Raw genomic sequence first — 72,089 nt, 5'->3', positions numbered from 1 at the left:
TCGTCTGCACCCTTGAGAAGCTCATACTCACATAGGCACAGAAATCCTTAAATGTTGCATGTCCATCCACCCCTCTGCGGCAATTGACAAATCCGCCTGCGCTCAATCTTCTAACTGCTGCCGTGAGTTACCATGAACTAATACAAGACAGTCATCAGCGAATGCCTGGGCCATGACCCCTTCTGGGAATGTAAATCCCAGAAATCCGTCAAAGACCAGGTTCCACAGCAAGGGACTGAGAACGAGAAACCCTGCGAGCTTCCACTGGTGACGGACTTTTACACAGCCAGGTGCACATCTCTAAACAGAGCCATACGGTTAGACAAACAATCATGCACTACGGCGTGCTACAAGAACATTGCGGCATTCCAACTCATAGAGGACAGAACTCAAACACAATGAAGGAAATGCTGCCTCTATGTGTATAAAAATTTCAGAAACATATTTACCCTCCTGGGTGACAACTGTCCTCGAAAGCTTCCCCCAATTCAGGCGTCACCATACGCCATATTATGCCATGCGACCTGCATTGCTTGCAGGTATTTTATCTCAAATTCTTATTAAATAGTAAATAATAAATACATGTCATTACCTTAAATTTGCAAACATCTTTAGAGATGATAAATATTTCTGAAAATAAAAATTAGGTGATAAATTTAAAAGGTGGTATTTAGTGGTATTTAAAAGCAACCATCAAATTTTTACTAAGTTAATTATTAAAAAGAATTTTTGTAATTTTAACTTAAATATTATATGTCTAATACATTAACAATGATGTTTTTTTTCACTTTACTTAATCCATTAACTTTAAGAAATAACTATTTTTATTAATCTAGTCTATGAATTGCAAGAATAAACAGAAAAAATATAATTTTTTTATCAATAATAACTGTGAAAAAAAAACCAAGAAAAACTTGGTACATACAAACAACTGCCTTTTTCATGAAGTACTGTAACAGATCAACAGCAAGAATTAGCTCAAAATGTAACAGAGCAAAACTTCATACAATTACACAAAATGAAGAAGTTTACTTCTCAATTGCTTTAGATGAAAGCACTAATAAAACTGACTCTGCGCAAGTTTTATGTTTTATTCGAGCGACAACTAAAGATTTTCAGTATTACAAAGAACTTCTTGCGCTGGGTACACTAACTGGAAGAACTAGCAGATTTGACATTTTTGAAAACTTAAGAGAAATATGTCACCAATTACAATTAAATGTCAGTAATTTAGCCAATGTCTGCACCGATGGCGCACTTTCCATGAGAGGTAAAAAGGAAGGATTCGTTGCTTTATTAAAACAAGAAGACTTAAACTTGAAAAAATTGATTTCATTTCATTGCATTTTGCACCAGCAAAATCCACCATTTTGCAAGAGGCTCAGGATAGAACTATTGTGATTGTCAACTATATTCGCGTAAATGCAATGTTTATCGTGAATTTCGGCAGATGTAGACTTTAGACAAGGAAACATACATACAGTATTAATCTACCGTACTACTGCAAGGTTCGCTGGCTATCAACAAGGCAGGTTTTGATAAGTTTTAATTTTACGACGAATTTTAAACTTTTATCAAGAACAAGAAGAACTGTGATTATCAGATGAAGCATTGAAACATTGCATTTTTTGTCTGATATCAAGAAAGAAGCCATAATAATAAAGGGAGTCCAACAAGGATGTTCCCTATCACCATACTTTTTAAACTTTACATAAATCTAGCAGTTAATGACGTTAAAAACAGATTTAAATCCAGAGTAACAGTGCAAGGTGAAAAGATAAAGATGCTACCATTTCCTGATGATAGTAATTCTTACAGAGAGAAAAAAAAATTGAGAAGAAACAATGAATGGCATGGATGAAGTCCTGCGCAAGAACTACTGCATGAAAACAAAAAAAAATTAACATTTTTCAAAACATTGCTCTCTCCCCTCATGTAAATCTGCACAACAATTCCCGGCGTGCAAATTTCAGAATGGTTAACAATGTCGTCAAAGCACATGATTTATGCACATTTTGAAAATTCATAACTTTGTTCAGAATCAAATTAAATGGTTAAATTATATTTATAAAATAAATAAAGAGACTGTTTTGGATCTATGTTAAACTCTATATCAGCCTATTTTCCACCAAAATCCGGTTGACTACTTTGTTTTTAAATAAAGCTGTAGCTGTGGTGGCGTTAATACGTAAGTACCAATTACTTTTACTCCAGACAGAGAATTTACTACTTTACATTGCAATGGCAAATTGAGTTTGACATTAAATCTGTTGAATGACTAATACTTGTTTTAAAAATTATTTTATTCATATTTTTCAAAGTTATTTTGTGATAATAAATGCAATATGAATGTACAAGCTACAAGGACACATACTCGTAGAAATGATACTGCTCTAAGTAGTTACTACAAATAACTTACACCAATGTAAATTAAGATCAGAAAGTATTACAGGAAATAAAATATGTAATAAGGGGAAGATGTATGAACATAACATTATTAAGATACAAAAATATAAATTTCAAATGCTAACAAGCAGGCTAAAATATACAAGGCTGTTACTAAAGTTCTTCTGTGATCATGCAAAATGAATATGCATGTATGAACCATGATTCATATATGAAGAACGTCTAGGAAACAAAAGTAACTGAGGAATGGTCGACCTGAGACTACACTTAATTTACATTCATACATATCATCCTATGAAGTAATACCTTACAGTGGTTCTGGAGGCTAAACAGAAAAAAGAGGACCTGTATCCTAACCCAGCGGGTTGGTCTAGTGGTGAACTCGTCATCGCAAATCAACTGATTTTGAAGTCGAGATTTCTAAGGTTAAAATCCTAGTAAAGGCAGTTACTTTTTTACAGATTTGAACACTAGATTGTGGATACCGATGTTCTCTGGTTGTTGGGTTTCAATTAACCACATGTCTCAGGAATAGTTGACCTGAGACTGTACAAGACTACACTTCATTTACATTCATACATATCATCCTCATTCATCCTATGAAATAATACCTTACGGTGGTTCTGAAGGCTAAACAGAAAATGAAATGCCCTGTATCCTGGGGCTTTATGAGCGTTTTAAAAAAATTCTACTTTAATTTTGTGATGGGTGAATGATAAGAGTGTTTAGAAAGACAACAAAATGGAGTTTATTTCAATATATTATATGAATTGCTTATTTTACCTACTTAAAAAATTATTATGATTTATATATTTTTTAGAACATCATAATTTTTTAACAAAAAAGATTGTGATACTATTGTTTTTAATGTAATTTGGTGTGGTAAATTTTGAAACAGACAGGTATACACAAAGCTACTGTACATTCAGAACACCACCAAGTAGTTTCCTTTCTTCTAGCTTTCCCTGAGGTTGCCTTGTTTTTTCAGAACAGACTTTATAGACCTTTGTGAACTGTGCTTTTTTTTCAGTTTGGGGTATTTTCTAAGGAAAATGACGACCTGTAAGTCTTTGTTTTTACTGCTGTTGGTTGTGGTTTCCTGTGCAAGAACTTCTGCCTTTTATCCTAAATCGATATAATAAATTTTTCTACACGACATTTATGTAATTTAAAACCATTTTTTTTTTTTGCATGGAAAGTATTTTATTACACATGTAGAAATATTTGTGCAATATTCAGATTTTCTGTCAGACATGTATGTAACATATTTACGCAGTTATCTGTATAATTTTACTTACACATAAAATATTTCTATAATTATACATTTAACTTTATGTATTTGTAGAATTTCACAATATTAAAAAATATGATGCTCAAAGCCTTGACTTCACAGAACACTTTGCCATTACAGCAAAGGATTGCATCAGAGGATGAATGAGGATGATATGGTATGAGTGTAAATGAAGTAGTCTTGTACAGTCTCAGGTAGACACATTTCTGAAATATGTGGTTAAAAGAAATCCAACTACCAAAGAACACCGGTATCGGCGATCTAATATTCAAATCCGTATAAAAGTAGAACTGCCTTTACTAGGATTTGAACCTTACAACTGATTTGCAAAAAAACATGTTTACCACTAGATCAACCCATTGGGTTAACAACTAGCGTTATCTATCATTGCAGAATACTACTGAAGAAAAAACTATATAAAACAGAATATTATGAGAGAATGAATAATAGCCAGACAAAAAGTTTATGTTGGAAACATCAAAGACTGGTAAGGGATTAAGTGATAATAAGTACACTAGAAAAAAACATTTGAAAATTACTTTATGTTGGAAACATCAAAGACTGGTAAGGGATTAAGTGATAATAAGTACACTAGAAAAAAACATTTGAAAATTACTTTTTTATAAGTACATTATATTTAATAATGCATTGTTGCAATATCATAATGAATATCAAATCAGAAAAAAATTATTATTCTTGTGTTATTCTTGTGGTATTATTCTTGTGCTATAAAATTCCATTTCCATATTCCATGCAAAAGCTTCAAGCTTGTGTGGCCATAATGTTATATGTTAAAAAATTTATATTTTTATTATCTGGTTATAAGATTAACATTCGAAATATGTTAACTGTGGTAAATATGTTAGGAAATGTTTTATAAAGGTAAATGATAATTATCATAATAAATGTCAGTAAGATTGGAAAAAACAACCAGGAAAATTACCACAAATTATTTGATTGTAAAAGATTACAATTTATAAAATAATCAGTAAGGTGAGTAACAGCATTTTTAACATTTAAATTTGGATAATATATATTTAACAAGAAAAGTTTTAGAGGTTTTTCTACATAAAACCATGCACATTGAAGTCTCCTAATAATGAAAATAATAATTTAACTGTGGCAGCACTGTCAATGTATGTGATAATTGAAACAGAGATACAATTTATTCTTATGTTGTAAATTATTCAAAGAATTATAAACATATTTACTTTGTAGCAATACTTTTTTTGTTTTATTATTACAGCAAGTAGATTTAGTACAACTGAAACAGAAAAGAGAGGGATGTTATTAATGGTGATATTGAAGAAGACCCTTTAAAAATTGAAAAGACAGGCTTAATTAAATCAGAAAGTTTAAAAGTTGAAAATGAAGGGGTAAGGGCATTAGATTTTGCATACAGTGGAACACCAATTACCCAGATGGACCTTTTCCAGGCCAAATCTGGATAATTGGAAAGGATAATTTAAGAAATGGCTATTATATATACTGTACATATTCTAATATTTAATTGGTAACACACTAAGTAAAAAAAATGTATATGAAAAAGTATTACAGTAAAATTAAAATTAAATTTTGAATACATGTGCAATGTAAGAAAAAAACAGTAACAGTATAAAAAAATTCAGAATGTAGAAATTAGCTTTATTAGTTTTTTTTTGTCTTCAGTGATTTGACTGTTTATAATATTAATATTTTCCTTCTACCTGACCCTCTAATGTTAAAAACGACTATTCCAGGATGCCTTAATTTATGGCCTATAAGTCTTGTCTCTTCTTTTAACTATATTTTTTCATATGCTTCTTTCTTCATCGATTTGCCGCAACACCTCTTCATTTGTTACTTTATCGACCCATCTGATTTTTAGCATTCTCCTATAGCACAACATTTCAAAAGCTTCTAATAAAAGCTTGCATATAAAGCGACACTCCAAAAATATACTTTCAAAAATCTTTTCCTAACATTTAAATTAATTTTTGATGTAAATAAATTATATTTCTGACTGAAATCTCATTTCACCTGTGCTATTTGGCATTTTATATCGCTCCTGCTTCGTCCATCTTTAGTAATTCTACTTCCCAAATAACAAAATTCTTCTACCTCCATAATCTTTTCTCTTCCTCTTTTCACATTCAGTGGTCCATCTTCATTATTTCTACTGCAATTCATTACTTTTGTTTTGTTCTTGTTTATTTTCATGCGGTAGTTCTTGTGTAGGACTTCATCCATGCCATTCATTGTTCTATCATATATATATACTATATAATCAGCAAATCGTAGCATCTTTTTCTTTTCACCTTGTACTGTTACTCCGGATCTAAATTGTTCTATAACTGCTAGTTCTATGTAAAGATTAAAAAGTAACAGGGATAGGGAACAACCTTGTCAGACTCCTATTACGGCTTCTTTATTATGTTCTTCAATTATTACTGTTGCTGTTGGTTCCTGTAAATGTTAGCAATCGTTAAAATGCTGAACATTTTATTCCAGTGTACGTTATTGAATGCCTTTTCTAGGTCTATAAATGCAAAGTATGTTGGTTTGTTTTTATTATCTTCCTTCTACTGAAGGAAGATTATCTGAAGCCTAAAATTGCTTCTCTTGTCCCTATACTTTTTCTGAAACCAAATTGGTGTTCTAACACTTCTTCCACTCTCCTCTCAGTTAAGCTAATTGTTCTATAATTCTTAACATTTATCTGCTCTTTCTTTCTTTTGTAACATGACTATAACATTGTTTTTGAAGTCCTATATTACTGATCCTATTTTCAGTTCAAAACATGAAACAAGCATGATTCACTTCTGTTACCACATGATAAAAAAAAAAGGAAGAATCATCGAGGGAAGCGAAATCTTAAACATCAGGCATCAGGCATCAGTATTCACTGGAACTCATTTGTCATTAGAAGACACTTCTATAAAGGACAATGACCAACACAGTCAGTGTGTCTTTATAACCATCTCAGCTCATATGCATAGTTTTTGTATGTCTGTTTGGGTTTGTTAGCTACTTTAAACAAGGGTCTTATTTTGTTTTAGAGAGGTTTAAAAACAGTCACCATTGATATTTACCTATCAGTGGACCAAATTTACATGAGAAAGTCAAGTACTTTGCAAGACAGTTAGTTCAATTGCATAGATTTTAAAACTAGAGTTGGTTGGCTTAAGTTTAGATAGGCATGGAATAATTTTTAAAAATGTTCATAGTGCCAGTGTAAAAGAAGTTTGTAATACATGGATAAACAGTACGCTAAAAGAAATTATGAGTACATACAACAAATCTGACATTTTTAACGCTGACGAAACTGGACTGTTTTACAAATATTTAGACAAAACTAACTTTTAAAGGTGATAAATGCCAAAGTGGAAATTGAAGTAAAGACCACATCACAGTTCTTTTAGGTGCAAATACGGTGGGAACAGAAAAGTTGAAACCTCTGGTAAATTGAACAATGTTTCGCTAATGTTAAATCTTATCTATTCAGTATGAAGCCAATAGAAAAGCATGGGTTTACTAGTGAAATCTTTGAAAAATGGGTCTTTGAGAAACAGAACCGTTATTGTATGTTCTATTTCTTGTCAACTGCCCAGCACATCCAAAATCATTGTTGTCAATAAAATGCATAGTCTTATTATATAATAACTTTTTCCTGAGTCAAATTTTTTTATTCCTTGAATATTCAAGTTATAGCAAATATGTTTCTTGTTAAATATTGTTAAGAAATCCAGTAAAATAAAAATTGATAGAAAAAATCTATTTGAATAGTATTTAATTTTTTAAATTAATGTATTAGTTTTTTTTTTTTTAATTCCCTAGTCCGAATTAGTAGTCCAGTTGTTGGAGATCTGGAAAATTGGCACCCCACTGGATTATCTTATTACTTGATTTGTGAATTTTGGGTTTTTAAGTTCATTTAACTTGTGTTCTGTCATAAAAAAAATTGTTTTTAATTCTGTTTTTAAGTTCATTTAACTTGTGTTCAGTCATAAAAAAAAATTGTTTTCAATTCTGTTTAATTAATACCAACTTATTAAGCTGTGTGTGAATGATAAATGGTCAATATGGTTGGGTAAAACTGCTGTTTTGAAAGTTAAGCGATGACTGAAATGTGTGTAATTTTAACCTCTTTTACATTTTAATAATCTCTGGTTGATTTGTTGTTAATTGCATTGGGTTTCATATTTGAATATTATTAGGTAAGCAATTAGGTAAAAAAGAGACCCAATACAGAGTAAACACATTTTTGACATAAAATTTTATTATAAAATTTAATTCTGTATTTACATTAGAAAAATTTAATATATTACTAAAGATATTTGAAGTAATTGTACTAGGAGCCACCTGACGCAAAGTGTTTTCAGTTACTTTAGTTTTTTATTGTGAATGTTCGTTTTCACTTATTGATAGTGTTGGACTTAATTAATCCTTCAAATAACCTAAGAAAGAAATTGCAACTAGACAAATCTGGGAAACACTTACTGTCCGCTGGCAACAGTAAAAGCTGAAAGAATGTGTGCTAATGAGTTGGAGTTGTTTATGTGCAACACATTGTTTCTTCATCTCGATGGAAGAAGACTTTTTTTCCTCACAATCTGTTAATAAGGTACAGAATTGTTTGAAAATTGTACAGAACACTTTTATATTGACGGTACAGTAAAAAAAATTGCCCTTCTATACAGAAACATCAGGAGTTTCATTCACTAACCTTGATAAATGAAATCATGCCTCAATCTGACAAAAAATATATTGTTGGGTCTATCTGTCCATTGACAATGTTTTTGAGAAGCTGATCCACATTAATTAAGATATTTCAATTTGTTCTCATATATTGTTGCTCGATAAGGTTTCAAATATAAATTGTGAAGAATCTTAAGGCAAAATAAATGTTTTAAATTGCTTTATTGTGTCACTATTATATAAATTTTTTGGTCTGACAAATCCTTTTTCAAATATTGGCTATGACCTCTGGAGTAATTAAAGAAGGCCATTTATTTCATTGTGCAATTTGAAATGGGATTCCATAATTGAGAATGTGTTCCATTTAATGTCTTCCTAGAAAGGATTCAACAACAGTAATTTGCTTCCAAAATAATAACTTATTCTTACTCAAGAAACAAAACTTATTGCACTGAAGCATGAATAGTTTACAACTGACAGCAGTAGATTAGTCATAACATACACAACCAATAAATGGTGCTAACTGGAGTACAAGCTCTTAATTCGGTTTTTAAGTTTCTTACTGTTATGTATGTAAGTATATATATTAGCACTTTTGCAATGCGCTTCATCAGTTTGTATACACAGTTCAATTGGGGGATATATCCTGTTGTTTTAGCCTATGTTGTAAGAGATTACAATGACTGCTTTCCTTAATGGAGGGCATTATGTTTTGGGTACCTTTAGCACAAACATTCTGTAGATAAATAAAATTTTATGTTAAAATGTGTGGGTCTGATCAAATGAATATAGAAGTATAATATATTCACCTGTTATAAATTTGCTAAATAGTTAGTCTTGTTGTAATTGAAATATTTTTATATTAATTCATAAGTTATCTTTTAATTTAGTTATTTTTAATTTACAGGTTACTCTCAATAAAGGAACCTACAAGGGAAGTACCAAGAATTGTATTACTTGCAAGAGATGTGTAAATAATTCTGTACATGATGGAATTATAAAAAAAATCCAGTGTGCGTACAGTGATGTTACAATAGAAACTTTAGTATAAAATATAAGTAGTGAAAACAAGTTACCTATGCAAAAAGGAAAAAAATTGGTTTGTGAATATTGTAATAAAAGATTCAGCTGTAATTATTTAAAGAGACATATTTTAACTTTTATGCTAAAGAGAAGAAAAAAAATTGTCAAAAGTCTCTTATTCATGATGATGATATAAAACGCACCTTATTACCCATAACAAGAAAATTATGTTTTAAGTTTTCTCAAGAGACATTTAATAATAAATTCCATTTAAAGAGACATCTTAATATACATACAAAAGAGAAAAATTATATTTGCAACTTTTGTCATAAGTCATGTCATAGTAAATACCAATTAAAGAGACATCTTAATTTTCATACAAAAGAGAAATTTGTAACTTTTGTCAAAAGCCATTTTACATTACAGTTTAAAGATACATCTTAATATTCATAGAACAGAGAAAAACCTTTTTTGCAACTTTTGTCCAAAGTCTTTCAGTGAGATATATAATTTAAAATTGCATTTAAATATTCATACAAAAGAGGAAAATTATGTTTGCAACTTCTGTCAAATGTCATTTAATCACAAATACAATTTAAAGAGACATATTATTAATATTCATACAAAAGTTACAAATTATATTTGTAACTTTTATCAAAAGTCATTTTATCAAAAATACTATTTAAAAACGCATAATGTTCATTTAAAAGAGGAAAATTATGTTTACATTTAAATATTCATACTAAACAAGAAAAATTAGATTTTTAATTTTTGAAAGACTTTTAATCGTCTTTAATTTAAAATTGCATGCTAATTAACACCCCAAAGAGAAAATTATTTATGTAGATTTTGTTAAAAGTCTATCACAGTTTGTATTAATTTATTTTGATAAATTTATTTTTGTTTTACTTATTTTTATGAATATAACTTTTATGAAAGTATAAATTGTGAGAAAATGTAAAAAATTATTAATTTTTTTACCAGACAAGGTAATTTTTACCAGAAGAGATATAAACACAGGCGAACTCATGAATGTACATACATTTGGAAATTTCTATTACTTTTTTGGTATATGAAGGGCATCTTGAAATGTCAACATATGCAAAAACAGTAATACTGAGATTTTTACAGTAAAAATTGTTAATATTGAATTAATTGTTGAAATGGAGATTGTTTTACTTGCTTTGGCAAGTAATCATTTATGTAGACATAGCATTTATTCTATTTCTTTTGTATTATTGTACAGAGTGATAATACTATTCAACATACTTTTATATTAGTATATCGATAAGCAATCAAAAGGTTTTTTGATTTAAATGTCAACTCCCATGTGTACTACATATTGTATACACTAAACTTGGGATTATAACTAATCTGGTTGGGATTGTAACTAATCTGGTTGGGATTGTAACTAATCTGGTTGGATTGTATAAAATAACGTCAAGTTATAGAAGGCAGTTGAATGTTTTGATTGTTGTTAGATAACACATGTAGGTGGTAAGATAAAAATGGATAATAAAATTAGTGAATGGTTAGAAATGGAACTGTGTGACATGAGTGATGAGTCAGAAGGAGAGGAATCTAATGAACAGAGTGATTTATTTGGCAGTGATGCAACAGATGAAGATCCAGATTTGCAAGTAGAATTTGAAGAAGGCAATTCTTCAGATTCTAATGATGAATTGTCATTTAAAAATGCAAAATAAAAAAAGGTCACACAAAAGGTAAAAATAGAAAAAGCAGTACACTTACTGCTTACAGTCAACATCAATTCCTAATAATCCAAATACTCTTAGGCCTAATGATTTTTCAAAAAGCCCTAGTTGAATTAAAATGGCAATGATGATGATGATTTTGGTCTACCTAGGGCAGCAAATAGCCCTATTCCTGATGTGATATGGGGTGACGTAAATGGAGACCTCAATTATGAAAGAGCTACAGGACTTCATCCAATTATACCTGCAGAACTTAAGAGGTACAGAAGAGATTGATTTTTACAACTTGTTTGTTGATGAAATTTTAAAGATAATAGTTCTTGAAACAAATAAATACTTGTATATTGAACACAAGTTAAAAATATTCTTCAAGAAAATATGAGATTCTCTCCTTGCAAACCAATTACACAAACAAAGAACAGATGAAAGTATTTTTTGGTATATGTATGTGGATGGGTTTGAACAAAAAAATCCTATAAGAAACTATTTTAGTACAAATCCTCTTTAAAAAAGGAATTTCATGTGGACTCTCTAGAACAAGGTGTAATAATAGAATAAGTGTAATAATTTTAGGAGACTTTCAAGTCTCCTAAAATTATTACACTTTTCTGATAGCTAAGAATGTCCTCCAGAGGATAGATTGTATAAAATAAACCCACTAGTTAAGTCTTTTGAATATTAGATTTCAGAAGGCTGTGGATACACCAAAGTATATCCACAAAGTGTATCGACGAGGCTGTTTCTTTTCGAGGGCATTAAAATTTAAGCAGTACTTGCCAGGGAAATGACAAATGTGGATTAAAACTTTTAAGCTGTATTTAGAAGGCATTTATGATGGTAAAGATTGTTATATGTTCCTGCAGGGTAACAGACACCACTGCAACTCAAGTTGTCCTGAGATTAATCAATCCTCTTAAACCAAGGTTGAATTCTACATGTAAATAACTTTTACACAAGCATACATTTAGCCAGTGACCTAAAAAAAAAAAAGGTTCCCTTGTTGGGTCACTAAGAAGAAATAAACTCAACAGCAAGGAAATTGTAGACAAGATTACAAAGGGGAGAAATGACAGTTGTACAAAAGTTATTGCTGGGAAGTGGGTGAATAAGAAAGAGGTTTTGTTTCTGACAACTGTCAGCCACAAGTGGGAAAAGAGAAAAGAGGTCATGAATTAAACTACCTACAATACGAACTGAAATCTTTTACAGATGTATCTGATCAAAAAGGTGCTTACTTATAGTTCCTGCATGAGAAAATCTGTAAAAACTCACACTATGCATATCACAGAAATTGCCATTTACTAAAAAGTTAATGGCGAACTGCCTAATGAAATTCAAGAAATAAAGCGATCCTATTGATGAACATAGTTTGTATTTAGTTAATTATTACAGTATAAATAATTTTATCAAATTATATGTGAATTATAATATTTGTGTACCACATAGTACACACGATCCAAGTATATTTTCATCCAATTTTATTATTATGAACCACATGTACCGGAAATGAGTACACGCTCAAAAAAAGCACTAAAATAATTAAAAACAGAGGTAAAATATTATGAGAAGATATAATGGCCTTGTCTGTTGGGTTAAGTCCTGTGAAAACGACCTGGGAGCTGAGCTAACAACATGTTATACGTAAATATGTCATACGTAGTTCTAATCAAGAAACGTGCTTGTTCTAATTGAAAGGCTGTGGTGAATATTATAACTTGTTTAATACAAATATGTGACAAAACAAGTGAATCATTTTTGCTATTGCGTTGGCAACGCAAAGCAAGGCGGCGAGCTGGCCAACGCAAAGCAAGGCGGCGAGCTGGCCAACGCAAAGCACGGCGGCGAGCTGGCCAACGCAAAGCAAGGCGGCGAGCTGGCCAACGCAAAGCAAGGCGGCGAGCTGGCCAACGCAAAGCAAGGCGGCGAGCTGGCCAACGCAAAGCAAGGCGGCTTGCTGGCCAACGCGAGTGAGTGGGTGCAGTGCGACGAGCCAGCGAGTGAGTGGGTGCAGTGCGGCGAGCCAGCGAGTGAGTAGGTGCAGTGCGGCGAGCCAGCGAGTGAGTGGGTGCAGTGCGGCGCGCTGGCCAACGCAAAGCAAGGCGGCGAGCTGGCCAACGCAAAGCAAGGCGGCGCGCTGGCCAACGCAAAGCAAGGCGGCGCGCTGGCCAACGCAAAGCAAGGCGGCGCGCTGGCCAACGCAAAGCAAGGCGGCGCGCTGGCCAACGCAAAGCAAGGCGGCGCGCTGGCCAACGCAAAGCAAGGCGGCGCGCTGGCCAACGCAAAGCAAGGCGGCGCGCTGGCCAACGCAAAGCAAGGCGGCGAGCTGGCCAACGCAAAGCAAGGCGGCGCGCTGGCCAACGCAAAGCAAGGCGGCGCGCTGGCCAACGCAAAGCAAGGCGGCGCGCAGGCCAACGCAAAGCAAGGCGGCGCGCTGGCCAACGCAAAGCAAGGCGGCGCGCTGGCCAACGCAAAGCAAGGCGGCGCGCTGGCCAACGCAAAGCAAGGCGGCGAGCTGGCCAACGCAAAGCAAGGCGGCGCGCTGGCCAACGCAAAGCAAGGCGGCGCGCTGGCCAACGCAAAGCAAGGCGGCGCGCTGGCCAACGCAAAGCAAGGCGGCGAGCTGGCCAACGCAAAGCAAGGCGGCGCGCTGGCCAACGCAAAGCAAGGCGGCGAGCTGGCCAACGCAAAGCAAGGCGGCGCGCTGGCCAACGCAAAGCAAGGCGGCGCGCTGGCCAACGCAAAGCAAGGCGGCGCGCTGGCCAACGCAAAGCAAGGCGGCGCGCTGGCCAACGCAAAGCAAGGCGGCGCGCTGGCCAACGCAAAGCAAGGCGGCGAGCTGGCCAACGCAAAGCAAGGCGGCGCGCTGGCCAACGCAAAGCAAGGCGGCGCGCTGGCCAACGCAAAGCAAGGCGGCGAGCTGGCCAACGCAAAGCAAGGCGGCGCGCTGGCCAACGCAAAGCAAGGCGGCGCGCTGGCCAACGCAAAGCAAGGCGGCGCGCTGGCCAACGCAAAGCAAGGCGGCGCGCTGGCCAACGCAAAGCAAGGCGGCGCGCTGGCCAACGCAAAGCAAGGCGGCGCGCTGGCCAACGCAAAGCAAGGCGGCGAGCTGGCCAACGCAAAGCAAGGCGGCGCGCTGGCCAACGCAAAGCAAGGCGGCGCGCTGGCCAACGCAAAGCAAGGCGGCGCGCTGGCCAACGCAAAGCAAGGCGGCGCGCTGGCCAACGCAAAGCAAGGCGGCGCGCTGGCCAACGCAAAGCAAGGCGGCGCGCTGGCCAACGCAAAGCAAGGCGGCGCGCTGGCCAACGCAAAGCAAGGCGGCGAGCTGGCCAACGCAAAGCAAGGCGGCGCGCTGGCCAACGCAAAGCAAGGCGGCGAGCTGGCCAACGCAAAGCAAGGCGGCGCGCTGGCCAACGCAAAGCAAGGCGGCGCGCTGGCCAACGCAAAGCAAGGCGGCGCGCTGGCCAACGCAAAGCAAGGCGGCGCGCTGGCCAACGCAAAGCAAGGCGGCGCGCTGGCCAACGCAAAGCAAGGCGGCGAGCTGGCCAACGCAAAGCAAGGCGGCGCGCTGGCCAACGCAAAGCAAGGCGGCGCGCTGGCCAACGCAAAGCAAGGCGGCGAGCTGGCCAACGCAAAGCAAGGCGGCGAGCTGGCCAACGCAAAGCAAGGCGGCGCGCTGGCCAACGCAAAGCAAGGCGGCGCGCTGGCCAACGCAAAGCAAGGCGGCGCGCTGGCCAACGCAAAGCAAGGCGGCGCGCTGGCCAACGCAAAGCAAGGCGGCGCGCTGGCCAACGCAAAGCAAGGCGGCGCGCTGGCCAACGCAAAGCAAGGCGGCGCGCTGGCCAACGCAAAGCAAGGCGGCGCGCTGGCCAACGCAAAGCAAGGCGGCGAGCTGGCCAACGCAAAGCAAGGCGGCGAGCTGGCCAACGCAAAGCAAGGCGGCGAGCTGGCCAACGCAAAGCAAGGCGGCGAGCTGGCCAACGCAAAGCAAGGCGGCGAGCTGGCCAACGCAAAGCAAGGCGGCGAGCTGGCCAACGCAAAGCAAGGCGGCGAGCTGGCCAACGCAAAGCAAGGCGGCGAGCTGGCCAACGCAAAGCAAGGCGGCGAGCTGGCCAACGCAAAGCAAGGCGGCGAGCTGGCCAACGCAAAGCAAGGCGGCGAGCTGGCCAACGCAATGCAAGGCGGCGCGCTGGCCAACGCAAAGCAAGGCTGCGAGCTGGCCAACGCAAAGCAAGGCTGCGAGCTGGCCAACGCAAAGCAAGGCGGCGCGCTGGCCAACGCAAAGCAAGGCGGCGCGCTGGCCAACGCAAAGCAAGGCGGCGCGCTGGCCAACGCAAAGCAAGGCGGCGCGCTGGCCAACGCAATGCAAGGCGGCGAGCTGGCCAACGCAAAGCAAGGCGGCGAGCTGGCCAACGCAAAGCAAGGCGGCGCGCTGGCCAACGCAATGCAAGGCGGCGCGCTGGCCAACGCAATGCAAGGCGGCGCGCTGGCCAACGCAATGCAAGGCGGCGCGCTGGCCAACGCAAAGCAAGGCGGCGGGCTGGCCAACGCAAAGCAAGGCGGCGGGCTGGCCAACGCAAAGCAAGGCGGCGCGCTGGCCAACGCAAAGCAAGGCGGCGCGCTGGCCAACGCAAAGCAAGGCGGCGCGCTGGCCAACGCAAAGCAAGGCGGCGAGCTGGCCAACGCAAAGCAAGGCGGCGAGCTGGCCAACGCAAAGCAAGGCTGCGAGCTGGCCAACGCAATGCAAGGCGGCGCGCTGGCCAACGCAAAGCAAGGCGGCGGGCTGGCCAACGCAAAGCAAGGCTGCGGGCTGGCCAACGCAAAGCAAGGCGGCGCGCTGGCCAACGCAATGCAAGGCGGCGAGCTGGCCAACGCAAAGCAAGGCTGCGAGCTGGCCAACGCAAAGCAAGGCTGCGAGCTGGCCAACGCAAAGCAAGGCGGCGCGCTGGCCAACGCAAAGCAAGGCGGCGCGCTGGCCAACGCAAAGCAAGGCGGCGCGCTGGCCAACGCAAAGCAAGGCGGCGCGCTGGCCAACGCAAAGCAAGGCTGCGAGCTGGCCAACGCAAAGCAAGGCTGCGAGCTGGCCAACGCAAAGCAAGGCGGCGCGCTGGCCAACGCAAAGCAAGGCGGCGCGCTGGCCAACGCAAAGCAAGGCGGCGCGCTGGCCAACGCAAAGCAAGGCGGCGCGCTGGCCAACGCAAAGCAAGGCGGCGCGCTGGCCAACGCAAAGGAAGGCGGCGCGCTGGCCAACGCAAAGGAAGGCGGCGCGCTGGCCAACGCAAAGCAAGGCGGCGAGCTGGCCAACGCAAAGCAAGGCGGCGAGCTGGCCAACGCAAAGCAAGGCGGCGAGCTGGCCAACGCAAAGCAAGGCTGCGAGCTGGCCAACGCAATGCAAGGCGGCGAGCTGGCCAACGCAATGCAAGGCGGCGAGCTGGCCAACGCAATGCAAGGCGGCGAGCTGGCCAACGCAAAGCAAGGCGGCGAGCTGGCCAACGCAAAGCAAGGCGGCGAGCTGGCCAACGCAAAGGAAGGCGGCGAGCTGGCCAACGCAAAGCAAGGCGGCGAGCTGGCCAACGCAAAGCAAGGCGGCGAGCTGGCCAACGCAAAGCAAGGCGGCGAGCTGGCCAACGCAAAGCAAGGCGGCGCGCTGGCCAACGCAAAGCAAGGCGGCGCGCTGGCCAACGCAATGCAAGGCGGCGAGCTGGCCAACGCAAAGCAAGGCGGCGCGCTGGCCAACGCAAAGCAAGGCGGCGCGCTGGCCAACGCAAAGCAAGGCGGCGCGCTGGCCAACGCAAAGCAAGGCGGCGCGCTGGCCAACGCAAAGCAAGGCGGCGCGCTGGCCAACGCAAAGCAAGGCGGCGCGCTGGCCAACGCAAAGCAAGGCGGCGCGCTGGCCAACGCAAAGCAAGGCGGCGAGCTGGCCAACGCAAAGCAAGGCGGCGAGCTGGCCAACGCAAAGCAAGGCGGCGCGCTGGCCAACGCAAAGCAAGGCGGCGAGCTGGCCAACGCAAAGCAAGGCGGCGCGCTGGCCAACGCAAAGCAAGGCGGCGCGCTGGCCAACGCAAAGCAAGGCGGCGAGCTGGCCAACGCAAAGCAAGGCGGCGAGCTGGCCAACGCAAAGCAAGGCGGCGAGCTGGCCAACGCAAAGCAAGGCGGCGCGCTGGCCAACGCAAAGCAAGGCGGCGCGCTGGCCAACGCAAAGCAAGGCGGCGAGCTGGCCAACGCAAAGCAAGGCGGCGCGCTGGCCAACGCAAAGCAAGGCGGCGCGCTGGCCAACGCAAAGCAAGGCGGCGCGCTGGCCAACGCAAAGCAAGGCGGCGCGCTGGCCAACGCAAAGCAAGGCGGCGCGCTGGCCAACGCAAAGCAAGGCGGCGCGCTGGCCAACGCAAAGCAAGGCGGCGAGCTGGCCAACGCAAAGCAAGGCGGCGCGCTGGCCAACGCAAAGCAAGGCGGCGCGCTGGCCAACGCAAAGCAAGGCGGCGCGCTGGCCAACGCAAAGCAAGGCGGCGAGCTGGCCAACGCAAAGCAAGGCGGCGCGCTGGCCAACGCAAAGCAAGGCGGCGAGCTGGCCAACGCAAAGCAAGGCGGCGCGCTGGCCAACGCAAAGCAAGGCGGCGCGCTGGCCAACGCAAAGCAAGGCGGCGCGCTGGCCAACGCAAAGCAAGGCGGCGCGCTGGCCAACGCAAAGCAAGGCGGCGCGCTGGCCAACGCAAAGCAAGGCGGCGCGCTGGCCAACGCAAAGCAAGGCGGCGAGCTGGCCAACGCAAAGCAAGGCGGCGAGCTGGCCAACGCAAAGCAAGGCGGCGCGCTGGCCAACGCAAAGCAAGGCGGCGAGCTGGCCAACGCAAAGCAAGGCGGCGCGCTGGCCAACGCAAAGCAAGGCGGCGCGCTGGCCAACGCAAAGCAAGGCGGCGCGCTGGCCAACGCAAAGCAAGGCGGCGCGCTGGCCAACGCAAAGCAAGGCGGCGCGCTGGCCAACGCAAAGCAAGGCGGCGCGCTGGCCAACGCAAAGCAAGGCGGCGAGCTGGCCAACGCAAAGCAAGGCGGCGAGCTGGCCAACGCAAAGCAAGGCGGCGCGCTGGCCAACGCAAAGCAAGGCGGCGCGCTGGCCAACGCAAAGCAAGGCGGCGCGCTGGCCAACGCAAAGCAAGGCGGCGCGCTGGCCAACGCAAAGCAAGGCGGCGCGCTGGCCAACGCAAAGCAAGGCGGCGCGCTGGCCAACGCAAAGCAAGGCGGCGCGCTGGCCAACGCAAAGCAAGGCGGCGAGCTGGCCAACGCAAAGCAAGGCGGCGCGCTGGCCAACGCAAAGCAAGGCGGCGCGCTGGCCAACGCAAAGCAAGGCGGCGCGCTGGCCAACGCAAAGCAAGGCGGCGAGCTGGCCAACGCAAAGCAAGGCGGCGCGCTGGCCAACGCAAAGCAAGGCGGCGAGCTGGCCAACGCAAAGCAAGGCGGCGCGCTGGCCAACGCAAAGCAAGGCGGCGCGCTGGCCAACGCAAAGCAAGTCGGCGCGCTGGCCAACGCAAAGCAAGGCGGCGCGCTGGCCAACGCAAAGCAAGGCGGCGCGCTGGCCAACGCAAAGCAAGGCGGCGAGCTGGCCAACGCAAAGCAAGGCGGCGCGCTGGCCAACGCAAAGCAAGGCGGCGCGCTGGCCAACGCAAAGCAAGGCGGCGCGCTGGCCAACGCAAAGCAAGGCGGCGCGCTGGCCAACGCAAAGCAAGGCGGCGCGCTGGCCAACGCAAAGCAAGGCGGCGCGCTGGCCAACGCAAAGCAAGGCGGCGCGCTGGCCAACGCAAAGCAAGGCGGCGCGCTGGCCAACGCAAAGCAAGGCGGCGCGCTGGCCAACGCAAAGCAAGGCGGCGCGCTGGCCAACGCAAAGCAAGGCGGCGCGCTGGCCAACGCAAAGCAAGGCGGCGCGCTGGCCAACGCAAAGCAAGGCGGCGAGCTGGCCAACGCAAAGCAAGGCGGCGAGCTGGCCAACGCAAAGCAAGGCGGCGAGCTGGCCAACGCAAAGCAAGGCGGCGAGCTGGCCAACGCAAAGCAAGGCGGCGAGCTGGCCAACGCAAAGCAAGGCGGCGAGCTGGCCAACGCAAAGCAAGGCGGCGAGCTGGCCAACGCAAAGCAAGGCGGCGAGCTGGCCAACGCAAAGCAAGGCGGCGAGCTGGCCAACGCAAAGCAAGGCGGCGAGCTGGCCAACGCAAAGCAAGGCGGCGAGCTGGCCAACGCAAAGCAAGGCGGCGAGCTGGCCAACGCAAAGCAAGGCGGCGAGCTGGCCAACGCAAAGCAAGGCGGCGAGCTGGCCAACGCAATGCAAGGCGGCGCGCTGGCCAACGCAAAGCAAGGCGGCGAGCTGGCCAACGCAAAGCAAGGCGGCGAGCTGGCCAACGCAAAGCAAGGCGGCGCGCTGGCCAACGCAAAGCAAGGCGGCGCGCTGGCCAACGCAAAGCAAGGCGGCGCGCTGGCCAACGCAAAGCAAGGCGGCGCGCTGGCCAACGCAATGCAAGGCGGCGCGCTGGCCAACGCAATGCAAGGCGGCGAGCTGGCCAACGCAAAGCAAGGCGGCGAGCTGGCCAACGCAAAGCAAGGCGGCGCGCTGGCCAACGCAATGCAAGGCGGCGCGCTGGCCAACGCAATGCAAGGCGGCGCGCTGGCCAACGCAAAGCAAGGCGGCGAGCTGGCCAACGCAAAGCAAGGCGGCGGGCTGGCCAACGCAAAGCAAGGCGGCGCGCTGGCCAACGCAAAGCAAGGCGGCGCGCTGGCCAACGCAAAGCAAGGCGGCGCGCTGGCCAACGCAAAGCAAGGCGGCGAGCTGGCCAACGCAAAGCAAGGCGGCGAGCTGGCCAACGCAAAGCAAGGCTGCGAGCTGGCCAACGCAAAGCAAGGCGGCGCGCTGGCCAACGCAATGCAAGGCGGCGCGCTGGCCAACGCAAAGCAAGGCGGCGAGCTGGCCAACGCAAAGCAAGGCTGCGAGCTGGCCAACGCAAAGCAAGGCGGCGCGCTGGCCAACGCAATGCAAGGCGGCGAGCTGGCCAACGCAAAGCAAGGCTGCGAGCTGGCCAACGCAAAGCAAGGCTGCGAGCTGGCCAACGCAAAGCAAGGCGGCGCGCTGGCCAACGCAAAGCAAGGCGGCGCGCTGGCCAACGCAAAGCAAGGCGGCGCGCTGGCCAACGCAAAGCAAGGCGGCGCGCTGGCCAACGCAAAGCAAGGCTGCGAGCTGGCCAACGCAAAGCAAGGCGGCGCGCTGGCCAACGCAAAGCAAGGCGGCGCGCTGGCCAACGCAAAGCAAGGCGGCGCGCTGGCCAACGCAAAGCAAGGCGGCGCGCTGGCCAACGCAAAGGAAGGCGGCGCGCTGGCCAACGCAAAGGAAGGCGGCGCGCTGGCCAACGCAAAGGAAGGCGGCGCGCTGGCCAACGCAAAGGAAGGCGGCGAGCTGGCCAACGCAAAGCAAGGCGGCGAGCTGGCCAACGCAAAGCAAGGCGGCGAGCTGGCCAACGCAAAGCAAGGCGGCGAGCTGGCCAACGCAAAGCAAGGCTGCGAGCTGGCCAACGCAAAGCAAGGCTGCGAGCTGGCCAACGCAATGCAAGGCGGCGAGCTGGCCAACGCAAAGCAAGGCGGCGAGCTGGCCAACGCAAAGCAAGGCGGCGAGCTGGCCAACGCAAAGCAAGGCGGCGAGCTGGCCAACGCAAAGCAAGGCGGCGCGCTGGCCAACGCAAAGCAAGGCCAGCGCGCTGGCCAACGCAAAGCAAGGCCAGCGCGCTGGCCAACGCAAAGCAAGGCGGCGAGCTGGCCAACGCAAAGCAAGGCGGCGAGCTGGCCAACGCAAAGCAAGGCGGCGCGCTGGCCAACGCAATGCAAGGCGGCGCGCTGGCCAACGCAATGCAAGGCGGCGCGCTGGCCAACGCAAAGCAAGGCGGCGAGCTGGCCAACGCAAAGCAAGGCGGCGAGCTGGCCAACGCAAAGCAAGGCTGCGAGCTGGCCAACGCAAAGCAAGGCGGCGCGCTGGCCAACGCAAAGCAAGGCGGCGAGCTGGCCAACGCAAAGCAAGGCGGCGAGCTGGCCAACGCAAAGCAAGGCTGCGAGCTGGCCAACGCAAAGCAAGGCGGCGCGCTGGCCAACGCAAAGCAAGGCGGCGCGCTGGCCAACGCAAAGCAAGGCGGCGCGCTGGCCAACGCAATGCAAGGCGGCGAGCTGGCCAACGCAAAGCAAGGCGGCGAGCTGGCCAACGCAAAGCAAGGCTGCGAGCTGGCCAACGCAAAGCAAGGCGGCGCGGTGGCCAACGCAAAGCAAGGCGGCGCGCTGGCCAACGCAAAGCAAGGCGGCGCGCTGGCCAACGCAAAGCAAGGCGGCGCGCTGGCCAACGCAATGCAAGGCGGCGCGCTGGCCAACGCAAAGCAAGGCGGCGAGCTGGCCAACGCAAAGCAAGGCGGCGAGCTGGCCAACGCAAAGCAAGGCGGCGCGCTGGCCAACGCAATGCAAGGCGGCGCGCTGGCCAACGCAAAGCAAGGCGGCGCGCTGGCCAACGCAAAGCAAGGCGGCGAGCTGGCCAACGCAAAGCAAGGCGGCGGGCTGGCCAACGCAAAGCAAGGCGGCGCGCTGGCCAACGCAAAGCAAGGCGGCGCGCTGGCCAACGCAAAGCAAGGCGGCGAGCTGGCCAACGCAAAGCAAGGCGGCGAGCTGGCCAACGCAAAGCAAGGCTGCGAGCTGGCCAACGCAAAGCAAGGCGGCGCGCTGGCCAACGCAATGCAAGGCGGCGCGCTGGCCAACGCAAAGCAAGGCGGCGAGCTGGCCAACGCAAAGCAAGGCTGCGAGCTGGCCAACGCAAAGCAAGGCGGCGCGCTGGCCAACGCAATGCAAGGCGGCGAGCTGGCCAACGCAAAGCAAGGCTGCGAGCTGGCCAACGCAAAGCAAGGCTGCGAGCTGGCCAACGCAAAGCAAGGCGGCGCGCTGGCCAACGCAAAGCAAGGCGGCGCGCTGGCCAACGCAAAGCAAGGCGGCGCGCTGGCCAACGCAAAGCAAGGCGGCGCGCTGGCCAACGCAAAGCAAGGCTGCGAGCTGGCCAACGCAAAGCAAGGCGGCGCGCTGGCCAACGCAAAGCAAGGCGGCGCGCTGGCCAACGCAAAGCAAGGCGGCGCGCTGGCCAACGCAAAGCAAGGCGGCGCGCTGGCCAACGCAAAGGAAGGCGGCGCGCTGGCCAACGCAAAGGAAGGCGGCGCGCTGGCCAACGCAAAGGAAGGCGGCGCGCTGGCCAACGCAAAGCAAGGCGGCGAGCTGGCCAACGCAAAGCAAGGCGGCGAGCTGGCCAACGCAAAGCAAGGCGGCGAGCTGGCCAACGCAAAGCAAGGCGGCGAGCTGGCCAACGCAAAGCAAGGCTGCGAGCTGGCCAACGCAAAGCAAGGCTGCGAGCTGGCCAACGCAATGCAAGGCGGCGAGCTGGCCAACGCAAAGCAAGGCGGCGAGCTGGCCAACGCAAAGCAAGGCGGCGAGCTGGCCAACGCAAAGCAAGGCGGCGAGCTGGCCAACGCAAAGCAAGGCGGCGCGCTGGCCAACGCAAAGCAAGGCGGCGAGCTGGCCAACGCAAAGCAAGGCCAGCGCGCTGGCCAACGCAAAGCAAGGCGGCGAGCTGGCCAACGCAAAGCAAGGCGGCGAGCTGGCCAACGCAAAGCAAGGCGGCGCGCTGGCCAACGCAATGCAAGGCTGCGAGCTGGCCAACGCAATGCAAGGCGGCGCGCTGGCCAACGCAAAGCAAGGCGGCGAGCTGGCCAACGCAAAGCAAGGCGGCGAGCTGGCCAACGCAAAGCAAGGCTGCGAGCTGGCCAACGCAAAGCAAGGCGGCGCGCTGGCCCACGCAAAGCAAGGCGGCGAGCTGGCCAACGCAAAGCAAGGCGGCGAGCTGGCCAACGCAAAGCAAGGCTGCGAGCTGGCCAACGCAAAGCAAGGCGGCGCGCTGGCCAACGCAAAGCAAGGCTGCGAGCTGGCCAACGCAAAGCAAGGCGGCGCGCTGGCCAACGCAATGCAAGGCGGCGCGCTGGCCAACGCAAAGCAAGGCGGCGAGCTGGCCAACGCAAAGCAAGGCTGCGAGCTGGCCAACGCAAAGCAAGGCGGCGCGCTGGCCAACGCAATGCAAGGCGGCGCGCTGGCCAACGCAATGCAAGGCGGCGCGCTGGCCAACGCAATGCAAGGCGGCGAGCTGGCCAACGCAAAGCAAGGCGGCGAGCTGGCCAACGCAAAGCAAGGCGGCGCGCTGGCCAACGCAATGCAAGGCGGCGCGCTGGCCAACGCAATGCAAGGCGGCGCGCTGGCCAACGCAATGCAAGGCGGCGCGCTGGCCAACGCAATGCAAGGCGGCGCGCTGGCCAACGCAAAGCAAGGCGGCGAGCTGGCCAACGCAAAGCAAGGCTGCGAGCTGGCCAACGCAAAGCAAGGCGGCGCGCTGGCCAACGCAAAGCAAGGCGGCGCGCTGGCCAACGCAAAGCAAGGCGGCGAGCTGGCCAACGCAAAGCAAGGCGGCGAGCTGGCCAACGCAAAGCAAGGCGGCGCGCTGGCCAACGCAATGCAAGGCGGCGCGCTGGCCAACGCAAAGCAAGGCGGCGAGCTGGCCAACGCAAAGCAAGGCTGCGAGCTGGCCAACGCAAAGCAAGGCTGCGAGCTGGCCAACGCAATGCAAGGCGGCGCGCTGGCCAACGCAATGCAAGGCGGCGCGCTGGCCAACGCAAAGCAAGGCTGCGAGCTGGCCAACGCAAAGCAAGGCTGCGAGCTGGCCAACGCAAAGCAAGGCTGCGAGCTGGCCAACGCAAAGCAAGGCGGCGCGCTGGCCAACGCAAAGCAAGGCGGCGCGCTGGCCAACGCAAAGCAAGGCGGCGAGCTGGCCAACGCAAAGCAAGGCGGCGAGCTGGCCAACGCAAAGCAAGGCGGCGCGCTGGCCAACGCAAAGCAAGGCGGCGCGCTGGCCAACGCAAAGCAAGGCGGCGCGCTGGCCAACGCAAAGCAAGGCGGCGAGCTGGCCAACGCAAAGCAAGGCGGCGCGCTGGCCAACGCAAAGCAAGGCGGCGCGCTGGCCAACGCAAAGCAAGGCGGCGAGCTGGCCAACGCAAAGCAAGGCGGCGAGCTGGCCAACGCAAAGCAAGGCGGCGAGCTGGCCAACGCAATGCAAGGCGGCGCGCTGGCCAACGCAATGCAAGGCGGCGCGCTGGCCAACGCAATGCAAGGCGGCGCGCTGGCCAACGCAATGCAAGGCGGCGCGCTGGCCAACGCAATGCAAGGCGGCGCGCTGGCCAACGCAAAGCAAGGCGGCGCGCTGGCCAACGCAAAGCAAGGCGGCGCGCTGGCCAACGCAAAGCAAGGCGGCGCGCTGGCCAACGCAAAGCAAGGCGGCGCGCTGGCCAACGCAATGCAAGGCGGCGCGCTGGCCAACGCAATGCAAGGCGGCGCGCTGGCCAACGCAATGCAAGGCGGCGCGCTGGCCAACGCAATGCAAGGCGGCGCGCTGGCCAACGCAATGCAAGGCGGCGCGCTGGCCAACGCAATGCAAGGCGGCGCGCTGGCCAACGCAATGCAAGGCGGCGCGCTGGCCAACGCAATGCAAGGCGGCGCGCTGGCCAACGCAAAGCAAGGCGGCGAGCTGGCCAACGCAAAGCAAGGCGGCGCGCTGGCCAAGGCAAAGCAAGGCGGCGAGCTGGCCAACGCAAAGCAAGGCGGCGAGCTGGCCAACGCAAAGCAAGGCGGCGAGCTGGCCAACGCAAAGCAAGGCTGCGAGCTGGCCAACGCAAAGCAAGGCGGCGCGCTGGCCAACGCAAAGCAAGGCGGCGCGCTGGCCAACGCAATGCAAGGCGGCGCGCTGGCCAACGCAAAGCAAGGCGGCGAGCTGGCCAACGCAAAGCAAGGCTGCGAGCTGGCCAACGCAAAGCAAGGCGGCGCGCTGGCCAACGCAAAGCAAGGCGGCGCGCTGGCCAACGCAAAGCAAGGCGGCGCGCTGGCCAACGCAAAGCAAGGCGGCGCGCTGGCCAACGCAAAGCAAGGCGGCGCGCTGGCCAACGCAAAGCAAGGCGGCGAGCTGGCCAACGCAAAGCAAGGCGGCGCGCTGGCCAACGCAAAGCAAGGCGGCGCGCTGGCCAACGCAAAGCAAGGCGGCGCGCTGGCCAACGCAAAGCAAGGCGGCGAGCTGGCCAACGCAAAGCAAGGCGGCGCGCTGGCCAACGCAAAGCAAGGCGGCGAGCTGGCCAACGCAAAGCAAGGCGGCGCGCTGGCCAACGCAAAGCAAGGCGGCGCGCTGGCCAACGCAAAGCAAGGCGGCGCGCTGGCCAACGCAAAGCAAGGCGGCGCGCTGGCCAACGCAAAGCAAGGCGGCGCGCTGGCCAACGCAAAGCAAGGCGGCGAGCTGGCCAACGCAAAGCAAGGCGGCGCGCTGGCCAACGCAAAGCAAGGCGGCGCGCTGGCCAACGCAAAGCAAGGCGGCGCGCTGGCCAACGCAAAGCAAGGCGGCGCGCTGGCCAACGCAAAGCAAGGCGGCGCGCTGGCCAACGCAAAGCAAGGCGGCGCGCTGGCCAACGCAAAGCAAGGCGGCGCGCTGGCCAACGCAAAGCAAGGCGGCGCGCTGGCCAACGCAAAGCAAGGCGGCGCGCTGGCCAACGCAAAGCAAGGCGGCGCGCTGGCCAACGCAAAGCAAGGCGGCGCGCTGGCCAACGCAAAGCAAGGCGGCGAGCTGGCCAACGCAAAGCAAGGCGGCGAGCTGGCCAACGCAAAGCAAGGCGGCGAGCTGGCCAACGCAAAGCAAGGCGGCGAGCTGGCCAACGCAAAGCAAGGCGGCGAGCTGGCCAACGCAAAGCAAGGCGGCGAGCTGGCCAACGCAAAGCAAGGCGGCGAGCTGGCCAACGCAAAGCAAGGCGGCGAGCTGGCCAACGCAAAGCAAGGCGGCGAGCTGGCCAACGCAAAGCAAGGCGGCGAGCTGGCCAACGCAAAGCAAGGCGGCGCGCTGGCCAACGCAATGCAAGGCGGCGCGCTGGCCAACGCAAAGCAAGGCGGCGAGCTGGCCAACGCAAAGCAAGGCTGCGAGCTGGCCAACGCAAAGCAAGGCGGCGCGCTGGCCAACGCAAAGCAAGGCGGCGCGCTGGCCAACGCAAAGCAAGGCGGCGCGCTGGCCAACGCAAAGCAAGGCGGCGCGCTGGCCAACGCAATGCAAGGCGGCGCGCTGGCCAACGCAATGCAAGGCGGCGAGCTGGCCAACGCAAAGCAAGGCGGCGCGCTGGCCAACGCAATGCAAGGCGGCGCGCTGGCCAACGCAATGCAAGGCGGCGCGCTGGCCAACGCAAAGCAAGGCGGCGCGCTGGCCAACGCAAAGCAAGGCGGCGGGCTGGCCAACGCAAAGCAAGGCGGCGGGCTGGCCAACGCAAAGCAAGGCGGCGCGCTGGCAAACGCAAAGCAAGGCGGCGCGCTGGCCAACGCAAAGCAAGGCGGCGAGCTGGCCAACGCAAAGCAAGGCTGCGAGCTGGCCAACGCAAAGCAAGGCTGCGAGCTGGCCAACGCAAAGCAAGGCGGCGCGCTGGCCAACGCAATGCAAGGCGGCGCGCTGGCCAACGCAAAGCAAGGCGGCGAGCTGGCCAACGCAAAGCAAGGCTGCGAGCTGGCCAACGCAAAGCAAGGCGGCGCGCTGGCCAACGCAATGCAAGGCGGCGAGCTGGCCAACGCAAAGCAAGGCTGCGAGCTGGCCAACGCAAAGCAAGGCTGCGAGCTGGCCAACGCAAAGCAAGGCTGCGAGCTGGCCAACGCAAAGCAAGGCGGCGCGCTGGCCAACGCAAAGCAAGGCGGCGCGCTGGCCAACGCAAAGCAAGGCGGCGCGCTGGCCAACGCAAAGCAAGGCTGCGAGCTGGCCAACGCAAAGCAAGGCTGCGCGCTGGCCAACGCAAAGCAAGGCGGCGCGCTGGCCAACGCAAAGCAAGGCGGCGCGCTGGCCAACGCAAAGCAAGGCGGCGCGCTGGCCAACGCAAAGGAAGGCGGCGCGCTGGCCAACGCAAAGGAAGGCGGCGAGCTGGCCAACGCAAAGCAAGGCGGCGAGCTGGCCAACGCAAAGCAAGGCGGCGAGCTGGCCAACGCAAAGCAAGGCGGCGAGCTGGCCAACGCAAAGCAAGGCGGCGAGCTGGCCAACGCAAAGCAAGGCGGCGAGCTGGCCAACGCAAAGCAAGGCGGCGAGCTGGCCAACGCAAAGCAAGGCTGCGAGCTGGCCAACGCAAAGCAAGGCTGCGAGCTGGCCAACGCAATGCAAGGCGGCGAGCTGGCCAACGCAATGCAAGGCGGCGAGCTGGCCAACGCAATGCAAGGCGGCGAGCTGGCCAACGCAAAGCAAGGCGGCGAGCTGGCCAACGCAAAGCAAGGCGGCGAGCTGGCCAACGCAAAGCAAGGCGGCGAGCTGGCCAACGCAAAGCAAGGCGGCGAGCTGGCCAACGCAAAGCAAGGCCAGCGCGCTGGCCAACGCAAAGCAAGGCGGCGCGCTGGCCAACGCAAAGCAAGGCGGCGAGCTGGCCAACGCAAAGCAAGGCGGCGAGCTGGCCAACGCAAAGCAAGGCGGCGCGCTGGCCAACGCAATGCAAGGCTGCGAGCTGGCCAACGCAATGCAAGGCGGCGCGCTGGCCAACGCAAAGCAAGGCGGCGAGCTGGCCAACGCAAAGCAAGGCGGCGAGCTGGCCAACGCAAAGCAAGGCTGCGAGCTGGCCAACGCAAAGCAAGGCGGCGCGCTGGCCAACGCAAAGCAAGGCGGCGAGCTGGCCAACGCAAAGCAAGGCGGCGAGCTGGCCAACGCAAAGCAAGGCTGCGAGCTGGCCAACGCAAAGCAAGGCGGCGCGCTGGCCAACGCAAAGCAAGGCGGCGCGCTGGCCAACGCAAAGCAAGGCTGCGAGCTGGCCAACGCAAAGCAAGGCGGCGCGCTGGCCAACGCAATGCAAGGCGGCGCGCTGGCCAACGCAAAGCAAGGCGGCGAGCTGGCCAACGCAAAGCAAGGCGGCGCGCTGGCCAACGCAATGCAAGGCGGCGAGCTGGCCAACGCAATGCAAGGCGGCGAGCTGGCCAACGCAAAGCAAGGCGGCGCGCTGGCCAACGCAATGCAAGGCGGCGCGCTGGCCAACGCAATGCAAGGCGGCGAGCTGGCCAACGCAAAGCAAGGCGGCGCGCTGGCCAACGCAAAGCAAGGCGGCGCGCTGGCCAACGCAATGCAAGGCGGCGCGCTGGCCAACGCAAAGCAAGGCGGCGCGCTGGCCAACGCAAAGCAAGGCGGCGAGCTGGCCAACGCAAAGCAAGGCGGCGAGCTGGCCAACGCAAAGCAAGGCTGCGAGCTGGCCAACGCAAAGCAAGGCGGCGCGCTGGCCAACGCAAAGCAAGGCGGCGCGCTGGCCAACGCAATGCAAGGCGGCGCGCTGGCCAACGCAATGCAAGGCGGCGCGCTGGCCAACGCAATGCAAGGCGGCGCGCTGGCCAACGCAATGCAAGGCGGCGCGCTGGCCAACGCAAAGCAAGGCGGCGAGCTGGCCAACGCAAAGCAAGGCTGCGAGCTGGCCAACGCAAAGCAAGGCGGCGCGCTGGCCAACGCAAAGCAAGGCGGCGCGCTGGCCAACGCAAAGCAAGGCGGCGAGCTGGCCAACGCAAAGCAAGGCGGCGAGCTGGCCAACGCAAAGCAAGGCGGCGCGCTGGCCAACGCAATGCAAGGCGGCGCGCTGGCCAACGCAAAGCAAGGCGGCGAGCTGGCCAACGCAAAGCAAGGCTGCGAGCTGGCCAACGCAAAGCAAGGCTGCGAGCTGGCCAACGCAATGCAAGGCGGCGAGCTGGCCAACGCAATGCAAGGCGGCGCGCTGGCCAACGCAATGCAAGGCGGCGAGCTGGCCAACGCAAAGCAAGGCTGCGAGCTGGCCAACGCAAAGCAAGGCTGCGAGCTGGCCAACGCAAAGCAAGGCTGCGAGCTGGCCAACGCAAAGCAAGGCGGCGCGCTGGCCAACGCAAAGCAAGGCGGCGCGCTGGCCAACGCAAAGCAAGGCGGCGAGCTGGCCAACGCAAAGCAAGGCGGCGAGCTGGCCAACGCAAAGCAAGGCGGCGCGCTGGCCAACGCAAAGCAAGGCGGCGCGCTGGCCAACGCAAAGCAAGGCGGCGCGCTGGCCAACGCAAAGCAAGGCGGCGCGCTGGCCAACGCAAAGCAAGGCGGCGAGCTGGCCAACGCAAAGCAAGGCGGCGAGCTGGCCAACGCAAAGCAAGGCGGCGAGCTGGCCAACGCAAAGCAAGGCGGCGAGCTGGCCAACGCAAAGCAAGGCGGCGCGCTGGCCAACGCAATGCAAGGCGGCGCGCTGGCCAACGCAATGCAAGGCGGCGCGCTGGCCAACGCAATGCAAGGCGGCGAGCTGGCCAACGCAAAGCAAGGCGGCGCGCTGGCCAACGCAAAGCAAGGCGGCGCGCTGGCCAACGCAAAGCAAGGCGGCGCGCTGGCCAACGCAAAGCAAGGCGGCGCGCTGGCCAACGCAAAGCAAGGCGGCGCGCTGGCCAACGCAATGCAAGGCGGCGCGCTGGCCAACGCAATGCAAGGCGGCGCGCTGGCCAACGCAATGCAAGGCGGCGCGCTGGCCAACGCAATGCAAGGCGGCGCGCTGGCCAACGCAATGCAAGGCGGCGCGCTGGCCAACGCAATGCAAGGCGGCGCGCTGGCCAACGCAATGCAAGGCGGCGCGCTGGCCAACGCAATGCAAGGCGGCGCGCTGGCCAACGCAAAGCAAGGCGGCGAGCTGGCCAACGCAAAGCAAGGCGGCGCGCTGGCCAACGCAAAGCAAGGCGGCGAGCTGGCCAACGCAAAGCAAGGCGGCGAGCTGGCCAACGCAAAGCAAGGCGGCGAGCTGGCCAACGCAAAGCAAGGCTGCGAGCTGGCCAACGCAAAGCAAGGCGGCGCGCTGGCCAACGCAAAGCAAGGCGGCGCGCTGGCCAACGCAATGCAAGGCGGCGCGCTGGCCAACGCAAAGCAAGGCGGCGAGCTGGCCAACGCAAAGCAAGGCTGCGAGCTGGCCAACGCAAAGCAAGGCGGCGCGCTGGCCAACGCAATGCAAGGCGGCGCGCTGGCCAACGCAATGCAAGGCGGCGAGCTGGCCAACGCAAAGCAAGGCTGCGAGCTGGCCAACGCAAAGCAAGGCTGCGAGCTGGCCAACGCAAAGCAAGGCTGCGAGCTGGCCAACGCAAAGCAAGGCGGCGCGCTGGCCAACGCAAAGCAAGGCGGCGCGCTGGCCAACGCAAAGCAAGGCGGCGAGCTGGCCAACGCAAAGCAAGGCGGCGAGCTGGCCAACGCAAAGCAAGGCGGCGCGCTGGCCAACGCAAAGCAAGGCGGCGAGCTGGCCAACGCAAAGCAAGGCGGCGAGCTGGCCAACGCAAAGCAAGGCGGCGCGCTGGCCAACGCAAAGCAAGGCGGCGCGCTGGCCAACGCAAAGCAAGGCGGCGAGCTGGCCAACGCAAAGCAAGGCGGCGAGCTGGCCAACGCAAAGCAAGGCGGCGCGCTGGCCAACGCAAAGCAAGGCGGCGCGCTGGCCAACGCAAAGCAAGGCGGCGCGCTGGCCAACGCAAAGCAAGGCGGCGAGCTGGCCAACGCAAAGCAAGGCGGCGAGCTGGCCAACGCAAAGCAAGGCGGCGAGCTGGCCAACGCAAAGCAAGGCGGCGCGCTGGCCAACGCAAAGCAAGGCGGCGCGCTGGCCAACGCAAAGCAAGGCGGCGAGCTGGCCAACGCAATGCAAGGCGGCGAGCTGGCCAACGCAATGCAAGGCGGCGAGCTGGCCAACGCAATGCAAGGCGGCGCGCTGGCCAACGCAATGCAAGGCGGCGCGCTGGCCAACGCAATGCAAGGCGGCGCGCTGGCCAACGCAATGCACGGCGGCGCGCTGGCCAACGCAAAGCAAGGCGGCGCGCTGGCCAACGCAAAGCAAGGCGGCGAGCTGGCCAACGCAAAGCAAGGCGGCGCGCTGGCCAACGCAAAGCAAGGCGGCGCGCTGGATAACGCAATGCAAGGCGGCGCGCTGGCCAACGCAATGCAAGGCGGCGCGCTGGCCAACGCAATGCAAGGCGGCGAGCTGGCCAACGCAAAGCAAGGCGGCGCGCTGGCCAACGCAAAGCAAGGCGGCGCGCTGGCCAACGCAAAGCAAGGCGGCGCGCTGGCCAACGCAAAGCAAGGCGGCGCGCTGGCCAACGCAATGCAAGGCGGCGCGCTGGCCAACGCAATGCAAGGCGGCGCGCTGGCCAACGCAAAGCAAGGCGGCGAGCTGGCCAACGCAAAGCAAGGCGGCGCGCTGGCCAACGCAATGCAAGGCGGCGCGCTGGCCAACGCAATGCAAGGCGGCGCGCTGGCCAACGCAAAGCAAGGCGGCGAGCTGGCCAACGCAAAGCAAGGCTGCGAGCTGGCCAACGCAAAGCAAGGCGGCGCGCTGGCCAACGCAAAGCAAGGCGGCGCGCTGGCCAACGCAATGCAAGGCGGCGCGCTGGCCAACGCAATGCAAGGCGGCGCGCTGGCCAACGCAATGCAAGGCGGCGCGCTGGCCAACGCAAAGCAAGGCGGCGAGCTGGCCAACGCAAAGCAAGGCTGCGCGCTGGCCAACGCAAAGCAAGGCGGCGCGCTGGCCAACGCAAAGCAAGGCGGCGCGCTGGCCAACGCAAAGCAAGGCGGCGAGCTGGCCAACGCAAAGCAAGGCTGCGAGCTGGCCAACGCAAAGCAAGGCGGCGCGCTGGCCAACGCAAAGCAAGGCGGCGCGCTGGCCAACGCAATGCAAGGCGGCGAGCTGGCCAACGCAAAGCAAGGCTGCGAGCTGGCCAACGCAAAGCAAGGCTGCGAGCTGGCCAACGCAAAGCAAGGCGGCGCGCTGGCCAACGCAATGCAAGGCGGCGAGCTGGCCAACGCAAAGCAAGGCGGCGAGCTGGCCAACGCAAAGCAAGGCTGCGAGCTGGCCAACGCAAAGCAAGGCGGCGCGCTGGCCAACGCAAAGCAAGGCGGCGCGCTGGCCAACGCAAAGCAAGGCGGCGCGCTGGCCAACGCAAAGCAAGGCGGCGAGCTGGCCAACGCAAAGCAAGGCGGCGAGCTGGCCAACGCAAAGCAAGGCGGCGCGCTGGCCAACGCAAAGCAAGGCGGCGCGCTGGCCAACGCAATGCAAGGCGGCGCGCTGGCCAACGCAAAGCAAGGCGGCGCGCTGGCCAACGCAATGCAAGGCGGCGCGCTGGCCAACGCAAAGCAAGGCGGCGAGCTGGCCAACGCAAAGCAAGGCGGCGAGCTGGCCAACGCAAAGCAAGGCGGCGCGCTGGCCAACGCAATGCAAGGCGGCGCGCTGGCCAACGCAATGCAAGGCGGCGCGCTGGCCAACGCAAAGCAAGGCGGCGAGCTGGCCAACGCAAAGCAAGGCTGCGAGCTGGCCAACGCAAAGCAAGGCGGCGCGCTGGCCAACGCAAAGCAAGGCGGCGCGCTGGCCAACGCAAAGCAAGGCGGCGAGCTGGCCAACGCAAAGCAAGGCGGCGAGCTGGCCAACGCAAAGCAAGGCGGCGAGCTGGCCAACGCAAAGCAAGGCTGCGAGCTGGCCAACGCAAAGCAAGGCGGCGCGCTGGCCAACGCAATGCAAGGCGGCGCGCTGGCCAACGCAAAGCAAGGCGGCGAGCTGGCCAACGCAAAGCAAGGCGGCGAGCTGGCCAACGCAAAGCAAGGCGGCGAGCTGGCCAACGCAAAGCAAGGCGGCGAGCTGGCCAACGCAAAGCAAGGCTGCGAGCTGGCCAACGCAAAGCAAGGCTGCGAGCTGGCCAACGCAAAGCAAGGCGGCGCGCTGGCCAACGCAAAGCAAGGCGGCGCGCTGGCCAACGCAATGCAAGGCGGCGAGCTGGCCAACGCAAAGCAAGGCGGCGAGCTGGCCAACGCAAAGCAAGGCGGCGAGCTGGCCAACGCAAAGCAAGGCGGCGAGCTGGCCAACGCAAAGCAAGGCGGCGAGCTGGCCAACGCCAAGCAAGGCGGCGAGCTGGCCAACGCAAAGCAAGGCGGCGAGCTGGCCAACGCAAAGCAAGGCGGCGAGCTGGCCAACGCAAAGCAAGGCGGCGAGCTGGCCAACGCAAAGCAAGGCGGCGAGCTGGCCAACGCAAAGCAAGGCGGCGAGCTGGCCAACGCAAAGCAAGGCGGCGAGCTGGCCAACGCAAAGCAAGGCGGCGAGCTGGCCAACGCAAAGCAAGGCGGCGCGCTGGCCAACGCAAAGCAAGGCGGCGCGCTGGCCAACGCAAAGCAAGGCGGCGCGCTGGCCAACGCAAAGCAAGGCGGCGCGCTGGCCAACGCAAAGCAAGGCGGCGCGCTGGCCAACGCAAAGCAAGGCGGCGAGCTGGCCAACGCAAAGCAAGGCTGCGAGCTGGCCAACGCAAAGCAAGGCGGCGAGCTGGCCAACGCAAAGCAAGGCGGCGAGCTGGCCAACGCAAAGCAAGGCGGCGAGCTGGCCAACGCAAAGCAAGGCGGCGCGCTGGCCAACGCAAAGCAAGGCGGCGAGCTGGCCAACGCAAAGCAAGGCTGCGAGCTGGCCAACGCAAAGCAAGGCGGCGCGCTGGCCAACGCAATGCAAGGCGGCGCGCTGGCCAACGCAAAGCAAGGCGGCGAGCTGGCCAACGCAAAGCAAGGCGGCGAGCTGGCCAACGCAAAGCAAGGCGGCGCGCTGGCCAACGCAAAGCAAGGCGGCGCGCTGGCCAACGCAATGCAAGGCGGCGCGCTGGCCAACGCAATGCAAGGCGGCGCGCTGGCCAACGCAAAGCAAGGCGGCGCGCTGGCCAACGCAAAGCAAGGCTGCGAGCTGGCCAACGCAAAGCAAGGCTGCGAGCTGGCCAACGCAAAGCAAGGCGGCGCGCTGGCCAACGCAAAGCAAGGCGGCGCGCTGGCCAACGCAAAGCAAGGCGGCGAGCTGGCCAACGCAAAGCAAGGCGGCGAGCTGGCCAACGCAAAGCAAGGCGGCGAGCTGGCCAACGCAAAGCAAGGCGGCGAGCTGGCCAACGCAAAGCAAGGCGGCGAGCTGGCCAACGCAAAGCAAGGCGGCGAGCTGGCCAACGCAAAGCAAGGCGGCGAGCTGGCCAACGCAAAGCAAGGCGGCGAGCTGGCCAACGCAAAGCAAGGCGGCGCGCTGGCCAACGCAAAGCAAGGCGGCGCGCTGGCCAACGCAAAGCAAGGCGGCGCGCTGGCCAACGCAAAGCAAGGCGGCGCGCTGGCCAACGCAAAGCAAGGCGGCGCGCTGGCCAACGCAAAGCAAGGCGGCGAGCTGGCCAACGCAAAGCAAGGCGGCGAGCTGGCCAACGCAAAGCAAGGCGGCGAGCTGGCCAACGCAAAGGAAGGCGGCGAGCTGGCCAACGCAAAGGAAGGCGGCGAGCTGGCCAACGCAAAGCAAGGCGGCGAGCTGGCCAACGCAAAGCAAGGCGGCGAGCTGGCCAACGCAAAGCAAGGCGGCGAGCTGGCCAACGCAAAGCAAGGCTGCGAGCTGGCCAACGCAAAGCAAGGCTGCGAGCTGGCCAACGCAAAGCAAGGCGGCGCGCTGGCCAACGCAAAGCAAGGCGGCGCGCTGGCCATCGCAAAGCAAGGCTGCGAGCTGGCCAACGCAAAGCAAGGCGGCGCGCTGGCCAACGCAAAGCAAGGCGGCGCGCTGGCCAACGCAAAGCAAGGCGGCGCGCTGGCCAACGCAAAGCAAGGCGGCGCGCTGGCCAACGCAAAGCAAGGCGGCGCGCTGGCCAACGCAAAGCAAGGCGGCGCGCTGGCCAACGCAAAGCAAGGCGGCGCGCTGGCCAACGCAAAGCAAGGCGGCGCGCTGGCCAACGCAAAGCAAGGCGGCGCGCTGGCCAACGCAAAGCAAGGCGGCGCGCTGGCCAACGCAAAGCAAGGCGGCGCGCTGGCCAACGCAAAGCAAGGCGGCGCGCTGGCCAACGCAAAGCAAGGCGGCGCGCTGGCCAACGCAAAGCAAGGCGGCGCGCTGGCCAACGCAAAGCAAGGCGGCGCGCTGGCCAACGCAAAGCAAGGCGGCGCGCTGGCCAACGCAAAGCAAGGCGGCGCGCTGGCCAACGCAAAGCAAGGCGGCGCGCTGGCCAACGCAAAGCAAGGCGGCGCGCTGGCCAACGCAAAGCAAGGCGGCGCGCTGGCCAACGCAAAGCAAGGCGGCGCGCTGGCCAACGCAAAGCAAGGCGGCGCGCTGGCCAACGCAAAGCAAGGCGGCGCGCTGGCCAACGCAAAGCAAGGCGGCGCGCTGGCCAACGCAAAGCAAGGCGGCGCGCTGGCCAACGCAAAGCAAGGCGGCGCGCTGGCCAACGCAAAGCAAGGCGGCGCGCTGGCCAACGCAAAGCAAGGCGGCGAGCTGGCCAACGCAAAGCAAGGCGGCGAGCTGGCCAACGCAAAGCAAGGCGGCGCGCTGGCCAACGCAAAGCAAGGCGGCGAGCTGGCCAACGCAAAGCAAGGCGGCGCGCTGGCCAACGCAAAGCAAGGCGGCGCGCTGGCCAACGCAAAGCAAGGCGGCGCGCTGGCCAACGCAAAGCAAGGCGGCGCGCTGGCCAACGCAAAGCAAGGCGGCGCGCTGGCCAACGCAAAGCAAGGCGGCGCGCTGGCCAACGCAAAGCAAGGCGGCGCGCTGGCCAACGCAAAGCAAGGCGGCGCGCTGGCCAACGCAAAGCAAGGCGGCGCGCTGGCCAACGCAAAGCAAGGCGGCGCGCTGGCCAACGCAAAGCAAGGCGGCGCGCTGGCCAACGCAAAGCAAGGCGGCGCGCTGGCCAACGCAAAGCAAGGCGGCGCGCTGGCCAACGCAAAGCAAGGCGGCGCGCTGGCCAACGCAAAGCAAGGCGGCGCGCTGGCCAACGCAAAGCAAGGCGGCGCGCTGGCCAACGCAAAGCAAGGCGGCGCGCTGGCCAACGCAAAGCAAGGCGGCGAGCTGGCCAACGCAAAGCAAGGCGGCGCGCTGGCCAACGCAAAGCAAGGCGGCGCGCTGGCCAACGCAAAGCAAGGCGGCGCGCTGGCCAACGCAAAGCAAGGCGGCGCGCTGGCCAACGCAAAGCAAGGCGGCGCGCTGGCCAACGCAAAGCAAGGCGGCGCGCTGGCCAACGCAAAGCAAGGCGGCGCGCTGGCCAACGCAAAGCAAGGCGGCGCGCTGGCCAACGCAAAGCAAGGCGGCGCGCTGGCCAACGCAAAGCAAGGCGGCGCGCTGGCCAACGCAAAGCAAGGCGGCGCGCTGGCCAACGCAAAGCAAGGCGGCGAGCTGGCCAACGCAAAGCAAGGCGGCGAGCTGGCCAACGCAAAGCAAGGCGGCGAGCTGGCCAACGCAAAGCAAGGCGGCGCGCTGGCCAACGCAAAGCAAGGCGGCGCGCTGGCCAACGCAAAGCAAGGCGGCGCGCTGGCCAACGCAAAGCAAGGCGGCGCGCTGGCCAACGCAAAGCAAGGCGGCGCGCTGGCCAACGCAAAGCAAGGCGGCGAGCTGGCCAACGCAAAGCAAGGCGGCGAGCTGGCCAACGCAAAGCAAGGCGGCGAGCTGGCCAACGCAAAGCAAGGCGGCGAGCTGGCCAACGCAAAGCAAGGCGGCGCGCTGGCCAACGCAAAGCAAGGCGGCGAGCTGGCCAACGCAAAGCAAGGCGGCGAGCTGGCCAACGCAAAGCAAGGCGGCGAGCTGGCCAACGCAAAGCAAGGCGGCGAGCTGGCCAACGCAAAGCAAGGCGGCGAGCTGGCCAACGCAAAGCAAGGCGGCGAGCTGGCCAACGCAAAGCAAGGCTGCGAGCTGGCCAACGCAAAGCAAGGCTGCGAGCTGGCCAACGCAATGCAAGGCGGCGAGCTGGCCAACGCAAAGCAAGGCGGCGAGCTGGCCAACGCAAAGCAAGGCGGCGCGCTGGCCAACGCAAAGCAAGGCGGCGCGCTGGCCAACGCAAAGCAAGGCGGCGCGCTGGCCAACGCAAAGCAAGGCGGCGCGCTGGCCAACGCAAAGCAAGGCGGCGCGCTGGCCAACGCAAAGCAAGGCGGCGGGCTGGCCAACGCAAAGCAAGGCGGCGGGCTGGCCAACGCAAAGCAAGGCGGCGGGCTGGCCAACGCAAAGCAAGGCGGCGAGCTGGCCAACGCAAAGCAAGGCGGCGCGCTGGCCAACGCAAAGCAAGGCGGCGAGCTGGCCAACGCAAAGCAAGGCGGCGCGCTGGCCAACGCAAAGCAAGGCGGCGCGCTGGCCAACGCAAAGCAAGGCGGCGCGCTGGCCAACGCAAAGCAAGGCGGCGAGCTGGCCAACGCAAAGCAAGGCGGCGAGCTGGCCAACGCAAAGCAAGGCGGCGCGCTGGCCAACGCAAAGCAAGGCGGCGCGCTGGCCAACGCAAAGCAAGGCGGCGCGCTGGCCAACGCAAAGCAAGGCGGCGCGCTGGCCAACGCAAAGCAAGGCGGCGCGCTGGCCAACGCAAAGCAAGGCGGCGCGCTGGCCAACGCAAAGCAAGGCGGCGCGCTGGCCAACGCAAAGCAAGGCGGCGCGCTGGCCAACGCAAAGCAAGGCGGCGCGCTGGCCAACGCAAAGCAAGGCGGCGCGCTGGCCAACGCAAAGCAAGGCGGCGCGCTGGCCAACGCAAAGCAAGGCGGCGCGCTGGCCAACGCAAAGCAAGGCGGCGAGCTGGCCAACGCAAAGCAAGGCGGCGAGCTGGCCAACGCAAAGCAAGGCGGCGAGCTGGCCAACGCAAAGCAAGGCGGCGCGCTGGCCAACGCAAAGCAAGGCGGCGCGCTGGCCAACGCAAAGCAAGGCGGCGCGCTGGCCAACGCAAAGCAAGGCGGCGAGCTGGCCAACGCAAAGCAAGGCGGCGAGCTGGCCAACGCAAAGCAAGGCGGCGAGCTGGCCAACGCAAAGCAAGGCGGCGAGCTGGCCAACGCAAAGCAAGGCGGCGAGCTGGCCAACGCAAAGCAAGGCGGCGAGCTGGCCAACGCAAAGCAAGGCGGCGAGCTGGCCAACGCAAAGCAAGGCGGCGAGCTGGCCAACGCAAAGCAAGGCGGCGAGCTGGCCAACGCAAAGCAAGGCGGCGAGCTGGCCAACGCAAAGCAAGGCGGCGAGCTGGCCAACGCAAAGCAAGGCGGCGAGCTGGCCAACGCAAAGCAAGGCGGCGAGCTGGCCAACGCAAAGCAAGGCGGCGAGCTGGCCAACGCAAAGCAAGGCGGCGAGCTGGCCAACGCAAAGCAAGGCGGCGAGCTGGCCAACGCAAAGCAAGGCGGCGAGCTGGCCAACGCAAAGCAAGGCGGCGAGCTGGCCAACGCAAAGCAAGGCGGCGAGCTGGCCAACGCAAAGCAAGGCGGCGAGCTGGCCAACGCAAAGCAAGGCGGCGAGCTGGCCAACGCAAAGCAAGGCGGCGCGCTGGCCAACGCAAAGCAAGGCGGCGCGCTGGCCAACGCAAAGCAAGGCGGCGCGCTGGCCAACGCAAAGCAAGGCGGCGAGCTGGCCAACGCAAAGCAAGGCGGCGAGCTGGCCAACGCAAAGCAAGGCGGCGAGCTGGCCAACGCAAAGCAAGGCGGCGCGCTTGCCAACGCAAAGCAAGGCGGCGCGCTGGCCAACGCAAAGCAAGGCGGCGCGCTGGCCAACGCAAAGCAAGGCGGCGAGCTGGCCAACGCAAAGCAAGGCGGCGAGCTGGCCAACGCAAAGCAGTGAGCCAGCGAGTGAGTGGGTGCAGTGGGTGAGTGGGTGCAGTGGGTGCAGTGGGTGCAGTGGGTGAGTGAGTGCGTGCATCAAGTGCGTGCATTGAATGCGTGCATTGAGTGCGTGCAGTGACTGCGTGCAGTGACTGCGTGCAGTGAGTGCGTGCAGTGAGTGCAGTGAGTACAGTGATTGCAGCGAGCGAGTGAGTGCAGTGAGTGCAGTGAGTGCAGCTGACCGTATATTTGCATCCTTACTACATTCTTTTTTACAAATGAACACTTCTCTAGGCACTACAACTAAACACACACAGAAGATGCGCAATACAGTTGTAAAAACGATATAAATGTCTTATAAATATGTTTGTTTCTAAGACCAGGTGTAACTTACTTTCTGGTCGTCTCTCGTATTTTACTCACAGTCAAGCAGTCTTGAAAGCATCGATGTTTGAAATGATTGGAGTTTTAAATGATAACAATTACATCTGAAACAAAAAAAAAATAAAAATAATTTTAAAAGTATTTTAAAATGTTAAACAAAAATGTATGATTTTATTATTAATCTATGTGCCTATTACCGAATAAAATCTAATATTCGTATCTAAAAATACTGTTAGTTAATATGACGATGCTAATAAAATTTTACATTACCGCTATTTAATTTATACTGAACAGGATATAGTAATCAGGTCAAAAGGCTTGAAAATGGCATAACTTAAAAATAAGTACAGTAGTTAAATGAAACCTCCTGCATCTGAAACACAAAAAAAACATATTTTATAAATCTCAAACAATAATCAATTATAATATTAATTAACTAGATTTATGATTTCCAATAAAATCTTATAATTATAAATCAACATGTGTAAACCAACAATATATATAGCACTAAGTTACTGACAAAAATGTTTACTACGTTGTGGAATTAATACTGAACATCGTGTATTTATTAATCACACCGAACAACTCTTTGAAACAGGCTGAATTTAATATGAAGAAAAAATGTTTATATGTTACACATGTACGTGAAAAAAAAAAAATTGATTCATCAGAAAAATTATGTTGATGATATTATTGAAGCAATAGTTATATTATATTATATTTATCACAAAAAATTATTATTACTTGTTAGAAAATATGGTGATGATTGTGAATAATTATCACAAACAATTTCTTAAAATTTAGGATCTGCATTAGAATCAGGCTAGACTTTTGAACAGCTGACCGTATATTTGCATCCTAACTTTATTCTTTTTTACAAACTAGCAAGTAAATACGCACTTCAACTAAACACACACAGAACAAGCGCAATACAGATGTAAAAATGATATAAATGTCTTATAAATATGTTTTTCTTTCATAGACCGGGTGTAACTTACTTTCTAATCGTCCCTAATATTTTACTCACAGTCAAGCAGTCTTGAATCATTATCATTAGAATCAGGCTGTACTTTTGAAGGGTTAACCGTATAATTGTATCCTAACAACATTCTTCTTACAAACGACCACTTTTCTAGGCACTTCAACTAAATACACACAGAACATGCGCAATACATATGTAAAAACCAAAAAACTCCACTACTCGCTCTTCTAAAGCTAACCGAATAACAAAACCAATGCTATACAGTAAGATAAACATTTATTAATGAATAGAGTTGTACAATCAGTTAAAAATAGCAAATATGATCGTTACAAAAATATCAGATTTAAAGAATATCCCCCTAAAAATTATTTAATGCGAGAAGTAAATTGTATGATCCGGTATTGGAATTTTTCAAAAAACATCAATGAAATTTTTTTTTTTCCACTTCTTTCCAATATATAGTCATGTTTTACATACCTTTTTTACAGCTAGTTCTACAATATAATAAACAATAAAAAAATTAAAATCCAGTTTAAAATTACATCTGTTTGTTTAATATAGAATTTTGATAACTCTTACATTATATTTGATAAAATCTTCTTAGATGATTATCTGTTCTGAAATTTACATAGTAATCAGGTTACCATTAATTAAAAGTTATAGAAATTTTGAAAAAAAAAATTATATAAACTATAGAAAACTTGTAAATAACATTATTATTGTGTTTATAAAGGTTTTTTTTTTAATTATTAATAAAGTACTCGTGAAATAAAATTAATAATTACTCATATTTAACAGAAGAAATAACAGAAAACAATGGTTTATGTTATGCCCAAATAAAAAATACTGAAATAACAATAAATAATATTAGTCTATTTTGTTTATTTAAGAATGACAAGTGATCATGTAATCTCAAGTAAAGAGATTCAAATTGTTGCTTTAAAACAGCATAAATTCTACCAGTCTCTCAATAATTTGTAAAATAAGTCTCTGATATAAGTAGTAATTTCATACTGCTGTTACTAGTTTAACAATTCAACTGTAAATATAAGAAAATGAAACATTCAGTTTCATATCAAATAAGATTGTAGAGAAAATTTCAACTGCCTACAATGTTACCTTAAATAATCTTGGATTATTTAAGGTAACACCTTAATTTAATTTAATTAATTTAATTTAATTTCATTCTGTTGCAACAACTTTAACAATTAAAGTAAATATGATATGAAACATTCAGTTTCGCATCAAATAAAATTACAGGAAAAATTTCAACAGCTTACAATGAATAATCTTACATTATGTACGGTAGCAGCCATTTAATTTCATCATCTTTTTTTAAAATTCAATCAAAACAAAAAAAAAATGTTATAGAAATAAATAGTAAATATAGCGAAAAATCTGAAAATGTTGGTACATAAAAATGTTTAATTACATTACTGTAATAGAAAAAAGAAAGAATGTGTCATCATGAAAGCATGGAACATTATAGAAAAAACTATTTTTTATCAAACATATCATATTAATTTAAAATATAATACAAAATATATCATCATATAATTCAATCGATGCATATTTATATTAAAAATAGATAAAATATTAAATGAATTATTATGCTTCATTGCATTTTATAATTTTGAACAAAGGCATGTGCCACTAAAACGCAGTAAACATTTACGTTAAAGTTTTAATTAAATAATTCAATTTAAAATACTTAAAACTATGAAATAACAATATTCCTAGCATTAATATGTTGTATTCAATAAGCTTACCCTAATTTTAACTTAAAATCCTGGTCAGTTTTACATTTTATTTTAAAGTAACGACGGATTTGAAGTTAACTACTCCGTAATTGCGACGACAAAGAGATACGTTAACCGACTGACGTCGAAAACAAGATTTTCGTTATCTTCTTTTTCTTCACTGAATTTATAACTTTTAATTTTAATGTGAATAATTTTTATTTAATTATGAATTTTTATTATAATTATGAGTGAATTGAATTTTTAATTATAATACTATTTTATTATAATTTATAAAAATAATGTAATCTTTATTTTTTTTAAAAACAATATTTTTTAAAAAATATTAATATTAATATTTTTTAAATATTTTTTAAAAACAATCTTTATTTTTTTTATTTTTTTTAAAAACAATAAAAATAGTCATCAATAAAAACTGCTGTGATTAATGCAACCGTACGTATATATGTAGCACATTTGATTTGATCATATGTTCGGGCAAAGATAGGTTAGGTGAAATTAAATCAGTCCTAGTGAGTAAAAAAATTGAGAGAACGTTTAAAAAGCAATGATTGTAGCAATTTTAAGAAAATCTTGTTAATGGTTTTTTGGTTACTAATAATTAAATACGTCTATTATAATTTAACCAAATTATTATTGAATTTTAAGATTGAAAGGTTAGCCTACGTTCACGTTCGTTTTTAACAGTTTTATTTTCAGTTTTACTGTGTGTTGTTTTAATAGAAATAGATAATATAAAAACAGTAATGAAATGTAAGTAGTAGATTATACTAAATGTTAACAAAAAATATATATTAGAATTTCTACCCGGCTTCGCACGGGCTCTATTCATTAACTTTGTTATCTTTCTTTTACAGGAAAAATATTATTCTGTTGATGAATTTTTGGTAATACTAATCAAAAATATGAGTTTTTTGCATCCCGTTCAACGTGTACGTAAATATGTGCTCAAAACAATTTCCAATGTATATATATATATATATATATATATATATAATTTCTTTTTATATTTGTTACTTATACTGACGTGATCTATATAATATAATGTACTATATTTCGATCAAAATAACGTTTTATTTTTCGTTTACATACACAAGTCTTTATGTATTGTTAAATTTTACTAAATATTCATAAAAAATAATTTTTACTCGGCTTCGCACGGTTAGTTAATAAATAGAATTAGATACCTTCTTTTAATAGACAAATTTTTATTTTAATCGTCAGCATTGTATTATTGACTATGTTGAAGTTGATTTATTTAAAATTTTCTTTAAAACCTAGCCGGGAATCAAACCAGAGACTTTTCGGTTTTATAGCCGAGCATGCTTCTATCGAGTCTGTCTTTTAACATTTGTGTTTTTATAAAACAAATTATATGAAATCGATTAATTATAAAATTTTAAATCTTTACCCATTTAAGAAATTAAAAAATCGCTGCAGCAGTAGTCACATTCGTATAAAAGTATGGTTTCCATAAAATATACTGTTAATTCTACGGGAACTATTATACATAATCTTAACAAAATACGGCAATCCTGAAATAACTTTTCAACAGTTAAATATAGAAAAGCTAAATTCAGCAATAGGATTATGACACATAATTGTGAAGGGGATTGAAAAACAAAAATGTTTGCTTTACATAAAGCAATCAGGCAACGTGAAGTCTAATAAAAATGGCGGTCATTTAATGCCTTTTTTTAGAGATAATTAAAGAAATAATCTTCAGTACCTCTTACATAACTGTTCAACAATCAAAACTAAAAAATAAGTATACGAGTATAAAATAAAATTTAGTAAATGCTCCAATCTCAAAACGATTTAAATTTCGGTATTAGATTACCAAACACCCATGCTCTAAAAAGAAACAAGAATTTTGGGGTAAAAATTTCGGACTACAACAACCCTGTCAAAATGGTGGCCATTAAATATTTTCACAATTAGTTATAATACATCTACAGTAAATCACTAATAGCGTTCTCAAAAAATATTTAAAAAAAATTAAAAATACGCTTTTGTTTAAAGATGCATGAAAAAAATAAAAATAATTTTACTTTCATATTAAATCAAGAATAGATCTTTATAATAAACTCTTTGAATAAATTCAAATAACGTTTTTTATTGATAATGATGATCTTTACATCTGTTTTCTACTGACGGTAGTGATTTTACTTTTATGTGAACATATATTTATAATAATACATATTGAAGGAATTTATTAACAAAATTTCGGGTCTCATGAGTTATACGACCCCCACTATAAATATCCAATAAATAAATATCTGTCCATAAATATTTGTCCAATTACGGTTATGAGATAACCAAATAATATATATATATATATATATATATATAAAACCCACAAAACTTAACCTACCCTTGCTTCTCTCGCTAACCATGACTATCGAGCGAAGCGAGCGTAGGTAAGTTAGGTTAGATTGTATTTATACTTTTAGATTTATTTATTATATAAATTATATATATATATATATATATATATATAGGTCGTATAACCTATGAGATCCAAAATTTCTTTTCCATTTATATCACGAATAATAAAAGGGCGCCTGGGGCTCCCTTTATTGTATTAATTATATTTTATAATCATTTCATTCATAATTTTCTATGTAATACAATGAAGGGCGCTCCATGCTTTTAATATTCGTGATAAAAACGTAATTTCTGAGAAAAATTTAAATAAAAATTCAAATTTAAATTTAAAAAAAAATCTGGTTGGTTGGTTATGCAGTGATCTTGAATTTTAGTTAAATTCGTTGCAAAAGAAGTGGTTGAGATGAAAATTACAATGAAAAGCATAATAATACTGGAAAAGAATTACTATCGTTCTAAAAGTGACCCTATAAGTGAGTACTTATCGGCCTGATGAGAATTTTCTGTAAAATATACATAATTATTTTTTAGTATCTGTAAATATTTAAATGAAGTGAAAAGCTTCTTTTTTCTTCTAATAATTACTACAGAAATTTTAATGCTACCTCAGATCAACCTGAAAAGTAAAATCATGTGCTGGGCGTTGTAAAATCGCTGAGTTAATGAATATGCGTAATCACAAAAATTATGTAGGTCTATCAGCGCTACGTATAAAAAAACTTAATTTTTTCAACAAATAATCGGTTTCGGCCTGATGTAAATAAATAAAAGGGTGAAGGATTAAATTCTTATCAGAAGATTAAAATATTTCTTTGACCCGGGGTTTCAAAGCTGCATCAGCGAAGATTGTAGCAGTAGTATAATATGTCCACATACGGCATCAATTCGACCTTGACCCCGTCATCAGAAAGCTGGAAAATTAAAGGGAGACCACCCCTCCACAATTACTTCCTGTTTTTCGTTAAATTTTCAAGCTGAAAGAGTGCATTCACTGTAAAATACGTATTAAAACACGGGTTTCAAATTTTATTTCCCCAAAAATTAAGGGGGTCAAAGGTCAAAATGATGTATGTGGACGTATTTTTTTCAGGGATTTTCGATATATTAAATAATAACTTCTCATCAAAAAAATCAGTGGTGTTTTACTATTATATTTTCATTGAATCCACTCTTTCATCGTGAAATTTAACTGCAAACGCAAAAAAATGTGTTAAAATTATCTAACAGTTACTCAGGTTACAGCCTGTGACTCTTCGTTTGTCTCGTATTTTACTACTTTTTCACTGTTAATTGTGAGTAAGAAACTATATTTTCATAAATTAATAAACAATCCGCTATTGTATTAGGTGTAAAGTTCTCTTTCTGTTTCGGTTTAATTTTCAAATCGATAACGCCTATTTTAACCGATTCATCTTGTCTCGAACAATCGATCGCGTACAACGGATATTTGTTTTTACAATCTGAAAACGTGTACGGCGAATCGATCTTTTTATAATATGATTTTTGAAAGTCTATAAACATCTTAAACATCATCTTTCGATTCCCTTCTAAATCCTCGTACGGATAACGATTTGAATTTATGAATACTTCAATATTTTTCACATTACACGAATCAAATTCTGACGCGTCCCTTGTAGCTTTATTTATCCTATCGGTTTGAAAACCCGCAATAACGTATCGCGGTTTGTCTAATTGTGATGATGTTTTCACGTTCCACGCCACAGATTTTGTTTGAGGAATTGTTGGATTTTCGAGAAAGTTCCCAAATTCTAAACGGCATACGCAACTCTTCGTTTTTCTTTATCGAGCGATTCCAATAGATATTGAGACCCCGCCTTTAAATACGGTATAACCCGTGCGATTTCTGTTATTTCTAGTGTAGATTTACGATATGAAACTCTAGCCGGTATCGGTTTCACATCATCTCGACTACGTTTCAAGAATAAAACTCCTGCCTATTGTTTACGATTATTTTTTTACAGGCTTCAGCGAAACCTATCGACATCGATAACGGTATACAAAAACTAAAATTACTATCGTAGTTCGTATCAATTTTATTTGTATCCTTAACCCATCCGCCTAATTCAGGTAATGGAATTAAAGAATTTGTCATTGAAATTGCGTTTTTCATTTTGGAGGTCACACACCTGCATTTCCCGTTCTGGCCACTTCTTTCCCGTTTATTATATTTTGTATCTCGTCAAATAGAAAGGCGCCCGCGAAATTAACCAATTCTGATGTTGTTAAGTTTTTACCGTTTTCGCCTACAAGCTTCCCACAAATACGTAAAAAACTATCACCCGGTTGATTTATTCTTATTCTAACCTTATCGACCGCTTTGTGAAATCGATTATATGTTAACAATTAATCTGAACGCGTGACTTTTTTCAAATCGTCTCCACATTTCTTTCGTATTTTTTCCGCCTAATTAAATCAGCAATTCCCAGATAAATTGATCGATCGAGACGGTACACAACCCTCGCCACCCAGATCACCAGATCTTACGCCAATGGATTTTTGAGTATGGGGTTGGATGAAGTGTAATGTTTATAAATTGAAAGTAAATACCCGATAAAAGTTACTTGACCGTATTACCGATGCTTTTGTGACGTTAAAGAACAGCCCCGATGAACTAAAGCAACACGACCGATCCACAATCGTGAAAATTTTATAACATTTTTACAATAAATTTTCGAAAATTTATTGTAAATTTTATCAACTTTTTACGTTAAAAATCATTTTTCCGTTAAATGTAGCTTTGTATCGCTCTAAATAAAAGTTCATTTTATTTAATTGTTACTCGCTTTCTGTTTGCTTTATTTACTATTCTCTTTAGAATTAAATTTCGTACAAGTTTTATCTGTTTATTGGCAATTTAAAAAAGATGTTAAAAGTTAGACTAAGAATGTCCGTTCTTCGACTACCGTTTTTTGCGTTTTTCTAAAAAGAACTACAAAAGTTACGGTTCTCGGACTCATTTTTTTTCAATTTTTCAGATTGAATTTCATATGAAACCATCAAATAGCTTACATTTTTGCGTCCCAAGAATTAATGTATGGCTTCATTTCACCGGAGGAGATGAAATACGAGCGAAATTTTTCGCTAGCCGTTAACTCGTTAACGCAGCGTTTCCGGACGTATGTTTACATGTACTTTTATTTTCCTGCCTAGCGCTGCAGTAGACATATACTGTAGAGGGAAAGTACGGCAATCTGTCCGATTTGGGCATATGCGGTTTTCACCGGATTTTTACGTTTTGACACCTAAGGAACCCGAAAAACCGGGTAGAAATTTTCCGAATCTTGGAATGTACTTGTACGTGTTTGGTTTACTTCTATATACGGGGCACTGATGCCGTTAAATTTTCAATTTAAAATGTCAAGGGGGTAAGCTTGCAACTAGGTCGCACTCAGTATCTCGAGATTTCCACTGATGAAGGTCTTATTTTTCTTAGGCCCATTTGCTACTTAAAAAATAATATTTCCAAAAAAAGTTATCCAAAATCGCACCCCGCTCTAAAATATATTCTAAATAAACTAGCGACTAAGCGGGTTGGTGTGTCATTAGTATCCGTTCTCACCACAAGAACCGCTAGTGTACCGCTGATGTACAACTACTGTAGTCGTACTGAAGTCTTTTTCTGTTTAGCTCTGTCACTAACTATGTTGTAACGTCACAGGTGAGCGATAGAATTAATGATATTTTAAGTGGCTGCTAGTACCGCCACACCCGCGCGAATGAAATCAGGTATGCGCGCGCGTTTTAGTTAGAATCATTTAATTAAATAAAAAATACTATATTTAAATAAATTGATTAATATTTTTAATTAAGTTGTGTATGTTTGTGTAAAGCCGCGTGACGGGAAAGTCCTACAACCATGTTGTCAGCTTTTATTTTTATTTTTACATGTAATGAATGAGCTGCTAAAATATCTAGTTAACGTGATATATCATCCGTATTTTAACCAATATTATATGGTTTACGGTTATAATATTATTACACGGTCTATATGGTTTATAAACCGCCAAAATATAGTAGACAAGTTGTACGTACCGTATTAATTCCAATAATCAATTATCGTGGGATCCAGCATCTTCAGATTGTATTTAATTTATAATAATATTAAAATATGAAGATGCAGGATCGATTACTGCGAAAGAAAGAAAATCGATTATTGGAATATTTTAAGTGCAACTTTGGTTTTGGCGGTTTATATTTCATAAAATGTTAAGTTTTATAAACACAATTGTCAATATATTAATAAATTATTAGAATTTCCGATAAAAAATATACGTATATTAAATGAAAACCTAACCACCAAAACTCAGTAACAGATAAGCAAAAGCTTAAAAAACTTAACACCAAAATCGATCGCGGGATCCCGCATTATCGATTGGAATAAAATGTTATAATTACATTAATCAAATATTAAAAACCTAAAAATTTAGAAAAAACTTACATTACCAGTATTATAACACTAAAATTTGTTACGATGAAAACATAACTCCACAACTATTACTGGAACGAGTAATAATTTGAGTATAAATCTAGGTTTTTTAAAAAATTTGTTTATGCAATTATATAATTGTATACCGGCTGATGATGCGGGATCCCGTAAAATCGATTTTGGTTAAGTTTTACTGTGTTTTAGTGATTAGGTTATCAGTTAATATTGAATTTAATTAGCACACTAATCATTAGGTAATTATGTTAATCGATTATTTAAATTTTCAAAAAAAATAGTTATGTATATATATTATAGGGTGTCCAAGGAGGAATTGGCCAAACTTAAGGGACTGATTCGGGATATGAAACTAAACAAAAACATTCACATGAACAAGTACCTTGATTCACTTCATTTTGTAATTTTTCAATAAAAAATAATTATATACTTTAAGAACAAATTTAGATATTTTAATGAAATTTGATACACATATCCCAACACAATTTAAGAGAGGAGTATACCTGAAAAAAAATGTTTTTCCTGTAAATCATATAAAGCTGATATTTTATAATGCGATTCCTGTAGGTAAATGAAATATTTTCATTATACATAATTAGCATTCAACCTCAACCGTTCCTTAAAAAATGTGTTTAAGTGAAAATGCAGGATGGAGATGGTCATAAATTAGAGTTCTCTTGCCCCATTATTAAATTTAGCGTTAAATAAGAGATAAAACCTCATTCTTTGATTCATAAGAGGTTTTTTGTGTTAATATTTTTTTTGTCAAATTATAATTTTTTGGATAAAATTAAACATTTACTGAAACAGTAATTACACCGTTATTTTGAGCAGACTTTAGGCTTTCAGAAAAACAGGAAAAAGTTTGGCGGTTTTTGTAAATTTTCCTTAAATTAATGGGGATACTCCACCCTTAAGTTTTACCTTTGAAAATTCCAAATCGGTGGCCATTTACATTTTTTAATCGTTAATAGGTCTGCAAAGAGCTTTATCGAATAAAAGTAATTTATTGTACGTATTTTATTGAATTAAAATAATCATTATACAAATAGCGTTAGTTTTATCGAATTGTGTTTTATTAGATAAAATTTTAAGCATTTTATTATGAACAAAATGATTCCCCATTCGTTTAAATACATCGATAAAAAAGTTTGAGATATGGTTGAAATTGTTAAAGCGAACACAAAATTTATGCAGCCAAACATTTTGCGCCTATTTTTACCCCGAAAAATGTTGGTGGCAAATATCTCCTTCAACACTCTTATTATATGTTTAATATTTAAACTAGTTTTTATACTACCTGCTAGAATTACGTTTATTATAAAAATATTTTCCATTTTTTCAAATTCAGCTTCAAAATTAATATAACAAAAGAAAAGTGCAGTTGTATATTCAATAGCGGTTGAAGAAAGAACAAAAATAAATGGTAAAACATAATGAAATCCACCCTATAAAAAAATAAAAGAACATCATCATTAATTTATAAAACATAAAATAACAAACATTAAAATTTTTTTTAAATTACGGGCGTGAATGTATGAAGGAATGGAAGTATTTACGGTTAATAAATTACAAATATAAAATGAAAAGTTTTACAAAAGGTTTCAGCGATGGCTATGAGTTCCTAACATGATTGTTAAGTTTTCTAAATACATTCTGTTTTCTAAATATTTAGAATATAATAGATATATCTAATATTTAGATATATCTAAATATTTAGAATAATAATATTTATATTTTCTGTTTTCTAAATACATCTTGTTTTTATTTTACAGCTGCATGTCAAAGTTAGTATTTCTTTTATTATAGATCTATCTAAAACATTAAATATCTAACACTTAATTCACCGATTAACACAATGAAACATGATAAACTAAAATATTAAAAATTATTACTCGCTTTCAAATTACATCAAAATCGTTCTTCTAAACCATTTTTTAGAGATACTTATATAAATAATTTACTGTAGAAGCTATCAAAGATTATTTTGTCTTGTCTAAATATTATATATAAATATTTATGTATATTTTAATGAGAAAATAATATATTTTTTCATTTAGTATCTTTTTTTTGTAATGAAACCAGTCATTTGACTGGTTTGATGCAGCTCTCCAAGATTCCCTATCTAGTGCTAGTCGTTTAATTTCGCTATACCCCCTACATCTTACATCCCTAACAATTTGTTTTACATATTCCAAAACGTGGTCTGCCTACACAATTTTTCCCTTCTACCTGTCCTTCCAATATTAAAGCGACTATTCCAGGATGCCTTAGTATGTGGCCTATAAGTCTGTCTCTTCTTTTAACTATATTTTTCCAAATGCTTCTTTCTTCATCTATTTGCCACAATACTTAATCATATAATATAATAATATTAATATAACAATAGGAGGAGTAGCAGGAATAGCAGGAGTAGGTTTCGTGATGAACAAGAAGATAGGGAGGAGAGTGGAGTATTTCAAAACGCATAGCGATAGAATCATTGTAATAAGGATAAAATCAAAACCTAAACCGACAACGATTGTTAACGTCTATATGCCTACAAGCGCCCATGATGATGATGAGGTAGAATGTGTATACGAAGAGATTGATGAAGCAATTAAACACGTAAAAGGAGATGAAAATTTAATAATAGTTGGAGATTGGAATGCAACCATTGGAAAAGGCAAGGAAGGAAATATAGTGAGTGAATACGGGCTGGGCAAAAGGAATGAAAGAGGGGACCGACTTATAGAGTTTTGCACAAAGTATAATTTAGTAATTGCCAACACCCAGTTTAAAAATCATAATAGAAGAATATACACTTGGAAAAAGCCAGGCGATACTGCAAGGTATCAGATAGATTGTATCATGGTTAAGCAAAGATTTAGAAATCAACTCGTTGACTGCAAAACTTTAAAGATTATGGAGGTAGAAGAATTTTGTTATTTGGGAAGTAAAATTACTAAAGATGGACGAAGCAGGAGCGATATAAAATGCCGAATAGCACAAGCTAAACGAGCCTTCAGTAAGAAATATAATTTGTTTACATCAAAAATTAATTTAAATGTCAGGAAAAGATTTTTGAAAGTATATGTTTGGAGCGTCGCTTTATATGGAAGTAAAACTTGGACAATCGGAGTATCTGAGAAGAAAAGATGCTAAAAGGTGCTATAAGAGAATGTTAAAAATCAGATGGGTGGATAAAGTGACAAATGAAGAGGTATTGCGGCAAATAGATGAAGAAAGTAGCATTTGGAGAAATATAGTTAAAAGAAGAGGCAGACTTATAGGCCACATACTAAGGCATCCTGGAATAGTCGCTTTTATATTGGAAGGACAGGTAGAAGGGAAAAATTGTGTAGGCAGGCCACGTTTGGAGTATGTAAAACAAATTGTTGGGGATGTAGGATGTAGAGGGTATACTGAAATGAAACGACTAGCACTAGATAGGGAACTTGGAGAGCTGCATCAAACCAGTCAAATGACTGAAGACAAAAAAAAAAAAAAAAATATAACAATACATATCCTTTCTTTATAAATTTCATATTATTTTCATGTGTTTTTCAAACTGTATATCTATAATACAATATGAATTGTATTTCATGATTTTATATAATTTGTTTTTAGTTGTAAAATTAATACAGTAACTGATTTTCTTTAAAATACTGGTAATTTTGCATGCCTGCTGGTTAATTTATATTATCAAAGTATATTTTAATTTAAACTATTTAATTCAAATCGCTGGTTAAATACAAGAAACTCAGAATTTATAAATACCTTACTTATTTAATGCCAACAACATAACCGTATTTGCGATAAGATCAAGAATCAATAAATTTAAAACGGCACTTTTTAAAACTGATAAAAAGATATGATTAATAGAAAGTAGTAAACTTAACAAACATTTAAATTAGTAATAAATAAACTGATAGATAATTGTAATAGCTTATCGATTAGATGCCCACATGCAGCTAGTACTTAGTACCTTTTTTTCTTTTTCCTGTTTAGCCCCCGGTAACTACCGTTTAGATAATTCTTCAGAGGATGAATGAGGATGATATGTATGAGTGTAAATGAAGTGTAGTCTTGTACATTCTCAGTTCGACCGTTCCTGAGATGTGTGTAACTGTTAATCAAACATTGATAAACACCGGCTTTAAATTTATCGGGTTACATTTTTATGGAAATGTTTCACTAAAAATAATATGAAAATAGATAAATCACATCTAAGAAATGGCATCATTACACACTGTAATATTACATTGTGTTATTTTGCATGTAAAAAACCAAATTAAAATTTCAAGTTGTTAAGTAGATAACAGTGGAAGGTTTTTATAAATTCTATTTGTAATTAAACTGTACTGCAGTCAACTAAAAATCTGTTCTACAAATATACTGAATAGTCTTAAAAGATCGATTTAAAATTTCAAAGGTTTAATTTTTTTAATTCCCAAGCAGCTAACATATGAAAAATCAGATACAGTTAAACAGCTACTGACAGCTGCCTGTTGACATTAGCAATAGTTTTGAGAATACTCATGCGGGTTAACCATAAAAATTTGATTGTGAAACTATAATAAAAAGTGATCGTATACACATCTGGGAGATTTTAAACTAACCCTTGAAATATTTTTTAACTAGGCGGAATAAAAAAAAAATTAATTTTAACCACTGAAATCAGAACAAAATAATAATTACATAGTTTTAAATGAATTCCCTGTTTGTGAAAATTATAACAAGTGTAGTCATGACCATCTTTAATCTCAAAAATTAATCTGTACGCTTAATTGTTCATTAAGTGTTTGCTAAGCATTTTTCATTAATTGTTCATTAAAAACGAACTTAAATATGTTAGATTCTTCATTTTATTTAATCTAATACAAAGCATATGCTAATGGCTTAACACCTACTGTGTAAAATTAAACAAAAAACAAATTGAAACAAAAAACTACTTATAAAAAATACAAAATAGGTAGTTTTAATTATTTTTTTTTGTCTTCAGTCATTTGATGCAGCTCTCCAAGATTCCCTATCTAGTGCTAGTCGTTTCATTTCAGTATATTTAATTATTACTTCATTAAAACTAAAATCTCTGAATTACAATGTTAGAGGCAAAGACAGCATCTATTTGAAAGTTTTTTTAAGTTTACAAAGAATAATTGGATATAACTTCAGTATTCAACAAAAAATATACAAATATAACTAACTATACTATGAGCAGAATATTTTAAACAGCATAAAGAAAATAAACAAAGTAACAGTGATTACATTGAAGACCATGTTATACAGCAGAATATTTTATAACAAAAAAAATTTATTTTTTAATAGAACGAACTGGATGACCTTAATGTAAAAATTAACCAATATAATGTATAAAAATGTTAATACACTTTTCTTCTCCTTAATCCCTGGAACATTTAATAGATAATTTTTTTCTACGTTTTTGTTTATGACAGCAAAAATATTAATTTAAAATTGTAACTTTAAACGACAAACTGAATGAAATTGCATAATAAATTTTTTTTTTAAAAACTTGAAAAAGTTTTCAACCTTCATCAGTAACTCAAGTCAAGCAGTCTTTCTATAAAAATTTAACTTCTACAATGATAAACAAAACCAAATTGTAAGCAACTTCTTTTTTTTTAATCAGACTTCAAACTAAAGGTTGTCATAAAAGCATATGAATATATGTTAAAGTATATATATTTTTTTATAGTAATTACACAATTTGGTTCAGTTTATTGATATGATAAGTTAAACATTTTAAATTAATAATGACTTTATTCAGATCAGTTATAATTGTACTCTTTACACCATCTCAGGAATAGGGAAGTGTGAAACCTTTTTATTCCTTCTGGAATTGTTGACAAATCATCTTTTATTAGATATTGTCTAATTCCACGCATATAAATATTAATATATTTTTCCCGTTTAAGATCTTTTGAATTAAATGGAAAAATTTCTTTGTCTCTCTCATCTAATGAGTGCCATAAATCCTGTGTATTTTTATCAGAAAATTCCCATTGCCTTAAAGAGAAATATGAGATTACATCCATAAATTTGTCAATTTTTTCTGAAATTATTAATAACCTGAAATCAAATAAATAAAAACAAGTTAATCGATTAATTTAGGTATCAGGTTTTTAAATTTATTATTTGTTTATTATTGTGGTTTTTTATTATTATTACTGTTGTCACTACTATTGTTATTGATTTGTCTTATTTTATTTATGTTCTTAAATTAATAACTTATAATTATAGAATCATTTAAAATTTTTAATCTCTCAATATCTTGATCGCCGGGAACACGCAACAATATGTTTATTAGCCCGACGGGCTGGTCTAATGGTTAAATCATTGTCACAGATCAGTTGTTTAATAGTTGATTTTTGAAGTCGAAGGTTTTGAGGTTCTAATCCTTATAATAGTTAATCTCTTTTATATTGATTTGAATGCTAGACAGTGAATATGGTATACTTTCGTGATTGGGGTTCAATTAACCACACGAGTCAGGAAAGGTCAGCCAGATTCTGTACAAGACTACATCTTATTTACATGATGTCATACATATCACCCTTATTTTAATTGGCCATGAGGGGGGGGTTGTTTGTTGAAATCCCATAAATTAGAAGTAAAGACCCTGTTTTTTTATGTGGAGTATACAATAACTTTATTAAACGGGTAATAAACATAGAAAACTTTTAAACAAAGCGTGTAGAGAATTTAATTCTATGTGAAATAGTGTAAGATAAGTTGAATAAAACAAAAAAAGTTAGAACAATTTGAATTTTATTTAGAAACAGTACACTAGATCAAGTTTACTAGTGCATTATACATACCGATTTGTAATAAATGTTCAAAAATGAGCCCACCATTTTCAACACATTTTTTTGCATGCTTCTTTCTATACTGTTTTTGTTGCTCTTTTTGTTCTTCAGTTGTCCTTAAGCGACTCAGCTGCATCCATAATGTGGACAATTTATCCCTCACGAGAATGTATTTTTGTTTCATACAAAATCTTTTTTAATCATCCTCAGACGCAAAATTCTAACTGTGTTAGATCAGACTATCTTGGTCACCAGGAATGTGGATCTCCACAACCAATCCATTTTTCAGAGAAATGATGATTTAAGTGAGTTGAAACAGCATTAGAAAAGTGGGGAGGTGCACCATCGTGCTACACTTTGTGTCTCATTGGCAGAGTAACATCTTAGGTACACCTGAGGATGTAAATAGACCTCAGCATTAAGCGGCCAGGTTATATGAACAGTCAAAACAGCTGGTTATGAAAATGGTTGTACCATACACTGATGCTAATTCTGTGTTGAACATTGTTTTTCACCGTTCCATGATTTACTTTTGCCTCTGTAAGCTCATTTCATAAGTTGTTGACACCATCTCAAGTGAAATTTGCTTCGTCAGCAAATAAAACGTACTTGTAGAGTTGTCAATTTGTATTCCATCAGTTGTAGAACTGTATGTGAATCAGACCATCTCTGGCTGTAGATGTTGAAGTGGTTGTTTATTATAAGGATAAAACTTGTTTTTTAAATGTCTTCCAAACCATCAAATGTGAAGCTCCGGTCCACTTAGAAAGGTGCCGTACATGATGCCTGGACTGCAATGAATTGCTTCAATAATAATTTTATCAATAACAGCATCGTGTCGGTTAGATCATTTGTAGCTGATACGAATAATAGGTAGTGAACCAGTTTCCTGAAGATTGCGAAAATTCACGTTAATTGTTTTGATACTGCAATCCTGTGATTCAGAAAACGTATTTCATATTCTACAACAGCAGCTGTAGCATTACCATTACATTCACCCCATATCAGCGTATTTCTCTATTGTAAATAAGTATGGCATTACTTCAATGACAGACCAATTACATTCAAAGTGAAATTCACAGAAAGACTTCGATAACGATAGCGCAGTTTGCTGTACCCGATATACTTAATGTACCTCAAGAATGATTTAAAATCCAGTGTTGCATAATGTTGAACAGTTATTTTATTGGCAACTTTGAAATAATCTTTTAAATTTATTTTATTTCTGTCAATAGTTGTGTAATTTCCACTTTTTTTTTATTTTTTAACAGCAAATTTTATTTTTACAAATTTTTCACATGCCCAAAAAATAATTTTTCTTTTTTGTTTATATTATGTAAAAACTTTTCTAAGAAATATAGTAATTCTATTACTTAGTAATAGTACCTAGTAATAGTACTAATTCTATTACTTATAAATACCTTCCAAGCAAATGAACGTTCATAAATCCAGGAGAATGCTAATGTTGCATCTGAATACAAATGTATTTCATGAATATGTTTATTCAGAGCATTTATTACCTTCTCTAATAAATGTGAGAGTAGTAAAGAACCAGATAATTCAAACCTTGGTAGTGTTATTTGCTTTAAAGAAGTAGGTCTTGATTTGGAACAAAGTAAATTACACAAAATTGTTTGATTAGAAAATAAGAGTTTGAATGTACGACTGTAATCCTTTATGGAGGCATCTGAAAATCCATGTATTTAGATTGAATTAACCTCAGCACCATCGATGAATTTAATTAGACGAATCATCTTAATTAAATCAATTAAGTGCAACTGATTGTATAATTTACATCGTTGAGGTAACATCATTGTGAGTAATCTATCATCCCAATCAATTTTAAGTTGCATTAAAGATAGCATAAAACATTTATGATAGAAAACAATAGGACCAATTAGACCTAATGGGTCAAATATTCCTGCAATAATAGTGAGAATAATTCTTTTAGTATCAATAGATTGAGTAAATGTGTCTGTAGAATTGTTCCATAAAATGCCTAAGATATGTAACTCATGTTCATGGGCTAAAGGAATAGAACAGTTGTGCTCAGGAGTAGCAATATTATGATTACACTGATAGGCAAAAAAAAAAATTTTTTAATGTTTCTCCAAGTGTGATACCATTTCTTGAATTTCATTTTTGCATACAATACAGAACTGTAAATAGAATTTTTCTATCGCCCTTAGTTTTAAGTAAATTACGCTTCAAAAAAAAATGAAAGGAAAATATAGTTAAAATCTGTAAAATTTATAATTTTGCATGGCCATACCTATGTTAGAATGATTTCACTGATGTTTTTCTGTTATAAATAGCCTCAAGCACATCCCAAATTAATATCCAACAGTAATCGACTAGCATGTTAGTATTCCATTTCCCTTTATAGACAGCTTTCCATCACCAAAATGTCTCTAGAAACATTCACTGTGTTCATCACTATCTCCAAGGTTGTCTGGGAAAAATTCCAAATAATAGTGGAGGAAATGTATTTTCAGACATATTATATACCATAGCTCTTATGAAGTAAAAGTTGATTAACAATATCATGGTAATTGTTGGATTTTTGTTTGCCGAGAAAAATTTTGCAAACATCTTTAAATGAAGCCCAAGCTACACGTTCTACATTATTTAACATTGTGTTAAATACATCATCTTTGACCTCTCTCTTATTTGAGGACCAACAAATATTCCTTCTTTAAGTTTTCCTTCACTTGCATTCAGAAATTTCTGAATGCAACTATCCTTCTTCATTGCTTTTACAAAATTTTTCATTAGTCCTAGCTTGATTGGGTAGGAGGTAAAAATATTTTTTGGGGTTCAACTAAGGGCTCATGAATAATATTTTTCCCTTTTGGAGTTAAGTTATCTCATTTCTTCTACTCTTTATTAACTAAATGTTTATCCCTAGCTTGGCTGTCCCAATCGCAAAGAAAACACATGTACTTGGTATAGTCTAACAAAATAGCTATAACTTTCAAATCAACACATATGTTTCAGCTATGTTTTTTATAATTTATTTGTTCAAGGACGTCTTCATCACATCGTATATCTCTTTCAAATTAATATCATAAGTGATTGGTATTGAAGGATATTTGTTACCGTTGTGTAGTAGAACCGCTTTTAAACTATACTTGTTTGACAAATCTATCAAAAGGTGCCAGTCGTCAGGTTTATGAGCTTGTCCTAAGTGCAACAAAAATTTTGCAAACGTCTTTAAATGAAGCCCAAGCTACACGTTCTACATTATTTAACATTGTGTTAAATACATCATCTTTGACCTCTCTCTTATTTGAGGACCAACAAATATTCCTTCTTTAAGTTTTCCTTCACTTGCATTCAGAAATTTCTGAATGCAACTATCCTTCTTCATTGCTTTTACAAAATTTTTCATTAGTCCTAGCTTGATTGGGTAGGAGGTAAAAATATTTTTTGGGGTTCAACTAATGGCTCATGAATAATATTTTTCCCTTTTGGAGTTAAGTTATCTCATTTCTTCTACTCTTTAGTAACTAAATGTTTATCCCTAGCTTGGCTGTCCCAATCGCAAAGAAAACACATGTACTTGGTATAGTCTAACAAAATAGCTATAAATTTCAAATCACCACATATGTTCCAGCTATGTTTTTTATAATTTATTTGTTCAAGGACGTCTTCATCACATCGTATATCTCTTTCAAATTAATATCATAAGTGATTGGTATTGAAGGATATTTGTTACCGTTGTGTAGTAGAACCGCTTTTAAACTATACTTGTTTGACAAATCTATCAAAAGGTGCCAGTCCTCAGGTTTATGAGCTTGTCCTAAGTGCAACATAAGCTCATATATTTTTGCAATAAATCAAATTATTTTCATCAATAAGTACTGAAAATTTCTTTTTGCCGGCTTCAAAAGGCTGAAATTTTGTATTTTTTTGAAGTAAATTCCAACCTTGCACTCTTAATCCTAACAGTTCAGCTTTTTTTTTTTGATGAATTTAAAACCCTAACTAAGTCATTTAATTACCTATTAATTAAAGGTTTAGTCACCTTGTGATATAAGAGTGGCTTATTTGAAGATAATTCAAAATCAAAATCATTGTTGCCCTTCAGTACTGCCTGATTCTTCATCGCTGCTTTCAAAACATACATCCACAGGTGGCTCAGGAACTGGAATAATTTCACTGTGAGGTACAGGTCTGATTGCAGATGGCAATGAAGGATATTTTACATATGTTTAGGTTTTTTAGAAATTCTAGACACATTTGTTAAAAAAAGTAACAATCGGTTGCATGATCCTTTGGTTCGTGCCAAACCATAGGTATACAAAATGGCAAAGCCTTCTGTGTACGTTTCAGCCGTCCTCTTAAATATGCAGAACAGTTAATGCATATCATATGAGGAGTCATAATTACTAAATTTATCATTACTTAATTTAGAATCATTAATGTTATCAGTATGAACTAGTATTTGTATTTTTGTTGACATAAATCATATAAGTTATTTGAGTAACATTGATTGTTACTATGACCTTTGTGAAAACATATGAGACAACTATTATTATCCTCAAAAATCTCTTCGTTCATCATTGGATAAATTTAAAGATTCTTTGCATTTTTTTTTAATTTATGATTGCCATTACAAAATAAACAATGTTTAAAGTTAGATCTAAAATAATAACTAACATTGTTGTTTATGAATCTTGTTAACATTTAAAGTAGGATGTTTGCAATGAGATTTAAATGCATTGTAATATTGTCCTTCAACATTTCCAATACTGAATTGTGAATTTATAGTACTCAAACTAAGATTTTCCAGGTTGTATCATCGGGTTTCAAGAAATTCTAAGAACTCTTGAAAGTTTGGACCACCCTTATTTGATAATCTTTCCTTCCGTAATCCAGCCGTGTTGTTAGAAATTGAATTGCAACGAATTTGAATATGTTAACTGGATGTTGTATTGCTTCAAGTGAGTTTAAAAATGAAGAAATATCATTAATGAATTTAGACTGAAGAGCTAATGATTCTCTTTTTAAAAAATGTATTTTTAAAATGCAATCTGTATTAAAATATAGTCATAAATTTTTTATCAAATGTTTTATTAATAAATTTAATGTGATTTTATCATTTTCATTGGTTAATGGAAGCTTTTTAATAATGGCTAATGCTTCATTTTAGCGGTGAATGTAAGTAATGTAATTTTTGAACATTTGTTAAATCTTTTCAAGTGTGGATTGATTCATTAAATGTATTAAAAACTTGAGGCTATTCAAGAATGTCACCATTAAACAACGGTAAATTGAAAAGGTGTGATTGTAATTGTTTAGTAGCTGTGTCTACAGAATGTTCTTGATTATTTACTCTATGCTGACTATTTAAAAAATGTTGCAGCTTATATTCTATGTTGCATAATTTTTTCTTGATTTGTTCTTGACCTAAAGACAAACTATCATTATCAACATCCATTTCTAATTGTATCTGAATGGAATCATATTTGCGGTGCAAATTTTTGTAATTTGAGTACAGTATAGCTCTCATCTTGTGATGCGTCAAATTTATCCGCGAATGTTGCAATTCTTGTTACGAAAGCCTTAATTGATTTTCAATGTCTTAAGAATTGTTCTTTATCCATAATGATTACAATAACTAATATGGCCAAAAAAACTAAATAAAACTAAATTACACTAATAATATTATATAGATATTGGTGTTAACGTAAATTATGAACCTAGATCCAATGTAGTGAACAAAACTCCAAAATAATATTTTCATTCGTTCATAATTTAATTATTATTATTGAATATCACCAATGAAGATTGAATTTGCCAAATTGCAATGTATTTATATGTATTTCGCAATATGAGAACTTCACAAGTAGCTGATATTTCACATAATTATTTAATTATCCAGTCATATCCATATTTCTTAATTATCCGGCCCAGAGGACAAAAAAAAATGTACAACAATTTCAGCCATTGAGCAATTCGTTGGATCTAAACTGTATATAATAAGTAATGCCATATAACCAATTATTCATAATCACTTCCTTTATTTGCTTTCAAAATTTACACTTCATTTATTAAACATTGCAATGAGTTATAATAATTTATGTTTTTAGTTAAGTTCACATTTTAAGTATATATTAAATATGTCTAGCTAGAACAATAAAAATTCAGTAATGTTGCTTATACATGTTAAAATAATTCAATTTAACAATTAATCGGGCGTACAGATACTTACATGTTAGGAGCATTCAATAAAAAAGCTTCTTATTACATTTCCAAAAAGGAAAAAAATTACAGAGAAATATTAATGCTACAAGAAAGTGAAATACTAGCGGGTTTAAATTCCCTTACATAACTGGTGTAGTAGATAGCATCTACATTGAAATTAAAACTCAAAATTTTAATAAATTATAATAATAGGCAAGATTACTTGAATGTTAACATCCATGCAGCATCTACTGCTGAAGGATGAGATAATTAATTGCCAGGATGAAGAATTTAGATTTGGACCCAAAATAGTATCAAGCAAGTTATGGTTAAATTTACTGAAGCTTGTTTGCTTGCTGGTATTCAGAAAGGTAAGAAATAGCACCGTGATTACTAACATTATTTGAAACTCCTAACTCTAGGGAAAAAATATTATATAACAAGCAAACAAAAACACAACATTTAAGAGAAGTTTCAGATAAATGAAAAATTGTTTTCACATATTTATGCGAGTAAAAATAGACAAAGTTTCTACAATTACAATTTCATTAAGTCTATAGTTTCATTAACATTAAGTCTATGCACAGTATTTATTAAGAAAAAAAATAATACTTCATAATGTGCACAAATACATAAAGGACAACTTCAACACAACAGTTTTCATTTTCTAGTATTAGTAAACGTTTAATCAGAAACAAGTTATTACTTTCACTGAAATATAATTATATTACTCAGTTGTTGTTCCTGCCTACATCAGTTTTAAACCCTGTGTTGGTAGGATATCTTAAGAAGAACCCCTCAATTCTTTCTTCTGATATGTTAAAGCAGCTCTAGTAAGAAACTAAGTGCTCATTGGAAGCTTTTTCAGAGTGAAGTAACAAATCATTAGGGTGGGTATTCCATTTTGATTGATCTACATTTGCAAATGTTTATAAAGAACCGCGTAAAAAAATTATTTGTTTTAACATTTTTAAGCTAATCTAGAGCAGCTTGATTTCCTCTATATTTGCTATAAAGTAATAGTAACCTTTTATTTAACTTATTTTAGGCGTTACTGATGATACAAGTATTTGATTAGTTTCCGGTAATTACACAATCTAGAAATTGTACAATCTAGAAAATTATATGGCAGTTGGTAAAAAGTAAATTCATATAATTTTTTTGTACATAATTTCTCAGTCTTCTTAAAAATATCTCAGTAAAAATGACTTCATCTCATTTAATGATTAAATAATACATATACTACTCAACCTGTACCCACTGAGTTGGTCTAGTGTTGAACTTATCATCGCAAATTAGCTGATTTTGATATCGAGAGTTGAACCTTAGTTACTTTTATATGGATTTGAATATTATATTGTGAGACCAGTGTTCTTGGTGGTTGGGTTTCAATTAATTGCACATCTCAGGAATGGTCAACCTGAGACAGTGCAAGACTACACTTCATTTACACTCATACAAATCGTCTGAAGTAATGCTGTAACAGTGGTTCCGGAGACTAAAAACAGAAAAAAAAAGAAAAACTACGCCTGTAATTCTAATTTTCCAGCCTTATATTGCACCCTCAATGAGATATTTTTAAAAATCTGTTCTTTGCAGTTCGCCTAAGTATGAAAGGAACATTTCGTTTTCAAGTATTTATGTTGACATCACCGATGAATTGGATTTCATTTTTAATTACGATAACAATTATAATTTCATGATCGTACTACAGAAGATATAATAATTTGAGTATTTGTGATCAGAGCTGTTCTACCAAGATTAACTTAAAGAATATAAGCTGATAAAATTAAAAGCCATACTTACTTCATCATATATACTTACTTATGCTTGGTCGTACTACAACTACTGGTAACCCTTTACTACATCTTCTAACAATGTCTTCTGCTACTGCTTTAGTATATACATATGTATTAGGAATATCATCCAGCAGTCTGAAATAAAATAATTTTCATATTAAGTTCTACATATATATAAACCATAAAGATGTTAATCATATATAAAATCATGCCTCTCATTGTAGAGATGTTATCTAGAGTTAAATGATATAATATTGTATTACCACTTTTTTTTTAAATGTTAGCACTTGAGATGAAACTAGTATGCAGTCTTTCTGCACACTTTTGTATATCTTCATTCGGTTATAAAAGGTTGTAATAATACAGCAAACAGAAATATTAAGAAAAGTTTTAATTACCGTTTGGTAAAATGGGTATCTAAGAAATTTATCGGAACTAGTTTTGCTAAACTGATTTTTATAAAATGAATAAATAAATCTTTAAGATGGGGGATTGTCTTAAAGACTCTTTATTAACTGATTGTTTCAATTAATTATTTTGCTAGTATGCATTGTACAAAATACCATTTTATAAATTATACTTAAGAGAACATTTTAAGAATCTTCAGCTTTATTAGATATTAATATACTTTAAACGATTCAAGTCTCTATCTTCATTAAAAAATAAAACATGTTGTTCTTTACTTTCAAAACATAGAACTAAAATGATTAAAGCCTATGAAAGTGTTAAAAAATTTATATATCTGCACCAAGAAAGTTCAGTTTCCCCCCATAATTATATGATATTTTTACAGTGTACTGATCTTGTATGTTCCAGCACATAACAGATTTTAAAGTAAGAATGAAAAAATGATTTGGATCTTCATTCTATGGTAAACTCACATCTAATTTTTTTTTTCATAATCTGTATTATTCAAATATGATTACTAATTAAAATATTTGAATATGGAAAATAAACATTTTTGAATACTTATAATATAATAAACATTTAATGAATCATTACTTCCTTCTCTGAACACAATTCCATGCCTATTTTTGACAAGTAATCTTAAGGTATGTATACTGATAATGGTATATAATATAATAATGATCGTAATTCACCTTTTTTTTTGGCTTTTTTAAATATATTATTATAGATAAACACATCAATAATTTTGTATTAATTTCTCAAGCATGATTACTGCTGATATGTTTAATAAATTATTAAGAAAGTGAAATCCATCTTAACAGCAAATTAAATGTGTCTCTAGATCTTTCAGTTCCTTAGAACATCGTCAGGAAAATAAAATAATTTTATAAAATAGTCAAAAATTAAAATGATTAAGCAGTCATTATTCTCCTGACAGTGGTCTAAGGTAAAGATCAAGAAAAACACATTTAATTTGCTGGTAAGGTGGATTTTCACTTTTTAAATAATTTTTTAGTACTAATGGATACAATCAATAAATAAAAAAGGTAATAAAATAAATCTTACAAAGTGTCAGATTTTTTAACTGTTGATTGTTAAGGCACTCTGTTAATGTTATTAATTTGTTGTCGTCAATGGTTGATATATAAAATTTCGCTTCAATTTTATTCAAGTGACAGTTAGAGTAGGCTGTTGATACACATACAAATGCCTAAAATGAAAATAAAAAAGAATTTGGTTAATTAACAGCATCTGTTTAATTTGAAATGTAATTAACTTTTGCTATTTATATTTGCATGATAGTCATTGATGAAAATAGATTTAAAAAAATACACAGAATTAAATAAAATATGATTTCAAAACTCATTCTGGAACAATTTAAGTTTTTTGTAGTAATCTTTGGTGAACAGGAGCATATTTAAAACAGTAGGTTTTATTTTCTCATGATTTTAAACAACTGATTTTATTTTTCTTATATCTGTTTCCTACAAGTATTTTTATACAGTTATATAGTAATAATTTTTGTTAGTTGTATTTTCATAGTTTGGAGTAAGGCCAGAAAAAGGTATTCATATAACTTTGGTAACGTTTCAAAATGCATTAATTTCCTCTTAAAAACAGGTAGAAATCTGTGCTATAAATCAAATTCGATTATTTATTAAATCAAGAATCTTCTCTGAAAAATGTTTAATAACATATCACCCTTGAAATTGACACAGCCTGACGACATGCTATCCTAAACACCCTCAAAGAATGGGGACTCAAGGGCATTATACTTGCTTTTATTAGGGGTTTCTTAAATGGTCGAACTCTCCATGTTTGTGTGGAGATTCTCTCTCAGGTAGCGTCAATGTGGAGAATGGAGTACCAATGAAGTGTATTAAGTGCCACGTTATTTTCTATAGCCATCAACAGTATTATTAAATGTGTGCAGACGCCTGTTTCATCTTCTTTATTTGTTGATGTTTTTGCTATATATATTGCGTCCTGTTCTACAGCCACAGCGAAGAGACTACTACAGAACACTGTATCTTGCCTTTACATGTGAATTTGGTGATGAAAACCAACAACTTACTTTTTTCCATGTTAATTCAGATGTCACTAGTGTTTGTAAATATTATGAAAAAAGCTTATGTAAAAATTCAGTCACCTGTATGGACACTTCTGTTGTGACCCTTTGAGAACTCATAAAAACAATTAAGAAAAACTTAAGAACAAATAACATTAAAGCAAGCTCTTAAAAAACACATTTTTCCAAATTTAAATTTAGTTCCTGGAATGTCTCTTTGTGTTAACTGTTTCAAAAGGTTTTTTTTTTCAGCAGAACAAAGAACTACATGAACGCAAAGACCAAGAAAATTGCATTGTCCCGCATCACAATACTGAACAATTGAATGCTGCTTAAATTATGCGACATATCATTAATAATTAAAAAAAAAAGCTATTTTAAAAATATTGTGAACATCAACTTCAACAACATAGGGGCTAAATATAAAAAATGTAAAGTGCAAAGAAGACAAGAAACCCCCCCTTGGAGCACTTATTTAGCAAATCAAAATGGTATCGCTTTTAACAGGTTTTTCATGAGTTTTGAGAGAGATAATTTTTTTAATAGTACAATATACAAGAAACTTTTTTATTTACCATAAGCATCTACACAAAAACACTGCAAGTTATGCAAATTTGAGATTTTTATCACCAGCCCCATCAGAGTTATTTAAAGACAAAATTTTAAGTTTTTAAAAAAAATTATTTTCAAAAATTCATGAAAATTTAGGGGCAAGTATATCACCATTGATATTACTTATGGTAATAATACTAACATATACCTACACATAAAAAAATAATTCAAACTGTGTTTGCCATCCCTGCATCTTGAAAAATAATTAACAAAAGTGAAATTTCACAATCTTTCATGTTCAAATTTATTTGTAATTTTTTCATAGAAAAAAGGGAGATAGGTAAATAAACCACTGAATCAGTATTTTACCTTGAAAAAATATGAATAAATTGCCTTTTTTTCATCCTTCCAGGACCAATAGTTTTTTAGTTATAATTTTTTCTGTAAACCCTTAAAATCACAAAAATAGGTGTGCACACCATAACAAAAATGGCCACCACAGGTAAACTGCTTAAATAAAAATTTTAAAAAGTAATTTTAAGGTCCTGAAACGTGTAGAAAACAAGTGGGTATTTTGAATTGAATTGAAAGTGGCTTTTTTTTTTAATCGGTCAAGCAACCAGCTTATGTTTTTTTGGGACACTTAAAATGGATTGACCCATACACAAACACTGTGGGTTCTACTCGCAACTGCAAGAACACAGTACTTAGGCCTGAGTTCACAGAACTTTGAAAATCCTAATTTCAGCAACAGATATCTCTGTTTAAACGATGCAAAAGCTTCACGGAGATAACACAAAATTAATTTATTTCTGAACATGCTCAATCTTCCATTCATCTAAAGTGAAATAAAATCTTTTTTCCAGGCATCAATCGATTCTTCACCCTCATACAATTATTTCTTCACTCTCATACAGATTAGTTACTTTTTATGCTCTTATTATCTGCAGTATTACATTTTTCTTTCAATCGGTTGATAATTTCACAGTCAGATGAGAGGAACAGCTTCTTGTTCAGAATCTGAATCGATGTTCAATATTTTGCTTTTGAACATTACTGCTGCTTTCTTAACCTTTTCCTGAGAGTATTTTCTCTCGCATAGTCCTTTTTTTCTGAATAGGTGATTCATTTAAAACAATCAAACTTTTGATGAGAGCATTTACAGCTTCATTTTTTTCTGGGGTATACAAAGGATCTAATTGTTGAATTTCTTCATCAGAAGTAGTTTCTTCAGCATTATTTTTAGCAGAAGCTTTAATCTGTTTGCGGCAAGTACTACAAATTTTGTAACCTTGTTTAAGAAAAGTAAATGTACGCACCAAATTCTTGCTTGCACTTCTCAGGTTTTTCTTACAGGATTTATGACTTTGACTTTTCAAATGGATTGCAACAGTACATTTTACTTGAAGCTATAGAAGTTGATGGTTCCATGCTGGTCACTGTATTCTGGTCCAAGACTATGATGAATTAGTCATAAAACTGCAAATATGTAGAGAAAAGCAAGCTAATTAACAAAGAGCGACTGAAGTCTGAAAAAAATATTTTTTTGATTCACATTATAGATATGATCAATTCTCTTGGTAGTGCACCACCAAACCTTCTTTTCCAAGAGATGATCTAGACTGAATATTACTTTACTTATCTCAACAGGAAGAAACATATACATTCTTTTGTTGGCACTAGGAGTGCATGCTACTCTTCTGTCTATCAAGTGACCCAGTCTGAAAGAGTGGAAGGATTTTCATTGACTGTATATCAATTAGCAACTGCCACTGAGGAGGAAAAATTGGAATATTCTGGTGTACCTAATTATTTTTTAACATGATCCCATTGCAACCCTATTATGAAATGTACATGTACATGAACAACACAATTGGAAGCAAAAAATATGGTACTTTTAAAGACGCCCCCAGCCGATCTGTAGATAGTCAGTTGTTGTTGTAGTTAGTTGTTAGATAGTGTCACTGAAAGGAGAAAATAAATAAATGGTACATATTTTTTTCTTTATAAATACATACATTGTACTGTAATATCACTAAAATAGTGGTACATTGACACTGTAATAGTAAAATAAAGTACAGTAATTTACTGTATAATTTACAAAGAACCTAATCTGTATTTCTGCAAATTTCTTAAATGTGAGTCAATTTTATCTAGCAATGATCTATATATATATATATATATATATATATATATATATATATATATATATATATAGAGAGAGAGAGAGTGAGAGAGAGAGTTAAAATTTAGAAAAAAATAATTATATCACACTAAAAAGCAGATTTTAAATAATCAATAAATGACACAAAAAATTATTTTTTTTTAACAAAAAAAATAATATTTTAGTAGTCAAAATTTGGGTTTACTTACCCCCTTAAGACAAAATAATGGTGACGAAAATCCCACTTTTCGACTCAATTTTTTCTATTTACCCCAGATTCCTCGAAAATTATTAAAAATAAAGTTCTGGGACCTATTTTTTTGTTTAATTTTTCACGTCAGATTTCTTATAAAACTTCTATATTTTCCTTTTAACTGGGTTCCAAAAATTACATCCTGGCTTAATTTTACCATAGGTGCAAAAATCTGGGCGAAATCTTTTGCCAGTTAATGAAGCGTTTCCGAACCTATTATGAACTGAACTCCCTTCTTTATTTTCACCGGTTGATCATGTCCTGAAAGTTTATCACATTCTTCACAAATCACTCTGTGGAAAAAGCCAACAATGATACTCATTCATAATATGCCAAACTACCCGACCTCACATATAATATCTACGTTTAGAAATACGATACACAGATTGTTCAAAAAGCAGTGTCACCTGTAAACCATACAAAAGAATTCAGCATTATAAAATACTTAATACACACTGACATCTCTTACAAAAAATAAATAAAAACAAAAGTAAGCAAAACAAAAAAATATGTCAAATTAACAAACATAAACAATTCTCAGTTAACATTTGCCAGAAATCTAATAGAAACAAACCAGAAGCTCACCAAATGTGGATTTGTCATTTAAAATTTTAGTTTTAAATAATTATAATAATTAGAAAAAATATGGTAACATCACATGACCACTACGGTACAATAAGATCAAATAACTGTTTATTGAATTTATTTATTAATTGTATTTTTAAAAGAATACTTATAATAGAAATGAGAAATAGCATGAGCTTCATTTTTAATGAAACTATTAAGAACCGACTGACATTGTGACAAATTTATATTTTTGTCAAACAGGTTACTATTAACATTAATTTTAATATTTATAATTATAATGAATATTAATAAATGCAGAAATTAACTTACACTTAAATTGTAAACAATCCAATGAATCGTTATCGGGTAATGTGATTTTGTTGTTAAAGAATCTCTGTGTATTGTTCTGTCTGTAATACAATAATTAATTATTTTCATAAAATATAAATACAAAAATTTATTTAAAAAAAAATCCATTTAAGATAAAATAAATTCATCATAGCTTCCAAATCTATGGTTCTAAAGAAAACATTTCCCCAAAGGATTTTGAATAGACTGAGGATGCTATGATAATCCACTAATCTTTTAAATAGCAAGAAAACAGAAATTGTAGAACCGATTAGATCGCAAGTTGAACAAATCCAACCGTCTATGTTTCACTGACGCAATCCAAAGCAAATCAAATTGCGGAGCGTGAGCATGATTAATTCTTCATACCCAAGTAGATACTTTCTAAAAAGAGCCTCTATAAAAAAAAGGCCTTGATAACTATAGTTGATCTGCCCTTCTTAAAACTGTGATAGGGATTTAAAAATAAACCGTTCTCCTCAAATAATTAAGCCGGAAATTCATGACATATCCAAGTTTATTTATTATTAGTGTTGTTTTAAATACTATCATGTCATGATATAAATATCAGGACTGTTCAAGTCCTTAAAATGAAAATCCTTAAAAAATATCTAGGAAGAACCCTCTGATCAGTTTAAAAACTGGATATCTACAATAGCCTCGACACTGTTAGCAGTTATTTTGTCTTTATTACACATCCGATTTACAATTTCATTATTGGTATAGCATTGGTAAAATTTTTTAAATGTATTATTGGGAATATTATTTAAATTTCATAAGACTTGCAAGAATTATATGATCCTCAATAAATTTGGCGCTAGTAGTTTTCTTGGCTAATCGCTCAACCGATAGAGTGAATAAGAGTAAACCGGTTCGATATAAACTAAAAGAGTAAAAAATGAATTTCTACTTTCATTAATTTCACTCCTATTTAATCACTCCTCCAGGTTTATAAACTATGAAATTTATAAATTTATTTGGTAAAACTGTTTACTGTAAATGATTTCAAATGATTTAATAATGTTATAGGGATAAAGGAAGATTTTTTCAAACACACCACTGCCACCAAAATAACAAACAGATAAAAATTTTAGGAGGCTAAAGATAAAAATCGATATTTTAGCGTAAATGATGACCACATTTTTACAAAATTTTATCAGAGTTATAGAGCTTGAAAAATATGTTAGCAAAAAAAATAAAAATAAAAATAACGGAATTCAGTTTTCCTGTGATTTCTGCATAATGTTGGGTTTCTTACAGTATAAATAATTATTTTTAAAATAATGTAAAATAGAAGTAGCTTTCATTTGGTATAAACTGTTCTAAACTTATAAGGTTGTAAATTTATAATCGCAGAAAGTCAGATGATGCCTTCTTTTGTCGACTAAACAAGTCAAATGAAAGTTAAAACAGTGCAACAGTGTAGGCGACTTAAAAATTCCGTGATAGGAAATCTGATACGAACATTAAAATCATATCCCAAATATAAGACTGATGTTTAAGAGTGATCAGAAAAACGAGTTAAAAAAACCATTAATAAAACAGAACAAGTTGATCAAAACAGTACGTTGACAATATAGCCAAGGAGGAGCATGCTAGAAACTGGATCTCTAAGTATGGCACATTGCACGTGCAGTATGACATGATTAGTTGGAGCGCCTTAAATATTTTCTTGGTAAAAATTTCTCTTCCGCCAAAATTAAATCAAGTTTTTAATTTTACCTATTACTTTTTTTTTGGAAACCACATTCTGAATCGATAAAGCCCTAAATCTGTTTTTCTTAGAGGGCACATCGGTAATTTTAACCCGTAAGTGACAGACCCCACATCTCAGGAATATAGTAACGGTGCCAATTCCCTTTGGTCTAGGCCACTACCTCCTCCTAACCTTTTACTCCCAGTACCGACTTTAATATCGTGCAAGGTCATTTCTGTTGTGCGTTCTGGTGAGTGAACATCTTTATTTGAGTTTGTCTAGCGATCCCGTAGATGAACGATAGTGATTATGTAACTTTTTTTATGTATTGTGACAGAATTAATCATTTTGATTCGTCTAACTAATTCCTTTTAACTTTTGAAGACGTTCTTTCGATTATTATTTTCATAGAATTACTATAATTATTATTTTCTTTTACGTCATGGACGAAGCGACAGCAGGTACCTTATTGATTTCTTTTATCTTTATCTTGTATTTCTTGTTACATTAGACATCAAATGAGTGTTTGTTATTTTAGATGATATCA

General features: G+C 43.4%; 1 long non-coding RNA gene across 1 annotated transcript; it reads right to left on the bottom strand.

Moving 5' to 3' along the window:
• Positions 1–49,226: 49,226 nt before the first annotated feature.
• LOC142333171 (uncharacterized) lies at positions 49,227–69,894 on the bottom strand. The gene is made up of 5 exons (XR_012758546.1): positions 69,829–69,894; positions 68,888–69,338; positions 64,960–65,104; positions 63,512–63,621; positions 49,227–50,137 (listed from the first exon to the last, which is right to left on the bottom strand). It is a non-coding gene; the product is annotated as an uncharacterized LOC142333171 (long non-coding RNA).
• Positions 69,895–72,089: the final 2,195 nt, after the last annotated feature.

The sequence above is a fragment of the Lycorma delicatula genome, chromosome 12, assembly GCF_047948215.1.
Source record: "Lycorma delicatula isolate Av1 chromosome 12, ASM4794821v1, whole genome shotgun sequence".
NCBI lineage: Eukaryota > Metazoa > Arthropoda > Insecta > Hemiptera > Fulgoridae > Lycorma > Lycorma delicatula.
Note: the sequence above shows the minus strand (reverse complement) of the source record. Positions and strands in the feature narration are given on the sequence as shown.